The sequence below is a fragment of the Falco biarmicus genome, chromosome 14 (genome assembly GCF_023638135.1).
Source record: "Falco biarmicus isolate bFalBia1 chromosome 14, bFalBia1.pri, whole genome shotgun sequence".
Lineage (NCBI taxonomy): Eukaryota > Metazoa > Chordata > Aves > Falconiformes > Falconidae > Falco > Falco biarmicus.
Window position 1 is genome coordinate 8563893 of NC_079301.1, and position 57022 is coordinate 8620914.

Consider the following 57022-nt stretch of genomic DNA (forward strand, 5'->3'; position numbering starts at 1 on the left):
AAACCATGCAACCTCAGCAACACGCTTGCAGCTGATTCTATACACATATGGGTATTATCACCGTGTTCACAGTAATTTATAGTAGGCCACTTACCACAGGATTTCAAACCACTTGGGTCTCACCAAATGCGAAAGCAGAAGTCATGGCAAATAAACTGGTAGAAACTCTATTAGCAATTCTATGACCTGTGCTAATAGCAGTCATACTGAAAGCCATTAACTCCCAGAAAACAAGAGCCCTAGAGGTTTCTGTTAGCTTGGTAAAAGGGTTGGAGCGTATCAAAACTGAAGAGTTTGCCTTGCAAAGCTCACTGAGTATGTGCTCAATGCTTTACCGAAGCTGTTTTGCTGATTACTGGGTGTTCAGGTGGTTGGTGGCTGTCGTGTGTGGTTTACTGTACATGGGTACGGGAAAGAACTGCAATGGGTACTCTGGAGGGTTCTTCTGGAGTTAATATAATTTATATCATCACCCAGCATTTCACAAAATATATCTAAAGGATTCCCACATGCTGTTCCTAGGGTTCATTTATGTCAGAAATATTCAAATGTCTCGCTAGTTTGGCCCTTAAATTCCTAGAAGAAAGAAACCTCATTGTCCTTGCCAAAGATGTAAAGCTAGAAGGTAACAGACTGGACAGAGTGGATTTCTCGGAGGGCTATAACCCTGCATGTTGCTGAATTCATGGCCCACAGCATCAATTTACTCATCATGATGCACTCACCTATTATTTTACACTCACAGCGCTTTGAAGAACTGAGCCAGTGCTCATTACAGGCAGCGACACTGGAGGCCTAATTGCAGAGTACACCACTGATTACATTTGAGGGGGGTGTAATAACTGATTGGCTGTGCATGCAAAGTGGAACTGGCATACTTTTAGCATCTGCGTGATTTGTATCTCTGACTTAGAGAACTCCAGTTACTGTAGACAAGCCTCACATATATCACCTTCACACAATCCAGTCAGGGATATCTTGTTACCTGCCTTGATCATTTTATAATAGGAATTTTGATTAACTAATTACCTTTTTCATAAATGGAGCACATGCCCTTTTTCTGTGGTGGAAAGACTACTTCTGTTGCAGCTCACAGCTGTACTTTGACAATGCGTTCTGCTAGGAAAACTCTTTGCTCAGTGATCTCCCCAAAGAGCAAAGCACTCCTTGCTTTATTGTTTCAGAGCTGAAATGCTTTCCTTAGATTTTAATCCTGAAGACTTCCCAAAACTTGACATTAAATCAAAAGGAATCATGGAATGGTTAACTTTTGAGGAAGAGACGACTAGAAAATGCTCAAGGAGAAACATCTGGCTTTTCTCTTCCTGCTCCATGCCATCATTCAGGGCTTTAAATGAAGAGTAACCCAAATGGGAAAGCATGAAGCCTGCTTATGACAGATGCTAGCGATTTGCTATGGCTATCCCTGCAATGCAAGGCACAGTTTCAAAAATAAATGGCACTGCTGTGATTCTGTAGCAACCTCACAAAACAACCCTGCCAGGCAGGGAAACTGGCCGCAGATGGGCTGATGCTTGTGTTTTAAAGCTGTCGGGTCCAAATCCAGCCACTTATCACTCCTTCCAGACTCTGAGGTCCTCAGTAGCACAGTTCTTATTGGGCTAGTGTTTACCAAGAGCTGTCTAATGGGTCCAAAATTGGCTTTTGGGTTAAATTAAAAAAAAAAAAAAAAAAAGTGGAAAAAGAGATTTTTGTTTGGATAAAGTGAGCAGAAGTCTGATCAGAATCTGACCCTGCATCTCTCACTGTGTGTGCATGGATGTGTGGGTGCAGGGAGGCAGAGGAAATATGTGAGAGAAGTCATAAAAGCTCCTAGATAATGCTTCTAAAGTATTTCTAAGCCATTGCACAAGCAACAATATACAGAGACTTAAATTCAGACACAAGGGACCTATTTTACGTGGACAGAAGAATACTCATGTGGAATACGCTTACAAAGAAGCTTCTTTAGGCAAAACAAACAAACAAACACTGGAGTCATTTATCTCCTTGCCCTCTTTTTGTGCTGGAATACAGGAGCTTCACAGTGTTACAGTCTAAAACCGTGGCAGGGGCCTCCCGCTGCCCCTGCTGAGTTCATCTGCAGAATCCCACTTCAGTTCGTTCAGCTGGTCAGGAGTAGAGGGCCCATTTCATGGGAGGACAAGGTAGGGTCTATGGCAAAGCAGCCTTTGGGACCAGGGTCTTTCCAAGCCGTGTAAGAAGCCAGTGGGAATCGCCAAAGCAGCAATCTCCAAGCCAAAACAGGAAGGAACACCGCGGATTTCTGTAACAACTATACAGCTAGAGCCTCTTCTCTAAATACTTTTCTTACAAAAAGGAACTACTTTGTGTTTGCCCAAGCGTTATTTCAGTATGAAATTGGTTTTTAAAAACTGATGAAGTAATCCAAAAGCTAAAAATCTTTCTTGATACTGCTGAATAGGACCCATGTTCAGTTCAATACCACATATTGGACTTGGAAAGGTTGGATTAATTGAATGGGGAGAGGCAAATTCGGCAGCAGAATTAACAGATTGTAACTCCCAGACAAGAAATGGAGCCACAGCTTCTCAGCAGTGTGAATGCAGCCAGCACCTATCTGTGCCAGACATGCATATGGTCTTTTATTGTGCAGCCCTAACAGCATCCATCTCTCACATGAGCATCTTTGGCCTCTGACAGAGAGGAAAGCAAATTTGACGTACGACTTGCTAGTGCCCACTCCCATGTGTAGGGGAAGGGTCCCCTTACAAGCTGCTTGAAACAGCAGCTAGATGGCATTGGGATAAAGGAGGGATTTTCAGGGAAGCAAATCCCAAAATACTGCAGGGAATTGAAATTTGGATTAAATTAGCTCCAGCTATTAAGTGCATTAATAAAATCGTTATTGGATTTTTGAGTTTTGGTGGATTTTTGCTGTTGCTGCTGAAAAGCAGTTTCTTCCTCCTCTTCCCCTTTGTGAGTGGGGTAGTGTAACTGTCATGGCCAAGGTTCTTCTTGGCTGGAATTTGCTTTGCTTTGGCGTGGGAACAGCTGGGCAAAAAGATACACATTGCTTATACCAAAGCTGCACAGGGAATCACAACAATGTAATGAGGCTATTAAATGTAGGCCTGCCAAGATATCTAGGAAGAGCAGGCAGCAATATGAAGCACAAGGTCTACACAGAGCTTGGGAAACAGGAGCTGTTTCTGACTGCAGGCAGAGCTTGAAACTCCAAGCAAACATCTTACAACAATCTCGGAAAGCAAAGACTTCAGACAAAGCTTCTACCCTTGCACTAAGAACCTTCCCCATCATCACTACAACCCGCTCTTTATTTTTGCTTTTTCCAAAAGCAGTGAGGCAGTTCTCGGGGACTCTCCTCTGCTCTGCCAAGGAGCTTTGCACATAATAAACCCAGCATGACTGACTGCTCTTCTTTTTTGTCCAAGGAGACTTCTTTGAAAACTGATCTTTCAAAAGAAGCCACCTTTGAGCTGTCAGAAAGAAAAACATCTAAGCAGCATTGAGTTACTGAGAAATACTTTCATGCTCAGGTAACTGAAAAATTATTCTGTATTCTCAAATTTCCCACAAGGACTCACTTCTAGACAGGGATCAATCAGAAGGATATTTAGATCATTACACAGATTTGAGGAGTCTTCTAAGAGTCTTCAAAAAATATCCCCTCAGTCAGATGCGCAGCACTGTTAGCGTGATACTGTAACTCCACAACGGTGTTTTATCTCAACACCACTTGGAACAATACAATATTCATAAAATGCCACTGCTGGAATATATTATCTCATCAGCACATGATGATAAGATTAAATTGTTTAGCATTAGAAGTGATAAGGATTACCGTATTAGCGTTTAGCTTGTTGGAATTGTATTACTTAGTGCCATTGACAGTAATCACATCAAAATTCTGGATAATTTCAGATGATTCAGTAATACCTACCAGATTGTGCTGTAAGCAAAGGGAAATGCTGGAATCTTCACAGCCAGTGCAGCATTTGTACAATGACTCAATGTGATGGGATTTGTACCTTAAGAAAATTGACTGAGCTGATTCACCTTAATCTTTTCCTTGGGAAATGTACTGCTCCAAATCACAGCAGGTCAAGACAAAAACAAGTAAGAAAAATATTATAAAAATTAGCCAGCTGCTCTACAGATCCTGCAACAAATTCTGGACCAGATTTGACCTCTCTGGGGCAGGGAGTAGCCTGCTGCCATCTCTGTTTAGCCACTACTACTGCAGGCTCCCAGACACTGGCAATACAAATAAAAACCGATGACAGCATTAGGTGAGCACTTGCAGTGAGCACTTGAGCACAGAGCATCTCAGTTTAGTTGAACAGATGCAGCTCTTACACACAGTGTTTAAGCAATCAATTTCACAAAATTGACCCAAAAGCGCTAGCTTTTATTTTTCACCGTTATTTGTTTACTGCCTTCAGTGTGCTCAACCTACCAGACACACACACACGCATATACACATAAATACAGTAACGGTCAACCTCAGGGAGAGCTTCTGCTTGATGGAAAGCCATCGAATAAATAAGTACATACATAAACACTGAAAAGACAAGAGATGGTGAGAACAGGCCTCCATATCCCTATTTTGACCCCAGCAGTAACTAAAATGTGGATGCGAATACGTACGCTAAGGCAACACATAGGTGTTACTCTATGAAATGAGAACTGGTGGGCTTGCACAGGATTACAGAGAGGAAAGGAGCGGACTTGTTTCCACATGTATTACATGTGTATGTTCTTTCTCGCTTTATTCCTTTTTGTATAAATGGGTCTCCTGTCCTTACAGAACTATTATACGGCAAAGGATGATCCAAGATAGAGAACTGGTGTCACGCAGTGAAGTGTCAAACCTTTTCTGCCAGCTGCCCAAGGCAGCCACACGATCACAGTGTCTTCCCATTTTCCCTTGGACTCATTTATCTTTTGTCACTGCTTAGTGTACTCTATCTAAATTTAGAAGGCAGTTCTGCAATCCTTGCACTGAACAATACTTGTTCTGGCCAACAGTCCCAAAACCCACAAGCAGGAATTGTAGAATCATGGAATCACAGAGCCAGAAGAGACCTCAAGAGGTCATGCAGTCCTTTTTCCTGCCCTCTGATCAGACCTGACTTTCTGGGCCGACACTCGTTCAGCCAAAGATCGCCCATGCTGGAGTTTTACCACTTCCCTGGCAATCCATTCCACCATGCTTCCCTATCCCTACCTGAAAATGTTTTCCTTAAAATGAAACATTAATCTTCCCTGATTAAAATCAAGTCTATTGTCTTCTATTCACTCTGTTTCAGTCAAGGAAAGCAGATTATCACCCCTCACTTGCCTCTTCTTTTAGACTAAAATAAATTTCCCAATTCTTTAATTTTCCTCATTCGTCTTCTCATAATTTTTGCTGACTTCCTCTAGATCGTCCCCAGTTGGCTTGTATCTTCTAGGGCAGTAGTCCTGCTGATGCTTCACCATCGCTGAACTGAGTGGAGGATCGCCCTATGTCCAAGAGGCTACTCTTCTGTCCGTGCTCTCAGGCAGGGCACTTCCCTTTTCACAATACCATTGCACTGTTGACTCATGCTCAGCTTGTGACATGATTATTTTCTGCTCTATCTGCTATTTAGCAAGCTGCTCTCTGCCTTGTCTTTCTGCAATTAATTATTCCTGTCTAAATGTTTTATCTTGCATCAGTCCCTATTTATCCTCATTTCTCCTGGACTATATTGCCAGCTTTCAAAATAATTGTGAATTCTAAGCTTGCTCTCTAACATATTAACAGTGCATACAAATGTTATAGAAATGCTTTCCGTTCCATCATCCAGGTAACTAATAAACATACTGGACCAAGGACAAACTAAAGGCTTGATTCTGTATCTCCTGTATTAAGCAATACTGCCTGATAATTTTACATCTAAGGAGTTATTCACCCAGATAAATAGAAGTCAGCTTGAGACAGGACTGAGAAATGAGGTATAGATATATTAGTAACACAGACTGTTGCAGGTACTTGTCCCAGCAGGAGAGTAATAAAAAAGAATGTGCAGTTAAAGCCCATTTGGAAAAAAGATTGGACGGCTACAGTAATTTTCATGCCACCAATTTTCTTTCCATCGGCCCTGGCAGTTACATTCACCACAGGAAACCCACTATAACCTGTCACAATACGTGCCTTACACTTTTGGATTTAAAACATTTTGAAATACTTTTTCACCATTTTTCAAGATCCTATGGACGGATATATATATATACACACACACAGAGATACATCTAATTTCCTTGGTTTAGCTCTTATTCAGCGAGACACTGACATAAACAAAGTTGAATACACATGAACATTTCACCATTAGATACTTCAATGATCAAAGCTATAAGGATCTGTAGGCTCACAGAAAATCTGGGGGCTGTTTTTCTGAACTAGAATATAAAAATTGTTATACCAGATTTCAGACTAAATCCAGTCAAGCACAACATCTAATATTGTGTAACACTGGATACTTTAGGAAACAGAGTAAGAAATAGATTAATGGGTGGGTGCTTCTTCCTTGACATCCCATCCTCCCCCGATCTACCAATGACTTAACTATTTTCCTAACTAGCTGCTTTTTTTTTTTTTTTTTTTTGCATGTGCAAGCTTCTACTTGACTAATTTCATCTACTATTAATTTTAACTAATTTCAGTATTTGTTAAACTGAAATGGATAGTATAAAACCCCTGGAATCTCAAATTGCATGCAGTGCCAGGGCTCTATTGATTTTCATCTCGTAACGCAAATATGCAGCCATCAGTGATTTGGCCTGAAACAATTTTGAAAGATTTGTCAGAAACTATCACATGAAAACTAAAACGACAGAAGAAATGACTGTAAACTTAAATTATTCAGTTTTCCACAGGGACAGTGGAAAAAAGGACAGTCTTTAGAGGATTAGAATAAATTGGCTACTGCAATCAAATCTGCAAATGCTGCAGAATTGATTGGAAGTGCTGCTGAAGCCACGCAAGGTCAAAATTTTAATGAAGTTCCACTAAAAATGCATAAGCAGTAATTGCATGACTGAACTGGAAATCCGAGAAACAAGGTTAAACAGGAAATAAGATGGAAGTTACAGTTACAATTGCTGCTGCATTAGCTCAAACATTCCTAAATGGCTCATCATAGAAAAAGATAACACATTTCCACATTGGGACAGATTTTCTCAGCTCAGTTCCTGTGTGTCTAAAGATAAAAGATATGTATATGAAGGAGTATGTATATGTATGGAGAGCAGAATGGGACAATGCTCCACTTCTACCTCAAGAGTCCTTTTATCTCTCATGAATTTGTATGTGCTTGGCCTTTTTATTTTAAGTTTACAGCTTCCACTGTCCCACCATAAATATCCTGAGTGTGCAACACTAGGTTTATTTCCCTTCCTGTAATTTATACCTTCTGCACTGAAGCTTTGCATGTGCAGAATATCAGACACGGTAAATTGCAAGCACTGAGGCCACTTGTATATGTGTCTGTCGAAAGAACAGAAAATACCATTTCATTCGAAAATTAATTTTAGCTGCCCATTCCGTTTGTGAGTGTTGCCTTCAGTAGAGCGATTGCTCCTGTGCCAATTGTCTCATTTCTCTCAAAGGAACAAAAAAATGGATAAATAGACATTGACTCCTTTTATTGCACAGTGTGTTAAGGAAAATCTGTAAGCTAAGGAAAATATTTGTAACCTAATGAAAATTCAGAGGCACCCCAAAACATTCATGAGAATTTTACTTTTGCAGATTCAGAAAAGTACAGCCTTGTAACTACACATTACTTATAGAGCTTGCAAAAACATAAAAATTACATTCTATTAGGCAGTTTGACCATTTTTTTTGTACCACACCTATTGTACATTATGCTGTAGAGAATCAATATAAACCATTTTGGTGATATTTTCTGATAGCTGTTGATGAAAAGAAGATGGAAAAAGACCTGGATATGGAACAAGGAGTCAAGAAAACAGGGCTGGTTTTTTTTGCTGTGCTGCTTTGTTCATGACATAACTAGAGACTTTGATTTCAGTGACTCAGTTTTCTCATCTGTAAAATGAGGATGACATCTGAGTGTCTCCCGGTGGAATGGTGACATTTAATTTCAGCATGTGTATAAAGGACATTGAAATTGCTGCATGACAAGGTATTATTACTACATATTATAAACACAAACTTGGGAAATTTGGCACCGCATGTTTCGGGTTTTTTCACCCTTTAGCTGCCCTTTTGTTTTAAATAATAATAATTGGCATTCTATTAACACTGAGAGGAAACAACAGACAAAGGATTCTCTGTACACACATGCGAAAGTGGGGAAAGCCAATATAACAAACAAGAAACAAAGAACAGGGCAAGTCTGTGGTCTGTTATATTCAAGTTAAAATGGAGTCTTGCTCCGAGTTCTTGTAAAGTTCCTTTTTACTCTTTTGAAACACGACATGATCTTACTGCTACTTTTTTCTGGATTCTTCCCGTTCATGGGATAAATCTTTGGCCTGCTGACAGGTAAACTTTCCATTTATGATTCAGATGGAGTTTTCTGCACAAGGTCCAGCCTACTCTTTAATACGGCCACAGATGCTGTTTTAGCCTCACTCTTCCCAAAGCATAAACCCAGAGGCAAAACGAGAAGAGGCTATTCCAGAATTCATTGATAACCAACTAGACAGCTGACAGATTCAAGTTAACATAGAACAGTATCTGGGAATTCATTCGATGGGGTTTCAGTAAGTTTTTTCCTGACTGGCTGGACCACTTCACCCTTAACCACACTCTTCTTTTGGGAACGCGTACACCAACAGGGGTACTTGAAACACGGGCCTCAGCTCCCAGCCCTGTGGCAAGCCAGCGAGCGCTCCGTTACGCAGGCGTGCAATTCAACTCGTGGATCTGTCTGCTGCTTTCCTGTGAACTGGTGAACCTAAATTTCCACAGGACCGATAAACAGAGAATGGGCTTTACCTTTAGCCCCCGGGCTGCTCAAGCTAGCAGGCTGTCTGCAGCACCCAGCCACATCGGCAGCTCCAGCCCGTGCGAGCGCTGCCTGCGTTCTACCGCTTCAGGCCAATGCGGCGTTCTCTGCAGCAGGGAACTCTGCCGACACACTCTCATCCTCTCCAGGTGAGACGAAATTTTGGGTCAGCATCTGGAAACATAGCCCGCTTTCCCCTCTGCTTCAGCCTCTTTGCTGGAAGGTGAGTTTACAGGCAGATCGTTTGTAATGGCAGGGCAGTGTGGGCAGCTGGCCCAGAGGTGTCCCTCTGATTGCTCCCGATCCGGAGGCCATTCCTCACCATTCACGGTGGGATAAATCTGCAGCTGTGGGGCCATAAATGCCCCGCGGGCCGGTTACTGAGCTGGCCCTGCCGGCCCGGTGCGCAGGCCGCGGCCTGGGGTGCTGCCCCCCCCTCAGGGCCGGGCCCATGGGCCCACTCCCGTGGAGCGCCGGTTCCTAATGGCCTCGACGCCGCTTCCCGCGGCCGCCGCCACCTGCCGCCCCAGGCGGGACCCCTGCGGGGCGGGCCGAGGGGCAGCACCGCAGCTCGGTACGCCCCGGCGCGGCCCCCAAAGCCCCGCCCGGCCCGGCCCGGCCCGGCCCGGCCCTGCCCCGCGGCGGCGCTGGCGGGCGGTGCGGAGCCTGCGCACTGCGCTCCCGCGTCCCCTTCTGCCCGGCCGCCAGTCGCGCGTCCCGGCGCTGAAGATGGCGGAGGGCGGCGGCGGCGCGGCCCCCCCCCTCCTGCTCTTCCTCCTCCTCCTCCTCCTTGAAGGGGCTGCGGGAGCAGATGGGTGAGAGCGGGCAGCGCGGCCCCGGGAGGGGACGGAAAGGTGGTGGGGGAGGGGCGTCTGTCCCGGCGGGGGCCGTCTGGGGACCCCCGTGATGTGGTGGCCCAAGGGCACGGCCCGCCGCTGGGGCCGGGTCGTGTGTGTCCCCCCCCCCCGGTGGCCTTCAGCCCCGCAGTAGCCCGGCCCCTCCCCGGGCGCGGGGCAGCGGCAGCGGGGCGGCGCAGGCCGGCGGGCTTTGTGTCCGGCTGGCGGCGGGCTGAGGAGCGGCTGCCCCCGCGCCGCCCGGCCCCGGCCCCGCTCCCCGGGGCTGTGAGGCGGCCGAGCGCCCCCGCCCCCCCCGGGCGGTAACTGCTGACTTGGGACCTCCGGCAGCTTGTGGCAGCAGCGGGGCGGGATGCGGCACCGCTCCGTGACACCGAGCGGCCGGGTTTCACTCGTTTCTTGACGGTCTCAACTTGTCGGTTCCTCCGGTGGCTCCTGGCGGCTGCTGCCGGTGCCTTGTCCCGGCGATGTGGCCGGTGGCTGCTCTGATTCCCAAGTCGGGGACGCTCTGCGGCATTGATTCCTAATCAGAGATCAGATAATGCCTCAGTCATTTTAATTACTTGGGGTTTTTTTTTAAATCTTTTTTTTTTTTTTTTTTGCCTTTCATTTTTGAACCGGTGTTTTAAGGCTAAAGAAATTCTGCGTTGGTTTTGGCCTTGGGTGTGTTTGTGTGCCTAGTTATAGTTAAGATTCTTAATATCGTACCCTAAAATGAGTATTGTGCATGCATGATGTATGTTCCAAGCATACTTCCATGGCACATCTCCACATCAGCTTTGTGGGTGAGCCATTAGAAAAGGTAAACATTTTCTTATCCCAGACAAAAAATAAATAAGGGAAGGAGAATTGTGGTTTGATCTAAACTAACTAACTTGGACCGAGTACAAAAACTACTCACTTGATTGTTTTCAATGTACCTGGGTAATTAAATAAAGAAGAGTACTGGCAAAAAGTCCTGGATGCACAACTTTCATCTGGCAGTCTTTCTCCTGCAGTGTGCTCTGTGTCAGAAATATTACTTAATTACTTTTTATTTCTCTTTCAAAATTAAGACAACTTAGCGCTCCAGAAGGATAACAATCAGCCAAAAGATAGTGCTTTTCATCTGCACAGACCACATCTATTTGATCCTTATCCTTCCTGCTGGAATTGCCGAATTTTCTTTTGAGTATTGGATGCACTTACGCTGTGGCTCCAAAGTTTTTTCTAAAGAGGGGCACCCACATTTGCTGACAGCTGTCATGACCTAGATTTAGTCCCAGAACCAGAGGTGAAATCTTCCTTGAACCGGGCAGCTCCATCTCCCTTTAGATGTGCACATGTTCTAATATGCATGTCATGTTAAAAAAAAAACAAAACAAAACAAAATACACCAACCAAACACTCAAAAAAAAAAACCAAACCCAACTAGACCCTAGAAAGGCTAGACCATGAATTTTTTTGCCTGAGGGGTTAGAAGTCACTGAACCAGAATCTAAACTTCAGTTTACATAGAATGCATTTCTAGCAGTTACATGCTGGAAGATGAACTCACTGCTAATGTGGATTGAAGCAATGCTGCCTGTGAGTGTTGGGGCCACTGCAGTTCTGCTCCTGACTTCTTGTCAGTAGCACTCCCACGCTCTCTGGGGAAAGCAAATGATGTTTAGAAACCATGCTTGCAATCCGGTGGTCAGCAGTGGAATTTGCAAGATAATTGCTGCTGCATTTGCTGCTTTTGGAGAAGTTGTGAGCAGCAGCAATCGAGACTGATACTGCAGCTGCTTGGAGAACAATGTAGAAAAAAAAAAAAAAAAAAGCAGGAAGAAACTGCACCCCCATGCTACCGTTTGGCAGCTTTGGAGAGGGACATAACTTTCTGCCTTTCTGAGCTCAGTTGGCTGCGTGGAGAGCTGCTCAGTTCCAAAATGCCTGCTAACTAGAATGCTCGCACCCAGTTTCTGCTGGTCTGTGGGCAGTTACGCCCTTCACAGTCTTAATCAATCTGGAGAACAAACATCTGTACAGTACAAAATACGGTGCCGTGCACCTTCAGGCATTTATCAGTGAACTTCTGGTTGAGAATTTCCTGTTTAAGGGCAGTAAATATGAATGAGCAGTGTCTTGCTGAGAAGACACGGCTCTTTCTAGTAGTTTGACTAGGAGCTGTATGTATACCTTCTGTATAGTTACCTTTTGCATAGGTTTCTGTGTGGGTCCTTATTACAGGACGCTGCTGGGTTCCTGTTCTCTGCCTCTGCTCTCTATTACCGGCCTCTTGATACTGGTGTGATCTGTGGCTGATTGGTGCTTGTTAATTATTTTAGGCCTTGAAAGTGTAGAATCTTACAGTGCCACTTCTGTACCATTGTGGTAAGTTTAAAGAGAACATTTTTCTTGCCAATTCAAGCTAGCATTGAGGCAAGGAAAAGGTGTTTCTCTTTCTTTGCGTATCAACTGTAATTAAGACTCTGCAGGCCAAATCATGCCTGCTGTTGAGTTCTGCAATTCCTTTGCAATAATTTTCTGCCCTTACACACTTGTCCTATCTTATTTCCCTTAGGTGCACTACAAAAAGCAGATTTTGCTACTACAACTAGAAGCTAGTTAATGTTTCTGTCAATGATGCATGAACATAACATCAGAAATTAATTGTGACTTGTACACTGTGAAACAGCAGTGCATAAATAGCAGTTGCTTACTCCGTTCTTGTGATCCGTGCTTGCTGCTGTCATCCTTCAGGGATGAAGAGGAATTTTTGCTCCTATTCTAATACCATAAGCACTGCTGAGCTTGTTAAGGTTTGAGAAGAGTGGAATAGTCAGTTACTTGTGGTTTACCCAGTAAGTGAGGTTTTTCTTGAGTCGTATGAATAATCAGAATAAAAATACATATAATTCAAGCAGCTGTAGCCTACATTTATTGTTTTATCTTCATTTTGACTGAAATACTAGAATCTCCTATCCTGTCTTGTAGTATCAGTGGTAGAGAATGTGTATTTGCTTTTGCCGGAGCTCAGCTGCACTGTTGCTAGGATTTTCCCCTAGTGTATTGAATCACTGTTCTGAAGGTTGTTCGAAACAGTACATTAAAATGCTAGATGTATACTTTCCCTTCCAAGACCTACACGATCTTTTGGGAAACCTGTCTCGGGACATGTGAAAAAAATAAAGTGCCTTTTCAAGAAATCTAGCTGCAGGCATAATTCCCATGACCTGCATGGCCAAGCCCAGTTTGGTCAGAAGTTGTCTAATAAAATAACAACTTCATTCTGCCTAATCAGTTGTTTCTCTCTGTATAAGTGACACTGACTTTTCCATCTTGCCTGGAGCACAGTTCCTAGTAACTTCTTTACCAATGTATATACACAGAATTGCAATGAAAATAAGCATCTAATATCTAATAATGAAGCATCGTTGCTCAAGCAAGTAGTCAGGAGCATGTGCCGATTTGTCTGGTCCCTAGGTAATAGTTATAAAACGTAACTTAAGTACACAAGTTTGTACCAACACCTATGGAAGTACTAGAGAGTGCCATGGCAGAGTCTCACCGCAGAAGATAGCGAGTGCTGTCTAGAGAAAATAATTAGTGATTCAGAAGTGTGCATCTATCAGCTGATGAATTGACCTCTGCGTCAGAGCTGCCTGCTGGAAGAGAAAGCATTTACTTTTGCATTTGCCTCTTGAAAACTTGGGGTTTACAGAGTGTTCGTGAGTAGAGGTGGGCTTCAAAACTTGTCTGGGAAGCTGCAAGACCAGGAGACTATTCCTTTGCCAGGTTTCTGATAGCATGCGTGTGCTACAGTAAAAGCATCTTGAGCATTCAGTTGTCCGTCTTGGTGGTTTTTGTACATATGACTGGTACATATTCCATCTGTGGAGCAAAGGTGGCCCAGTGACTGGGGCATTCACCTGGCATTCATGAGGTCTGGCTTCAGTTTCTTGTTTTGTCAGACTCCTAGTAACTTTGGCGAAGGTCTTTAAGATTTTTCTTTTTTCCCTGCATGGAAGTAGTACTATACCGCTTTACAGAGAGAGTGCAAGGTGATAAATGCAAAGAACTGCACAGAAATTGGATTTCACGTAGATCCCAGTGGCGAGAGAGAACATTCCCAAGTCAGGCTGAGAACTTAATTTAATTGTAATGGCTATGAGCCTTAATTTCATTTTCTTCTTGTTCACGGAAATGCAATAGCACAGAGTAGGGGTAATTTCATGCTGATTCATAAAGATGTATGCTATGTATTAGGTGCTTAACATTTTGAAGATTGCTTCCAGTTGTAAGTGGTTTATAAAAAAGGTTTTATTCTAAGTTTAAATTCTTGAGTTTTCTCCAAGTGCATTCAAAAAAAAAATCCTCCTTGCTCTAAAGCAAAAAAAAAAAAAAGGTGCATATACAGCATATTTTTTTACTTTCTTATACAGAATGTTCCATTCTCTACATATGTCTTCATGTGTCAAAATTATAAAAGATAAATTTGGATTCCATGCTTCAGTTCAGATGGAAGCATTAAACAAATAATGATTTGCAAGGATCTTAACTCTAGTGGTGTGAGCACAGAGATACTGTGGCTTGTACTATCCCTAACTGTGTGTAGCCTTAAAATGTGACTAGAATTTTAAGGACTGCTGCTTCTTGTGTTTTTCAAAAAGAAATCAGGAATATTTAAAGTACTGATAGGCTATTGTTAATTTTTAGCTCTTAAAAGTGGTAAGAGAGTTAAGAAAAGCAGCATTGTGTTACTGTGAGACAAACGGAAGAAATACTCTGATTAGTCCTAATTGTAGGGGTGTCAAATGCTGTCGTCTTTAAACTTGATTAAATAATTGGAGATGCTTGCAGTCCTATTGTAAAAGGATACCCTGAAAAATAAAATTCTGAGCGTGCAACTCCAGTGACTTCTGTGGATATGATTGATCAAATGACTGGTCATATTTTAAAAACAGACTGGGGACTTCAAATTCCTGGTCTGCCACAAATAAATTAGCATCGTTTAGCTTCCAATTACGCAGCTTGCAACCAGGTACTTCTTAGTGGATGATATGCTTTGGATGTGTTTGCATGTGCCTGTCCAATAATTAAAACTGTTTTAGATGCTGGCGATTAACTTGTTTGGAGTATGGGATTCATGGAATAAAAATCCAATGTTGCTCAAACTGTTTTCGTTTGAAAGAGAAGCCTCAGCTGCCCGGCATAATGCCTCAGCCACCCACCCTATATGCCTGTGGTGTTCACAGTGTACATAAATGGACACGAGCATTTGCTTTTAAGGAAGGATGGCCTAGTTGCTTGACATTTGTTTTCTTCTAAATTATTTTTATTTTCCAGTCAGTTTGGAACTTCTGCTTTCTAGGTGAAGGATCTGCAGCTGAAGTTGCCTTTGAAGAAGACAGTTACCGCTGTGCTCAGAATACCTCTGTCCTTCCTCATGGTGTTTTTGCCTTCATAATGCCCAGGGAACTTTTAAAATACTGTTTTATAAGTACTTAATTGGCTCTTAATTTACAGACACCCTCCGCTGCTTAAATGCACTGACCTGAATCTTGGGAGGGAGCAAAGATACTGTAGTGGCGTGTGAATTGCCTTCTCTGAGCAAGTGGTTTAAAGCTTCCAAGTGTTAAAATTCCTCTCCCAAGTCTGAGAGGGATTGTCTACAAGAATATAGAAACCCTGTAGAGATCTTTATACTCAAAGAATATAATTCTATAGAACACATTGGTTCATTTGAAAGTTTTATCCTCTGCTTAGTTTTGCCAAGATAATTTCTTAAAGAAGCATGTTTTTGCAGCACAGTATTGATCAATGATACGTAAGTTGCATTCTGGACATTCAAAACCAAGGTCAGTCATCTCCAGAGCAGATCAGTGAGTATCACCTTACTTTCAGATTTCTCTGAAAGACTTTCTGCCACTGGGTAATGAATTAAGCAAAAACATAGTTTCTTTATTGGTCTCATTTGCCCTTTTATCCTGCTTGGTTTTTTTTTTTTTTTACACCCGTTTGTCATTTTTCATTTAGCCATTCTTTAAGCTCTTTGGGGCAGGAACTGATTACTTTCCACTTGCAGTGGGATGCCTCAGAGCTTCTATTATTTTAAATAGTTAAGCATACAATTTTAAGAAAACTTGTAGTTTAATTCCTTTTACTTTTTATACCACTGTGTTCTGCTTTAGATGGTGGTTTGCTGCATTAAACGCCCTGTGGACCTGTCAGTGTCTTAGAGCACTGTTCTGGAGTGATTTGATTTGAATCTGGAGGCTGGTCTCTGAGGGTAAATGCCAGCACAGTCATGCTGCTTCTGAAGCAGAAAGAGTGAATGGGCTCTGAAGTTGCATCAAGTGTAAAAGGCAAAAGCAGTAGTTTTCACTGCTATCATGTAAAGGAGCTATTATCCTTCCATCTGAAGAAAGCTCAAAATGGTGTTTTCACAGGGTTTGTCTCAAGTTTGTTGTGACTTGCAGTGCTAGGCAGTGTTCTTCACTGGCATTGTTTGGGCTGGGTGTATTAAACAATAGCCAGCCTGCAAACGAGAGGACAAAAGCATTTACACAAGAGCATGCTTGGAGCAAGCAAAAGAAACCAAACTGCTCAGAAGGGGGAAAGGAGCGGATAGAAGTTAGCTGATTTCCAGCATTGGGGATAGTACAATATAAAAGAAAGAAATAATGCAACGTGGAACACAGGTGTGAAAGAGGAGAACAGAGTAAAAGTTTATTTTGAAGTTGCTTTTTGCAGTGGCTATGCAGGAGTGTGACCAGCAGTCAGTTTAAGGCAGCCTCCAGAGCTGGAGGAGTAAAGCAGAGAGCACTGATTTCGGTCTGTCCAGCTTTTGCCAGCACTTCAGCTAGAAAAATCATAGGAACTAAACTGCTCCCAGCAGGTAGAAGTGGGACTGCTCTGACATCGGTTAAGCCATTCCAGTGTGAGGGACAAAACATGCACTCCTGAGGCATCGGATTAAAGAAAATTATCTGTGCAGCAGAGTAGTACTCTGTGTTTAAAACTCCGCCACTTTACCTTTTTGGTCCTTCTGTAGCTCTTAAACTAGCATCTGGTTCTGTCAGGTTTGTAGTGTTTAATCTGTATACACCTATATATAAGTATTTAACTTAAGTCACATAACTGCTAAATTTCACAATGAATCCACGTGAAATTATGTAAGGGCATATAAACTGCTTTTATTTTAGTCCAGTGTATTAGGATACTTTGGAATTTCTGCTATGCAGAAACAGGTAAATTACTGATTTCTGTTACACTTGGGAAGGTTCACAAGGGACTTTTAGTCATAGTTTATTGCATCAGCATTGCAGTCAGCATCCAATCTGTCTTTTAAAAAAATCGCTCAAGGTGGATGAAAGCAATTTCTGTTTTGCAGTTGGTGAGAAGAGTTTATAGTTGCCAACCCGCAGGAACTGTGCAGAAACATTCTCTTTACATCTAAAATGCAGCTTTAATGTATTCTGGTGGAGAATTTTACAGATTACACATACCTTAGTTCCTTGCTCTTTCACTGAGAAACACGAGTGCACCAACCTTTCCAAAGCTGGCTTCCCTGTGGCTGTGTCTTACTAAGACTGTGCCTCTAGACAGCAAAGACAAGACAGCAGTGAATGGCTGTTTGCTAAAGAACGTGAATGGGACTGTAAAGCTTGTATATCCTTTATGCAGGAAGCATCAGCTCTGAAGAGAGGTCATTGTGCGGGTGAGCTTGGTAAGCACGATGCAATAAACAGATTAATAACTAATGCCAGGTAGAACAGGGAAGCAATCTGAGTTGCAGAGCTGGGAATGTGTGAATTGGAGAAGTGTCATCTTTGGAGGGCCTTTTTGTACAAATAGTGTTAGCATTATCAAAAGACATGTGAAAGATTGTGTTCTTTTAAAGAAAAGGGTGACAAGTGGGTCATGCAGAATGAAAAACCTTTTCACGTTTCTTTGGTAAGGTAAGGAAGAACCATGGGGAAGAAGAGAGTGGCAAAGGGGAAAGTGAAGGCAACAGAAAGCCAGTAAGTTGGTGAGAGTAGAGAGTCCGCTCTGGTTCATTTCTTTTTTTCAAGTGGTGAATAACATACCTTACTAATAAAGAACCCCAAATTGTGAAGCTGAGTGTTTCCAGAGAAAGGGGTGGATTTAGCTTGTCAGCCCTGTGTACAGAGTACAGGCAGTGCTTCTTACCCACGTTACGATGGCTTCTGCAAGAGTTAGTGGCATCTTTTTCCTCTTCAAGCATTGTGCTGGCAGTTGCTTTTCCCATTAAGTAGAGAAACGTAAGTCTTGGCTGAGCAATGTGAGTAAGGTTAAAATAAGAGAATACAAGTGACAGCAGTAATCAGTAAGACTCCATAGGAGATACGTTCACAGTATGTATCGCTAGCGTTTGGACTAAGGGTGGTACTCGTCTGATATGGCTGTTGGACAACGTTACAGCATCTCTGACTGTAGAAAGTTTTAGAGGCGACTGCCAATTTTTGTAAGGACAAACTTTGATTCCTTGGTCTGTGTCAGTATTATATGCAAGTTTGGCTTAGCTTATGTGCTTCCCCTAGGGAAAAGTGTACAGGGATCAACCCACAAATTAACTAGCAGCCTTCTCTGATTGTGATCAAGGCTGAATGAATACAGTAACATGTCTTTGAGATTGCTTCAGCTGTATCTTTGTAGGTTTCCTTTTAAGAAATAAGTAGTGTTTTGTTAATTATGTGTATAATTTTTTGTAATGTTTCCAGCTCTTAATCTGAGTGTGGATGCTTAAGGATAAGTAAAAACATATTCTTGCAAGTATGTCTCAAATACTTACTTGTGGAGCTGCTAACTCATAGACTACAAAGGAATGCTTCTGTCAAGTGTTTTCCAGTGGGATCGATACTTGTGATGAACTGAAGAAATCATCCTAAACTGCCTTGAACATTGGGAAGAAAACCATGTTATTGTACAGAATTAACTGCAGAAATGGGCTTAAGGGGAGGAAAGCATATAAAGGTAAGAAAATAGGTATCCCGTGCAGGGAATAAGTATAAAACAGAAGTCTGGAATAAGGATAAGACAACAGGAAGTCTTATGGCCTGCTGAAGCTGAGAGACAGCGTGCATTGCTTTCTGGAGATCCGTGTGCTTCCCATCTGGTGACTGCCCAGACAAAACAGGAGAACCATCTGCCTTCCAGCTGGTCCGTCAGAAGGTGCCTACTGGGAGGCTCATGTGTTGCTTGTGGAGCCTGTCAGTCCTTGCAGCCCAAAGATGGGACATCAGGATCACTGGGGGAAGACAGGGAAAAGAGGAATGCACGCAGAGAGGGCTTTTCTGTTCATCATTAGGAACTTTGTTTTGTCTACCAGTTTTTGTGAGGGTGCATCCTTCTTCTGATGTCCTTTGAACAAGGAGTAATGGTGTAAAACCAATACCCAATTTTAAAACATCTAACGTATGATCTTGCATCTGTTGGTCTTAATTAATGAGTGGAAATCAGCTTAAAAGACAGTGTGCAGAAATCTCAAATTTGAGTGCTGACTTCCCTTGACTTTCCTGAAAGCGGGTACAAAAATTATTGAAAGAAAAAGGATCTGAACAGTGTTACTTAAAAGGATTACTGTCTGCTAGAGAAACAGTAGCTGTTTGTAGTGGAGCAAGATTAAAATGGTATCTTGCAGATTTGACCTGGTTTGCTATAGAATCAGTTGTTTTTCTGTGAAGTTCACTTTTAGTTTATGGATTGCTTGTTGGCTTCTTGTTACCTGCTTTAAGCATTTATGAAAACACTTTGATTCATAACAATGCTTAACATTCAGGAGACCTCCTAACTTTTGTTTCAAAGGCTTGGTCTGGGATTTGTTTGTTTGTTTGCTTTGCATAATGAGTCATTAAATCTGAAGAACCAGAAGGATTGCTGTGAAAGTTGGCACATTCTGATCTCCCACCCGGGAAGGGAAGAGTGAGCAGGGCAGCATCTGACTGGGTCTCGGGTACCAGGAGAGGATGGAAGCCCTAAACCTCGCTAGGTAAAGGGATGGAGCTGGTTCACTCCCTAATGAGGTTTACTAAGAACAGCAACTGTATGAGTCCTTGGATAGTCTGGGCAGGGGCCAAGGGTATTAACTCGGTGCAAGGATTGAAATAGAAATCAAGTTTTATTTTTAGCAGCAGTCTCTTCAGGGCATATTGGAAACCTGATCGGTGAAGGGAAGTACCGTCATGCTCAGTACAAGGGAGGCACCTCTGTACCTGCGCCGTTAGCGTGATCGTGAGCTGGAAGGTGAAGCTGGGAGAGTTGCCTTTATCTGGCATGTTGCTTCCCACCTGGTGCTTGCCGTGGTTTGGTTTATCCGTGATATGCTTGGGCAGGCGCATAGTGCTAAATGGTGAGGAGGGTGCAGAAGGAGAATGGCTTCCCAAATTACCTGTCCATTTTATGTTCCAAATAGCCCTATTTTATTATGCATGAACACAGATATTATTGGCCACATGTGTCGCTTGTACTTTTACTAATTTTAGCTGAAATATTTAAGGTAGTCTACTGTAAAACAAGCACAGACATTATGCTGATCACAAATTAATAGTTGTGAAGGCCTTTAGTGACTACAGTGGGAGGGGAAGCTCAGAAATGAGAATTAATTTGCCTCTAAGAGGATTTTTTTTTTCTCCGGGAAGCGGGCTGAATGTGTCTGTGAAGACACCCCCCAGTAATGCAGCACGTGACACAGGCTGTAGTGAAATGGTTGTTAACTGGTTTCCTGTTCTTGGGTATCCTGATTAATTACAGAAGTATTAGGCTTATTTTACAGAGATAGTTAGAGTTTGTGGGAAATTCTTTTCAGTGAAGCTTTTCTCCATAGCAGACTACTACATTCGTTATGGAAGACTAGGCAAAAAAATGACAGGCGTCTGTGCCAAATAATATTTAAATGTATTAGAAATTAAGATTTCTTTTATCATACTAGGGCAAAATAAAATTGTATTTTTTTAAAGGTTGCAGGGTAGGATAGTATGCAATTAATTTTCTCTTACTGAGGTAGAATGTGGATTTTGAAAGTTACAGTTTCATACTGTAAATTTACCGTAAAATTGACAAGGGCTGTAAAACCTGTCTGTTGACCTGAGACTGGGTGAAATTGAGCTCACGCATCTTGGGGATGCATGTCATGTGATGGCTGTGTCCCTTTTAATAGCCTTTTGTTCAAATCCCCCGTTCACCTTAAATGTAATAATGGCTTTAAACTGAGAGCGGGTAGACTTAGATTAGATATTGGGAAGAAATTCTTCCCTGTGAGGGTGGTGAGGCGCTGGCGCAGGCTGCCCAGAGCAGCTGTGGATGCCCCATCCCTGGCAGGGCTCAAGGCCAGGCTGGACGGGGCTGGGGGCAACCTGGGCTGGGGGGAGGGGGCCCTGCCCATGGCGGGGGTTGGAGCTGGGTGGTCTTTAAGGTCCCTTCCAACCCAAACCATTCTATGATTCTGTGAATTTTAGCTTCCTGTTAGTTAAATGGATTGCTTTTCTGTAACACAGAAATGCATTCCTAATACCTTTAAATCTGCTACTTTCAAATTTGTAAGCATGTTGTTTCTATGCAAATAATGAAGTCTTGAAGCACTGAACATAAATATTTTTAAGTGACGTACAAAAAAAGCCCCTGATGTGTAAAATCCTTCGGCTAAGTATTTCTGGACTTTTTTCATCTCTGTGTCCTTTGCAAACTGTACTGTTTCTGTAACCCACTTTCCTGTTCTATAGAAACTCAAGTAATTTTTTGCAACTTTAATTAATTAGGATGAACTAATTGCTTTGCAGATATGACACATTTTTTAAATGAGTGCCTTCTAATCATGAACATTACTCAAGTGTTTGTTTATTTTTTTAAATGAATAAATACATAATCCCCTACATGCATTGTGACTGGTTTGTTAAGCAAGATTCTGATGATAATATTTCTGCAAGTAAAATAAGATGATTATTCTGCCAGTTTAAATTGCAGTTTGCTTCTTACTATAACTTGGTTACAGAAACTTCGATGTTTCAGCTTTGAGAGCCGAGGCAAAATTCCAGTGTTTGGTCTTAACTAAACCTGGTGTAGGCGTAGGGTGAATTTATTCTGTTGGGCTCATTTCCCAGCTGCGCTGGGATGGATTGGCTCGGTCTGCCTGTGTGCCCGCTGTCTCTCCTCCCTTGCTGATGGAGACTGAAGAAAAGATGCAGCTGGGTTTCTGTATTTGTCTTAACTTGAAATGATACCTGAAGAAGCTTATGTTCTTTCAGCCTTTGTGATCCACAGAGGTGTCGTTGGATATAAATGCGCTGGTTCTATATTCTTCCTCTTGGAAAAACTTGCAATAGACGGGTTTTCCTCAGGCTGTTTCAACATCTAATTGTGTTGAGAATACATAATTTTGTTGTTCTCCACTTCATGAATTTTTGGGCTAGATTCCCATCCACATGACATGCAGCGGTGTACAAAATCAGGTTTTTGACTGACTTTTGGTCTACATAGTGAAATTACAGTGAGCCCTTTTTTAGCTGTTCTCTTTACCAATTGGTAATCTTACCGTGTCGCGGTATATCTGGTCTCTGACTTGTTTGAAAAGAGCCTCAGAGATGTATGGGATGGAACTGAGGAAGACTTTTGTTTGGTGCTGCAATGAAAAATTAATTCAAGACATGGCAACAGCTGCGGGTGACAATTTAGACTTGCTGAATAAGTATTGTAATCGGCATTTATCACTGACATCACATGGGATTAAACACTTTGAGGTGATTGTTCTTGGGCACAGCCTTAGGGAGGGTTATTACCATGACACAACTAGTTGTCATGGCAATGCATGGAGAAGAGGGAGACTCTTCCTTCCTCCTTTGCATTCTGCACTACTCTATTAAAGGGAAGCCTGAGATCATTGGCAAAGCTGTCATAGTCTTTTTTTAAATGCAACACCAAATTCTGCTATTCGTCCTTTGCGTTATGGTTGAAATCACAGCATGTTATGCATTAATGTTATGCATTACTTCTGTGGATTGCCTTTATGTTTAAAAGAGGCGTCGACTTCTGCTTTCTTATATTTGCTTGATTGTGTGGTGTGTTCTCTTGCTTCCCCTGAAGTTGGGTGTTTCTGGAAGAACCAAGTTTATCATCCCGTATCTGTCAACCAAGGTGAGAAAAAGGTGTCACTGCTGTATAAGGACGCTCCTGTTCAAAGCTGTGCAGGAAAATGGGCTAATACTGTCTTACAGGTTGCCCTCCCTGCTTTTCCTGTAAGGCTTCACCTTCACACCCTAAAAGGTGATTAGTTAAAGTGAAAGTTGATACAGAAATAAAGAAAATCTGTGGAAAGTGATACAGTAAATTAGTTTCCTGACGACTTAATGGGTTTCTTATTTAGTGAAATTAATATTGCTAGCATTTCGTTTCTGTATGATTAACTGGGAGTCGTAGCCCTGCCACTCACTGTGCTCACCTTGGTGAAACTAGAGTAAGGTGAATGGGTCTCTGCACAAGTGCTCAAATTACTGTTTTAGAATCCAATTTATAATTAAAATTTATTTTTGAAGATCCAGTTTTAGAAGTACATTGTAAGCATCCCTTAATGGTTTACTTTATGCAGCTAATCCACTTTCTGTTTCATGTCCTGAACTAATGAAAGGTCTTCATAAACCTTTCCTTGCTTGGGTCTCACCAGAGTATGACTCTACTGGTGCTGATCAGCTGTTACATATATGTGTTCAGCCCACAAATAGCATATGCTGGCAAAGAGTTTTTATTATTAAGTGTAAGTCAGACTCATAATTTTGCTAAATGTTGTTTTTCCTTCTTAGAAAAGTTGTTGAAGTTCTATTTGTTTGGAACTCTATGGTCCTTTACCACACATTTTAAAACATAAGGTTTTGTAACTGTTGTTTTCACAGAGAAAAGTTGTGCCAGGTTTGAAGTCTCATTCAATGAGTTTGCTTTTTTTTTCTTGCAAGTTGAGCAGTCCCAAGTTAGTTATTCAATAAAAGTATCTGCAACCTCGGATAGAATTTTATGTGTTTATTTGAAGGATTGGTTAAGTCTTGGTTGTAGAGATTTTCTTAATATGGTACCATTCTTTCTCACAGTTGCTGCAGCCCAAGCCATAGCAGAAGAAAGAAGAAGCCAAAGTGGTGTTAGCCCTATTGCAGTCCAGACCTCAATAAATATAAAGACAGCAACTAAACCAGGTATAATTATTGGTCACTGTTGTTAATGAAGTGCCAGGTTCACAAGGGAGAGTTAGTAGGGAATGAATAAAACGGCTTTTAAAAAGAAGTTTGATGCTCTTTTTTTGCAGGAAGCATCAGTGTGTAAAGCACCTGGTAGATGGTTTGTAGATTCATTGAAGGTCTGGTTTTGATGACAGACTTTTTCTTTTGACTTGCTCAGAGTTCAGTTCATAAAATTGTCTGTATTTTCAGCAGGGGTTTTGTTCTGGTTTTTGAGGGGGGGGGTTGTGCTCTGGTCAGGTTATCAGTCAGTTCACTTCTTGCTGAAATTCAAGTTTTTATACCTGCAAGGACTTAAGCAGTCTTGGTTCTGCTTAGCCTGCAAACTACCTATCCTGCGGTGCTTTGAATTTGTCATGACAGGTGGACTATCTGTTCTCAGATTGAGTTTTCCTAGATTCCTGTAATTCTTGATCATAGAAATGAATATGTACAAGAATGAGGATCAGAGCTGAATTTGGAATAAATGTATGTTCTCACACATCTGACTTCTGGTCAGGCTTGCTTTTGACTGTGCATGTTGGGCCTTTTAAAATTGTGTCTGCTTTCTGCCACACCTACGAAAAATAGTGAACTGGTTGTTGTGAGGGAATGGGAAGGGGCAGGAAGGAAGGAGGGTATTCAGCTTCCTAGGAATTTTTCAGATGATGCCTTTAATCTCTATATAGGTTGTGCAGTGCTTTGGTGGTATGTGTGTATCTCAGGAGGTTCTGTTATCCTTTTGATACTAAAGACTTTTGACTTTTAAATTTGAACATTCAAAATAACTGATGATTATGTGTCTTCAATTTTTTTTCTTTTGACAGTGATAGATGGTTCCACTCTAAGAACAGAAGAAAGACAAAGACTGGCCAGGGAGCGCAGAGAAGAGCGGGAAAAGCAACATGGTATTTTCATGTTTCATTTAAAATATAATTTCCTAAAATGTTTGTGATAAGGGAATAACTTATTTTCTTACTCCTTTTGTTCAGTCATTGGGGCTTTTTCAGCTTCCTGAGGACCAGAGACAAGGTCTGCTCTTGGTCTCGCATCAGTGACTGTCTGCGAACCTGAATGGAGAAGGATTAGATTTGAATTCCAGAGATTTTGGGCTTCTTGAAGCTGTATGTCACTTTTGACCTTCCATTTCTTAGTGACCACCAAGCGAATTTAGCCAGTTTCTTACTGAATACCTTAATGAGAACACTGCTGAGAGTAAAAGTTTTAGCTTAGAACTGGTTCCCTGAAGACTGATGTTTGGGGAATGCTGATTCAGAGAAAACGGAAAAAGATTTAGCTAGTTGAATGGCTTGATTGCCTTGAACACTGCTTCCCTTGTTTCCTAGCGCACTGAAATGACTCCTGGATTGAAGTGTCAGCAGTATGCACTTTATCCTAGCAAAGAATCTGGGACCCAGAGAAGAGCGTAAAACTCTTGCCCAGCTTTATGCTGCTTGTGACGTGGATCTGTGCAGCAAGAGAGGAGAGAGTCACAGTATGCCCTGCAGTCCTGTTTCTTGTCTCCCAGCTTGTAAGGAGCACTGTCTCTCTGGCCTGTGTGTTTGTTAATAGAAAAGCACAGACACACAGCAGTGGGAATGATTGTGTTATCCTGACATGGAGAGAGGAAAGGACTAGAACGCGTATAAACTCAGAAGTGGTTTGGGGACCTTATATATGTAGTAGATACTGCCTGTTCATTTCTGGTGTAATTATCTGGTCTCTTGGTTCATTTTATCTGTCTACCCATGGAAAATACTTCTGTGTATACAACCACGAGCTTTTTTTCACAGGACTTGAAGCTTCCTCTTAAACCGCGCACAGCTGTTCCTAGGTGGAGGCTGTGGAGAATAGTGACATAACAATTACGAACTCAAAAGCAGTAACTGTGGGGTTTTCCCATCTTGTCACTCAGTGCTTTAAATCTTTTCATTGTATCTTGTTCCAAAAAAATTAAAATCGCAGCATAGAAAATTCTGTCTTGTGACACTCAACTTACTACTTGCTTATAAAAACTTGGCTATTATGATGGCAAGAAAAGTATGTGCCTAACATAGGGTATATGCATATCCTGACATTGCTGTCTAGACAGTAAAGTCTGATGGCAGGAAAGGTTCTAATTCCAGCCTAACCTGAGGACAGAATTAAAGACTCCTCTGTCGTCAAGTGCAGCATCATCCAGCTCTGCAGGCTAATCTTGCTGTATCTTTCAGCTTTGAGTGGTGGGAATTCTGCTTGGTAGTCTCTTTCCTGTAAGTTGCATTGTCATGTCAATGAATAGTTAAGTTTGATTTTAATTTTTTCCTAAAAATTTACAGCTGCCAAAGAGACACAAATCCTTGAAAAGGAGAGAAAAGCAAAACTCCAATATGAAAAACAGTTAGAAGAAAGGCAGAGAAAGCTAAAAGAACAGAAGCAGAAAGAGGAACAACGGAGGGCAGCAGTAGAAGAAAAGAGAAAACAAAAAACAGAGGAGGAAAAGGTACTACATATCTAAGTTCTGCAGTTTTAAAGAAATTCCTACATTGTTTTCCTACGTTACCATGCTCTGAAGTGCTGTGAAATAGAAAGTTACAGAAGTGGTAAACGTATTGGAACATAAAAATATTTTCCACATCTCTACAGTGGGCTATATAGACACATGTCCTCCTTCCTCACCCCAGGCCTAGCTTTAGCTATACCCAAGGCACTCAGGACTTCAGGAGCTGTGGCTGTTGCTTGGCTACTGGTTGTTTTTCATATGAGCAAAGACCTCACCCCATATTCCTACATTTCTAGATTTCTTTTGGTGCACTTTGTAGATTCTGTTTGTAAACCAGCATGGGTAGCAGGTGTTAGAGTTTTCTTATTTCTGTGTTTTGCTTACTGAGAGCCCCACGGTGGCCTAAGAGGCTCGTGTTCTTTCAGTTCTTCAAAATTACGATTTGTTACTCTGTGTTGAGCAGTTGATAATGTTATCTGTGTAGTTAACCATTTGCTGCTTTGAACTGTGTATTGACTGATTTCACTTGATTCTTTGCCTTTGCTTTGGTTGCACATGGACCAGCAGAGCAGATTTTGAGTTACGGAGCTCATTGCAAATTGATAGAAGCTGAAAGTAGAAATAAATACATGAAGTTCTGCCATCCCTTGTGAAGAGTAAGTCTGTTAGTGCATATTAAATGTGATGCACGTTCTGAAAGGGTACATTTCCAGGGTGTCAGCAGTAAAGGTATGGCATGCACTGGGCTTCCATAAGGTAGTTGTAAGAACTTGCTGTGGGTCATTGTTGAAGAGCCTGCCTGGCGGACTGTTCCGTTGTAGTCCAGCCATTGTTACATTCTCCTAGCAATACATCTTTTTTTACCCTTTTTGACTGGCAGTATTGTACACTGGTGTTTGGTTATCTTTAATCAGCTTCTGGGTGTGTTCAGATTGATATTCCATTTGAACTTCATGGAATAGTTTACATTGCTGGAGAACAAGCAGAAATGTTTGGGTGGGCCTTGACTGCAGTCCAGTGCAGTATCATCTCTTTAAGCAACTACTTGAAGCAAAAAGTGTCCCTTATGCTTCAAGAGGTGTTACCCCAAGCCTGTAGTACATTTATTCGTGTAATTTTCAGGATGGTGGATATGTTCAAAGTGGCCACTGGAATGAATAATCAAGGAATACAAAGACTAGCCAATGACTGGCTGGTGTTAACCTTGTCTTTTATTTGGTCCCTGGAGGAAGGTGACCTTGTACGTTGAGAATTACATACGAAGAATCCAGCAAGTGGAAAAATAGCGTGCATTTGACCTGTAAACTTTGTTTTCAACCAGAAGGTGAAAACAGATCGTGACTTTGATACTCTGACATTAGAAGATCATTGCTTTTAAAGAAACTAGGGCAATATTTGCCAGCAAGATACCACCTACAGTTGTAAATTTAGTAGTGCATCAAAAAATACATAGCCTCCAACATTCTTGTTTAGTACTTCAGCCAAGTCTTCCTTGGATAAAGTAGAAGCAGCAGCACAATAGCAAATAACATGGAAAAAGTAGTTCACTACCTAAGAATCTTGAAGACAGCTAGCTGTGGCTAAGATTGAGACATCTGTCTTCTCACAGTTACTCTTATTCTGTACAGCTGTGCAACTTTGTATGTTGCTATCTTGAGCTGATAACTCATGTTCCGTTGTTTGTAAAGTGAAGCTTGTGTCTTTAACTATGACTTTGAAGAATTGCCGTACTGCAGATACCTCTGTGGAAATAGCATCTACAGATGACATAATGTCTGGGTACTTCGGCACCTTAGGTAAACTCTAGTTCAGGGTTCCTTAACAGAGGGGAAACTAGGCTTTATATTACAAACAGAAAATTATTTTTTTTTTGTCAGTGAACAGAATCATTCCTGCAAAGTTTACTTTGTCTGTTATACACTACAATTGTTTTAGTTTGTGTTGTGAAATGGTGTTGAAAGAAGGTGAAAGTCTTGTGTCCTCAAGAGGGAGAAATGTTTGGATAATGAGTCCCCTTGGCATCTTACTGCAATGTATCAGCAGTAAATACTGCTTCAAAAGATCACTTGGGATACAACTGTTCCAGGAGAGAAATTTGTTGTTGACATGTGGAACCTGGCTGAGAAGAAACAGTCTAGTGTGGTTGCAGTTCATCTTCATGCACAAGAGAGAGGGATCCCCCATTAGTAGTTACTAGTCCTGGAGACAGTAGTGAAAGCTTCTTTCAGTCCTCTTTGTCCTGTCAGCAGTGGTTGCTGAGGTCTGGACTTGGTTGGTCTTTTTTGTAGTTTTGCCTTCATGTCTTGCTATTTCTGCTTTCATCATATCTCTGTTAATGCCAGTATCTGTTAAGACTTGGGTCAGTGTTTGCATAGTTCTCTGAAAATACAAATAACCTTATACTTGGTATGTTATAATGGAGAATTTTTATCACCTTTTAGAAATAACTTCAGAATATAAGTAGTTTAAAGAGTGAGAAATTAGTTTTGCTCAGATTGGCATTCATCCCTATTTAGAAAATAAGTAGTGATGTTTGCTGAATAGGAAATCTGTTTGGTGGCTATTTTAAGTAAAGAGTAGAATAGATAATCTGTGCTTTAGCTCAACCTAATCATGTTTGCAGTGTTTTGAAACCATTAATTGTTCTTAACATTCCTTGCATAATAGTTTTTGTACCAAACACTTGTTATCAGGCAGTATAGGTAAACCAGATTTTAAATCATACTGGGAGAAAAAAAAAAATTGCATATTTTTGTCTTCTGGCATAGCTGTGCTTTATAGTTATAAGCTTCATAGGGATGTTGTTTGATGATAGGAGCGATATGAAGCAGTTATGCATCGTACCTTGGAACGGAATCAGCGACTGGAAACACGACAGAAGAGATGGTCGTGGGGAGGATCGGTAACTCCAGATTCAGAGAGCAAAACAGGTAAGTAGCACCTTTTCTAGCGTGGCTAAAATCACAGCATATTATGTGTGAACACTGGCAGGTGCAGCGCTATTCCTAGGGACCTGGGCATGCTTTCCTATCTTGGATCTTATAACAGGATCTACAGGTAGCTCGTGAGGAAAGAGTCATATCCATACTTGCCCTGAAATGCTGCTCAGAGCTATTTTTAACTTTGGGAAGAGCTACAGAGAAGCCACAAGGGAAATGCAGCACCTGGCAGCATTGCATTGCCAGCCCCAAACCATCAGATAAAGGGAATCGTAATGCAGAATGTTAAAATAATTGAGTCCTTCAAATGCAGTGCATGTAATGGTGTGCTAGGACTGATGATAAACAGAACAAAAAAAACCTGTTGTACTGTAATGCTACATCTAAAAGATTTTAAACACAGCCTTAGAGTTACAGAATGCTAACTGATTATTTGAACAACCAGTAAGGAGATGCGGTGGGTAGTGTCTGAGCTTCTTGGAGGACAGGTTCTATTCTGGATTAGGTGATGCATTTTTAACACTGTTCAATTTGAGCACAGATTTTTTTTTTGTATTTCACACAATTAACTGTTCCTGCTTGTAAACATTCTGAAATCAGAGCAGCAAATCAGGATTGTAATGGAAGGGATCGTTCCATGCACTACCTAACTGGAAAACACACCCCACCCCCAATAAGTAACTTAACATAAGTTATTGTCCAGAAATGAAATAAAACAAAAAATGCTTCAAGTCAGCCTATCTTCTTAATTGGTGGAATTGTACTGAATGTGATTTAGTAGTCTTCTGTCAGCTTAGTGTGGACTTTTTAGTGTTTGTTTATAACATGTTTGAAAGTGCTTTGATATAAATTATTGTTACGATACCCAGCTTCCCCATTTTTTGGTTAACTTGCATTGTTTGCTATTTGACCTTGTGACTTAGCTTACAAACCTTCTTCTTCTACAGAACAACAGACTGCAGATGAAGGTGGATCTGGTGGTATTGATTTCTAAAATGTCCTTTTTCTGTTTTACACTCACTACTAACCTTTTAAACTTGAGCTCTTGTTTCTCTGAAACTAAGGAAAACCATCTTCTTATAGATCTTTTCCTGGATCTTGGCCAGCCGTGCAACAAATGTGATCCCTAAGTAGAAAGCAGCCCCCCTATGTTTTTAACTATCCCTCCCAGCTAATTAAACTACAGCTTAAGTTGTGGCATCCTGAGGGAATTTTCAGGGAAAGGATATGTGCCTTTGGGTTTTTAAAGATGAGTGGATACAGCATGGGGGAGGAGAATAGAAATTCTTAGTGGCATTTATTTGAATATAAATTAGTTCAGTAGTCTTAAGCTTTTTTTTTCTTTTTTTCTTTTTTTTTTTTAGGGAAATTTCAAACCCTTTCATTGTTTCCTAATTTGCAAAAAGTACATGGCAGGGTTTGGTCTGTTTTCTTTTTGCTTTATTTTACCAGCAATTGAAGTAACATTTGCAAAATAAATGATATTTTGCTGAAACTGTGTGAAAAGGAATGAATGCTTTGTTCAGTTTGATACTTTTTCCATGAAGAGTTTTGCAAAATCAGATCTGTCCAATTATCTAAACATAATTCTATGTATTAAATGTGTTTTCATTGGATTTCTGGCACTTCTCAGTGCACAGACTGAGCCATTCATATAAATGCTTTGGATCACTGGTATATTTGTCAAGGCTACATGGTTAATAAGCAAAATTATTTCTTGTAGCTGGTTTAAGATGATAGCTCTCAGCTGAGGCCTCGCTAAATCTGAATTCTAAAAATCTGTGCATGCTCACAGCGTTACTAATTCAATACAGCTGTCTCGTAATGCTGACAATATGAGACTTGAAAATGCAATGAAAGTCTGACTGAGTATGATTTAACTGCTGTGGCTTATTCTGGCAACACAGCAAAAGCATATGTATTTTATTTAACTTCTCTCTACCCTTCCTCTGCACAGCATGAATCCCTAATTTTCTCCAAAATTAGCCAGTTTGACTGGATTGGTTTACCTGTTTAACATGTGTTCCTTGGATACATATATAAATCCAATTACTGTATTGCACTTTACCGAATGTCATTTAACCTTGAAATGAGGAAATCACATTTGCCTTGCACGTTTAGGAAAGCACTATTTTTTTCTCCTCCATTGTTTTCTACCTTAATTTTAAAGCTAAACTTAATAACAAACGAAAAAAACGTGCTTTGCTCTCTCCTCCAGTCTTGTCTGTACTTCTGATCTAGAGGAAGATTTTCAGTGCTGGTGAAACACATAAAAAATGAAGTGTCTTCCAAAAAACATCTCCCAATGTAATAATACATGCTTAAGCTATACCTTATGCATCATACAGTAACGAGGAGGAGCAGATAAGTTCGGCTACAGTAGATCAATTTGGAGAACTTGGCACCACTTTTGAAACAAGTGACTGGAGATAAACAGATAATGCAGTGTTTGACTAGGACATTTGTGCATCCACTCTGTTTTAAATTTGTGTTTTGATTTGATGTTGAGGTTTCACATGTATAGCTGTTTACCTGGGGTGGATAATGTGAAATCATAATTGGATTTACGCTTGTTGTATTTATTCCTGTTTCAGGATCATTCCTGGCCTTTTACCTTTCCGGGAGCTCCTCACTTAATTGTTACTTAAAATCTACCCAAACCATATAGGATGCCTAAGTCCAGCTGGCTTTCTAAAAAATCCATATTTGGACCCTTTCACCTTACGTTTACATAATTGCTGGAAAGACAATGATTACCTGTTTTTTAATACTCTGGAAAATGACAGCCTGTGAGCTTTATGTCATCATAGCTGAGTAGTGCATCTTGTCAAACAACATACCTAGAGCAAGTTTCAATAGAAATTACTATTTTTTTATCATCAGTTTCTGTGGCAGATCTGGGTTTAAAGGCTCAGTTTCTTGAAATGAAAACCATTGGAGGAACAGATTTCACATACTCTTTACATTACTTTAGGACTAAAGGCTTTCTCGTCTATTGTATTGCTGTGCAAAAAAAATAGAAAATCAGCTATGTTCTTCCATGAACTGACTGTGTCAACAGTAATATTTAGGAACATTGACTGGTAAAGCAGCATTTGTGGGTGATAGAGGTAGTGTGCTCTGGAAAGGGACCCCCCTGTAATTGAACATTTCACTAAGCATCAGCCATTCTGTATTCTGTGCAGAATGTGATTCACTGAGACTGCAGCAAGTACCCCGCTGATGGCCTGAAAGTTAAAAATTGATGAAAGCCCTAGAGTCAAGTGTTACATTAATGACATTGCTGTCGGTGCTAAGATGAAACGTGCAGGGTGTGGGTCTGCCAAAAGAAATGGCAAGGCTGTGTAATAAAGCATCCTTGAGGACAGTCCTTGTAAATGAGGGAGGTTTAGTGATGACTGCTAAGCAAAACTAGATGTTCAGGTGCAACTGTAGTGGAGACATGTGCTATTAGAATAGAAATTGGGCTGCCAGAGTCTCTCCTTTCTAAATAAAGAGCTTTGTTGTCCTAGTAGAAATTTGGAAGGGAGTGAGAGATGGATAATCTCATTTTATTTAGCCTAATTTTGTCCAACCTCTGATAGGCGGTGCTGCAGCACCCTCTCTCAGTGAAACTCTGAGAAGCTAAGATTTAGAACTGTTATGTCTCATAATGATTTTCTTAAGATACTGAGTTTCCCGGCTCCTTACCCAATTGCAAGCCTTGCTGCATGGCAATTATATGCTTTCTTTGGCTTTGCTGCTACAGTGTGCTTTCCCCCTTCCATTAAAAAAAAATACAAATGTTTGGTATCACATGGGATTTCGCTGTATGCTTCTTCCACTTCAGATCACTTGATTTGTATGTAAGTGTTCAAAACTTTCCCCAAAAGAAGATATTTGAAGTATTTTTTCAAAAGATACTTTGTAAATACCTATATAACTGGACTAACTTATTCAAGAATATCCTGCCTGTCTTCTAGAGGTTTTTTTCCTAGTGAATTGTCCAGACCTTCAAAGTTTGCAGAAGCTATTCTGTGGGTGAGATATGGAAAAAGTTGGAGGCCATTTGATTGTATATCTGCAAATTTATTGATCAAAAAAGCATTGATGTCTTAAGATCTTATGCAATTAATACAAACTGAAGTTTTCTGGAACAAGAAAACTCACATATCAGTATGAATACCCTTTACCAATTCGATTTTTTTTCTGTCAAGACATCAGTTGAGATATTAGGTCATGCCCTCACCACTGCCCACTGAAAAAGAGACGTTTGTTGGGTTTTTTTGTCTGAACAGTCATGTTTAGCCTGTACTTTCTTCTTTTTTGAGTCTTGTAGAAGTTTCTTTACTGAACAGCATAGCCCACCTGCAGAACTTGTAAACCTGCTGGAAAATAATTACTTTGCTCAGCAGTTTATCTCAAGGAAGATCTCATTTTTTGCCCTCAGAGTCTTGGTAGGTTATAGACCAATTCTCAGATTTCATGCAAGTGCTGAAGTGCTAATTTGAACCAAGAGAAATATGTATGAATCATCTTCATGATGTTTGGAGGCCTTAGACTCACATGCTTGAGTTCAGGCAGGAGCCAGGGAGCAGACACTAGAGGGTAGTCTTTACCTTCACAAAGCCCCAAATGCATGTATTCCGTATATAAAACCTCTAAAGGCTGTCTTAGTTATCCCAGTACTCAGACTTCATTCATAAAATGGCTTTTTTTTTTTTTGTTTCTTGTTATGTCAGGAAAGTATCCACTCAGCTCTTTATTTCTTCAGTAGCCTCAATAGATCCCCCTTTTTCCCTCTTATCCCGTGGAGACTTGGCTCTTGTTCGCTGTGACAAGAGCTTGCCACTTTTGTAGCTTCAGTGCCGAAATCTTTTTCACTTGGTGTGATTTTGCAGGAGGGCCCTAGCTCAGGAAGCCTGGGTTGGGTACGTGTTTCAAAACTACAGTGCAGGGTCAGGGCTGTCCCTAGGAGTCCCTGTGTCCTGGCTCTTGCAATAAGTAGCTGCTACAGCATGCTGGCCAAAGGGAAAAGGTGCTGCCTCGGTGGTGAGTAGTGCTGCTTTTTCCTTTGGGTACTTACGCGCTAATATGCTCACATTAATCATCTTTGCTATCCAGTATGCCGGTAAAATTGATTACTTGTGTTTGATGTATAGAATTCCTTGTATTTATTATGCTAGTCCGCGCTACTTTGTGTGCATTACTGTTTTCTGCTTATTGAGTTTCCAATAGCAACAGGTATATGCTTTTCCAAGGCTTTCACACTCTGAAGTAGTGTTCATCCTGAAAGCACATTATTTGAAATCAAAAAGTAGATATTTATCTAGAAAACTTGAAATTTTGCCATGCAGGATGTGATTTTTATGTGTGTATATGTATGTCCGTGTGTATACACGTACAAAAAAACCCCCAACTAATGCCTCTTGTGTCAATTTTTTCGGAAAAGTTGCAAAATTGATAGGAGGCATTAACTTCAGGACTAGCTTTTAGAGAAAAATTGGAAATTTCTAAAATAGTTACAGCAGCCCTTGGGAAGTAATCAAAAAGAAGAATGCTTTCTTGCATTTCCTCAGGACTTGCTTTTATCCCTCCAAAAGCATTTGTTTTGCTTTTGTTAACTAGTGATTGGAAAAGGGCTTAGACATTCCGACGTAGAAGGAATGAAGACAGAAATTACTGTTTTTCAGGTTTTGTTGTTACTTTCTTTGTCTCACCAGTCTGGTAACAGCACACAACCTCAGCAGCTTTTGTCTTTACATGTTAGGAGCGCAGGATTTAAAAATCACTTGTTTGCATACATATGGATAATATCTTAGCATGACTCCACTAAAGTACATGCCTTTTCTGTGCACGTTACGACTGGTGCTAATTGTATCAAGTCTGTTCAAAGGAAAAAAAATATTAATTCTGTTTCTCATTAAGCAAAACTAGAAATAGCTTTCAGGATGTAATACTTCCGAAGGTAGCTCACAGCAGTGTGCCAAGGTTCTTCCTCAGGTATGAAGATGAATTCTAAAGTAAGCGCTTCTTCACACAGCCAGCAAGCGGTCCACCTCCACAGCAAACCTCAAACAGACAGAAGCTGTCATGAATAAACGGTTGTCATCATCTGCAGCGCTTTTAAATGCTTCTGATCGAAGTAAGTGTTTGTGTGTCTGCTGGTAGCAGGTGTACTGCTTAACTGTTACTTGGGGAGGAGACAGGAGTGGAATGATGCTCCTTTTCCTCCCTTGCTGTGTAGCTGACTTGATATTTTGATCTCAAATACATTTCATGCAATTTGTTAATCCAGCTTGACTGTTGAGGGCTTTGACCCAGTTGATGTGATCTCTGTTAGAGGAGAAGAGTAACGGTAAAAATTGCTGGTTTTTTATTTTTTATTTCTGTAATCATTTTACTGAAGTCAAATCTTGGTGAATGATTGATTCACAGATCATTTCATATCATCTTTACGGGTTTGCATGCCTTAAATCACACCCTAAAATTTCAGCAAAATAGAAATAGTACAAAAGTAGCGTTTGCCTTTTTCTGTTAGACAGTTTCAGTCATTTGATTGCCTGTGGAAAGGAAAAAATCAACTTAGTTTTGACATCTTTGTGTTGTGCCAGCCCTGTACTCTATAGACACACACTTTCTTTTTAATGTTAGAATTCTGCTTTAGGTAGAGAAGGATGCATGAAAACCCCCTGACACCTGTGGGAGTTTTTTGGGTGGGAGGAGGTGGTTTTGTTTCGATCTGGAGTTCTAGTATGATTGTAGCCAGAGCGTGCAGCTGACATGGTTTCCTAGACCAATAAATTGGTGTAATCTTGACACTGCTACTCAAATTATGCATTTCTTAAACGGTTAGTACACGCCACTGCTTGCAGGCATTCTGCATTACTTACTGTGCCAATGACTACCAAGAAATAGAAATGGCCTGGAAGTCAACTATTTCTTTAATTTTATTTTTTTAAGGGTTTCTGAGAATGTTTGCACTCTAGAATAGAAATCATCTACCAATTTCTGTGGCTTCCAGTCTCATTTTGAATTACAACTTTGGGGTGGATAAAGCTCCTGACTGCAGCGTGTCATGTTTAAAATGTGTCCCACACAACTAGTCTTAACAGGGATGTAGAGAATGACATAGATCTCTGGTTTTCCCACTGTCTGATAAACCTGTACGTGTGAGTCTCCTCTCTGCCACCTCCCCTTTGCCCCGTCTGGATACATTCTGTAAATCATGGCAATCTTACCTTTTCCAAATAAAAACCCGAACAAATTATGAGACACAAGGAATTTTCCTAATCTACTTGTTAAGAAAAATAAAAATTATTTGCATGAGCACATATCATCTTGATTTAGCCTGAGATTTCCTTGTGGGGAATCTCCCCAGTGTTTCATAGGAGCCTGCCTGTATCCCAAATGTATTTTTGTTTTGGTTTGGGTGGGTGGTTGGTTTTTTTTTTTTCCAAAATGAAAAACTTTAATAAGCTAAATGTAAATGTAATGTAAAACCAAGTTCAGCTAGGTCTATGCTGCAGTATTCTGTCAGTCTGCAGCCTTTGATCAGATGAGCTGTGCTAGAGGAATCCCTAACGTGGACACAGCTAATGGTGATTTTGCTGGTTCATGTTGGAAGGTGATGCAGCAGAAAAGCTTGTACTCATACTCTGTATGCCGGCTAGGGAATTCAGTGAATATATCTGTACTGGCAGGGTTCTGAGTCACTGGAGACTGCTTGTGATTTAAAATTATTTTTATTTATAATGTGTCTGCAGGGTTCAGCTCTAAACATGAGTCAGAAACAGGGCTGTAAAGTACAAATTAAGGCACTAACAAAGGAAGTCACTAATTATCAACTAATTGGGATTGCTTTCAAACTTACTATCATACCTTGAAATCCTTTGTGAATCCTTGTTTGCTTTGGAGGCAGAATTCTTAAGTGGCCTGAAATACAAGAAGTTTGGACAGGACTCGAACTGATCCACGTGGTCAGAATGTAGAGGTGGACTGACTGGTTTAAATCACTACAGCAAATTAGAGCAGGTCTGTGCTTTTGATCTGGCATTCAAGAAGAATTGGATGTTTCATAAAAGATGGCTAAATTCAGATGACAGAAAATACAGTCACAGAATTAACCAGCTTCCTTCTGCTGTGCATAATGTGTGCCTGGGAAGGTGGAGGAGCAGAATGCGGAAATGGGAGGAAGATGCTTGGCTCTGGATCAGTGGAGTATTTCATCAACTGTGTTCGGTGTTAATTCTGAGCTTACTCTCACTCATACAGAATGTGAGCAGCGGCCTTTTTTAATATTATTTATTGATTTTTAAAAGGTGCACAAGAATGGCCTTGGTAAGGTCAAACACGAAGCCTATTGAGGCTGGCATCCTGCTGCTATGATCAGTAACGTACAGGAATCTGAGAAATAATGCTTTATTTCTTATATTATATATATATAGAGAGAGAGAGAATAATTCTTCCCTGATCCAGTTTTCCTGCTTCTGAAGGATTCATACTATAAAGTGACTTAATTATTCATCTGTATCTTAGGGAAGTGTTGGAGGAGACTTCTAAGCTTTTCAACATAATTAATCCATACGCTTTCACTTGCAGGTACCACAAAGAGAAGCGCCTCATTAAACAGACTGAATAACAAAGTTCCTCTACATTCTCAGCAGTCAGCCCTCAAAGGTTCACAGGTGGAACAGAAAGGTGCTAGAAACCAATTTGTTTTGGAGGAATGGGAGGCAGTAAATGGGAAAATTGAAGCCGACTTTAAACCATGTCCCAGTTTCATGATAAATGTTTTTACTCAGGCCTTCACTGCTGTGCATGTAGTCTGTGCACTGTGGCATAAATAGTTCTGTGCACTGCAGTGCCAGATATTGGGTAACTGGGTCTATAAACCAGGGTTTTCCCTCTGAAAAGTGGAAGGGTGGGGGGCCGAATAGAAAAATGGCAGCCAAACTGTTGAGCTCAAGAAAAAAAAAGTGCTTCGTCATGATAGATCAGTAGATTTAGCTGATTGGCAAAAACAAAGCATGGGAATGGCAGTTTAGAAAATCATACATATTTATATCTTGTTAAAAATAATCTTCCTTACGCTTGGTCTCTAGGAGGAACAGAAAAGAAGAGGAGCACATCTTTGAATAGAATGAGTAGTAAACCCCAGTCCTCTCCAGAACTAGAAAAAGTGAAAAAGGAAGAAAAAACAGGTGGTTGTTTCATAAAGCTGAATATTTCTTTTTAAAGCCATTCATAGTAAAGTTTGGATAGGCTTAATTTCACTAGTTTCCTTGGGGAACTTAAAGTTTTAGGACTTTTAATGGCTTTTTAATTACCCAGTGGTAAAGATAAAATTGTAAGGGGTAAAAGGTTAAATCTCGCCCTTTGGACAAAAAAGAAATCCTGTAAGAAGGACTTGGACTTTGTTAAATGGCACTGTAAGTAGATAGCAAAATGTCTCTCCACTTAAGAGAGCGACGTATTTGATAACTGGTAGGTTTAAATGTAAGATACAGTAAAAATGTCACTGGTATGTTCACTACTTAGTTAAATCTTACCTTTCCTTTCTTAAGCTCTCTTTCATTATTCAATTTAAAAGCAACTTCTCTGTTCCTGCTGCTGGCCTAAACTTTGTGCATGCAAATGAGGGAAGAAACCTGTTCTCACTTAAGTCTCTTTTGGTCTGTGTATTCTCCCCTAGGTTACAAATAACCTCTTTTCTAGGAACTCTTCCTAAAGCTGAAGACTAGCAACTTTTCTAATGTGTTTTTCCCCTTATGAGTTAATAATTCTGAAACTTTCCATTTTAGCAACTATTGCCAACAGTGGAAATTATACTCTGCTTCAACGTCTTCCCTGTATGGGAACCTGATGGGTGTTGTCCATGTGAATTTGTGTGTGCAAATGATGCCTGACAATAACCTTTTGCTTTGACTTGCAAGTCTTCTGTTTATTATGTCAGAACAGCCTTTCCTGCATAGAGAATATAGCTCTGAAGAGCTGGGTCAAAAACTTTTCGTACTTTGACCGACTTCAGCATTCATCTGTTGTATGCATGCCAGTCTTTGCGCATTAAAATGATCAGTATTAAGCAAGCCAAGGAGAAGCAGCGCAATGTAAGAGATTGCAATGTTTAACCCTTCCGTGCTTTTAGTTTGGATTTCCCTCTCCATGACTTCAGTATTTTTCTTCCAAAACTGTTGATTTGCAACAATGCTCACAGTCTTCCTTTGCTTTGTGCTTCTTGTCTTTTTCATTATATGATTTCATGTTGGATCCTTTTTGGTTTGTTCCCATCATTTAGCTCGTCGCTCCCAGCTCAGTCCTCTGGACAGTAGCGTAATCAGTCGCCTCCTCGCCCCCACACAGGCATCCTTAGCTAGGAGTAAAAGTGCTGCTACATTATCGGCTGATGGACAAGATCCCTCAGGTAACAGGAGGGCAGCAAAGCCTGAAAGTTTAATGTGGTTGCTTTTCAAGCAAGAACTTACATGATGGTTGCTAACTGTGCTACACTTCAGTGTGAATCAGACAGTTAATATGGGGTTATGTATAATATTACTTATCCAGACTTTTCTTTGGTCAGTAATAACCAATTCATATACTATGTTGCATGTTTACAAACCCACAGAATAATACTGGCTTTTAAACTCCAGTGCCAGTTAACTTGCTGTGCAGAGAACCAGATGCTGGTGTTCGCTTTGGGTTTTGTCTGTGGTTTGGTTTTTGGGTTTTTTTGTTGGATTTTTGTTTTTGTTTGTTGTTTTTATTTTAACTGACAGAGATCTGCATTTGAGCATACCCTCAAATGAATCTGAGACTGGTCAGAGAACAGTGCTAGGAACTGAAAGGGGAAAACCCCAAACAAACATGTAATTTCAAAGGAGGCTGAAAGGAATAAGTGCAAAGCCTAATGTTCTTTAGGGGGAGAAATTCTTAAGAGGAACATGACAAAAGGGTTATCAACATAAAGACAGGGAGCCCTGAGCTGGCTTTGCTGAGGCTGATTGTAGAAGTAGAGGCATACTAGAAGGAGAAGGTACTGTAGAGAAACGCTGGCTGGCTCAAGCAATTTTATGTTGGTCCAGACTGAGCTGATAAGCCCACACTGTGGCTCAACCTAGTACTAGCGCAGGAATCTCTGCATCATGGGCAAGTCCTGGCTGCATCCCATATATGTCTTATAATTGTTATAGGTTGTAAAAATGCCCCAGTAAATATGTACCTGGAACCAATGTGGAGTCCTTTCTCCTCTCTTGCCTTACAACTTGCATTCCCAGTTTTGCTTTTTTCCTCTTTAAATATGTTATTCCATCTTTATTTTTTATCTTCTGCCACTTAATGTGGTCCTTGATGACATTTCTACACTGCTCCCCTTGTGTAATAATCAGTTTTCACTTTTTTGGTTTGTAGTCAATGGTCATATTTTTGCACACCTATCTATGTGCTGCTTTTATTTTACCATGAATATTGCAGTTCATGTCATGTGGGGAAATACCATCTTTTTCACTGTTACTGACAGCATGTGACTTATTCACTATTGCTGATTTAAACGTAACTTTTACATTTTTTATCAGTTCACTTAGAGGTACTTTCTTCATTTCAGTAGAAACGTACCTGTGCTATTGCACAAACTATGCACAAACAGAATGCAGTTCTCCTTGCACAAATGCTGTAGATATAAAAATAAAATGTGTTTTCCATTAAGTTACAAAATTAGGTGCTAGCATCTGTCACAATTTATTCAGTCTACAGAAAAATCCAGTATCCAGTTTCAGAAGTAGATTTTTACATCTATGTATGCTTATCGATCTATAATTATGTTACTGAAAAAAAGTAATTAGAAGATCCAGTTTCCATCTTATGTGTGAAGAGATTGACGCTTCAGGTAGGAAAAGTACTTTAGTTTAACAGTTGACCTTTTTCTCCTGATAGGTTTCCTTTACACCACCTATTTTGATTTGTTAATGTGGATAAAGGGCACACACAGTAATAAAGAGGTCAGAGAGGGAAAGTAGAATAAAATAATATCGCACAAATGCTTATTTCACCACAGAAGTTTGTAAAGTAATGCTCACGTTCCTAATGTAATTCTGCTTTATAAATACTCTTTGAAAAGAAGGAAGATTTCCTCCTTAAGTATGAGGGAAGCACGCTTAAAATTTGAACCTGTCATGAGGAACTTGTAAAGAAAGATGCTAAGCCATTAAAACTCAAGTATTTGGGATTAGATGCAGCTTAACTAAAATTGAAGTAACACTGGTGTATTGCAAATTCAGGCATTTTTTGGAAAAGCATTTTATTTTTATCTGCTCCAGACTGCTGCTTTCAGAATGGTTTTATTCTTGGTGCTGTTGCTTCCAAAGTACTAATCGTGTGGTGGTGGTGTCTGTGTCCGTGACCCATTGCAACGTGCACTGCCTGTGGTGTTTCTCTGTACAGTTTCTAACACACACAATCTTTCTTTCTCTCTTTCTCCCTCTTCCTTTTCTCCTGTTCTTATGCTGTGCACTTGGTTCTCGTTTTGTCTTGTCAAATTCCTAACTTTTATAGAATCTCACCTCTGTCCTCGTTCAGCTTCAGCCAGTTCCATCAGTTCCCCAGTCCCAACTCCTAAAGTGCCCGTGCGCAGCCGTAGCATCGACAGATTGAAGTCCTCTGTATCTTCATCTGATGCAAGTTCACCAGATTCAACCCAGGTTTGTTGAAAATCCACAGGAATTAGGTTTGTATTAACTGGGGGAGATTTGAAACGGCTCAGGATGGAATCCTGTTTCAGCAGTTTCCTTGTTTATTGAAATGGTCAATAGCCTTTGCTTAAAAAACACATATTGAAATCCAGTTGGGATTTTCGTGGTCCTTGATCTCTCTGGTGTCCTAAAGGCATATTGTTTGCTGCTTATGGTTCCCAAAGTTTAATTTAGGTAAACGTACTAACTGGGTCTGAGTTTTGGAACATAAAAGAAATGTACATCTTGTTGAGAAGTTGTGTGTGTGTTGGGGTGGTGGCTCCTCTATCTGTAATGTATTCTAGAGAGTGAGCATGGTTTTGGTTTTATGTATCTTAGAAATCAGAGACAGAAAAACCGTCCCCAGGTTCTGGTTTAAGACGCCCTCCCTCACCATCTGTGTCTGCCCGTAGAAGATCCCCCTCTCCTGCTAATTTGGTGAAGCGTCCTCCATCACCTTCTACAGTTAGGTGAGCATCCAGGCTAAGTATCTGCTTTTATTCAGAACAAAATGAAGTTTAGTTCCTATCTCGACAGCTGTGCTGTTAGAGTTTGGATGAGTTACACTATGCCGTGTTTATATGCATAAGGACTTCATTTTTGGTCCGATTTCCCTTTTCCACGGTAGGGATACAGCTCTTACTTGAACCTTTGTCTCTTCTGTGCAGACAAAATACACCCTCGTTTTCTGTACAGACTGTGCACTAAAACGAACAGGAAGCACGTGAGCTTCAGAATAAGCTGATCTGTCTGCATTAGTAGGAAATTTCTTGGATTGGAATTGCAGGGTTCATCCTTGCTGTGGAGTAAATGGGGGTCTAGGCTACCAGACCTGTTTTGATGTTAGCCCACAAGTAGTGAGTCCAGGTGCCCAGGGTATATTGGCATCCTGTATTTGATTTTTTTGTGAGGAAGGCACCAGTAGTCTGTGGGTGGATTTATTTTTAAAAGCAAGGTATGTAAATGTAAACTAACCAAAGTAGACTGCTGTCCACTGAAAACTGAATTTTTCAGTGTTGGCCCTGAGAAATATTCTTTATTCCAACAGACAGAAGACTCGCCCACCTTCACCTAGCATGTCAAAACAAAGGCCACCATCTCCTACTCCAGTCTCTAAATCTGTACCTGTCCAACGTCCACCTCTCACACCAGGTGTTATAAACATTACCAAAAAGAAAACTGAAGCAGAGAGCAAACCAAAGGATAAGAGCACAGAAGGAACAGGACAAGAGCAAGGTGTTTCACCAGCCTTGGACAAGGATGCGGTAGCAGCTAGCACAAAGACCAAAGAAGGTGAGTGTTTCTCAGTGACTCATGCACTTTTATTCAGGACATCTCCAGTGTGTGCTAGGACTGCTGAAATAATTTGTTCGTGAGGCAGACCGCTGGACGGTAGGATGCTTTAAGGCAGAAGCTGTTCATTGCTGATTATTTATACAATAACTTTATGTGGTATGACTTTTGGGAGTGGATTTTAGTGCAGCAGTCAGTTTGTTTGACTTGCAGATTTAAGTCAGGAGCTTTCGATATTACTGCTCGTACTGTAGTTTTAAGAAAAGCAGAAATCCAACCACGGTAGCTGAGGGAGCTACTAGATTAAGTTTGCAATGTCAGTAGTTAAACTATGCAAAGGTCTTTCAGTTCAGTTGGTAGTTCTTAAAATCGCTTGTGTAGAGACCTGCTTGGAGGAAGAAATCAGCTACTGCTGCATCACAGGCTGAGGGCCAATTTTCACAGAGCTAGAAGGCTGCCTCCGTTTCAGTTCCAGTGAATGTATAGTCAGTGCTGCCTCAGGAAAAAGTGGTCAGTTCACAGGTCACACTGAGAAATTATGATGGTGTATTAAGGAGAGCCATATACATAAGCAATTAGTCTCCTAGTCCTCTTCATTGTGCCAAGTAAGCGCAGCCTCCGTCCCTCTTACCGGAAGAATGCCATCTGCCATCTCCAGAACAGAATCTAGGAGAGCCTTCTGATGAGGTCTGACAGGCACTTCTCTGTGGAGAAGGACTTAGGGGAGACTTAACAGGAAAAGGAGGGATCTCTGGAATTTAAGCTACAGCCGGTGGGCAGTGCTGGGGGTGAAAATCCTTCAGACGCAAGGTAAGTGGGAACATATGCTTGCTGCACGTTACCGCATGTACGGTTCCTGTTGTGCATTCCTCAGCTGCTGCAGTTGTCTGTTATTTCTGAGGCTCTTCCTCGCACTGCTCAATGTTGGATGTGAAATAGTCAGCTGAAGAACTCATGTGTGGTACAGTTCTTCGAGCATGTGTTCCTCTAGAAGGAAGCCTGGATGTCATCGTCAAATGTGGATGTTTGTATGAAGTTGCACATCAGTCTTCAGTGTCACGTCATTTATCTTCACAGTCAGAATGTCTGTCCCTCGATGCGTTACTGTGATAAATGTCTTGCATGCCTCAGAGGGGGCATAATCAATTGTGATCAGCGTTATCGATTGGTTGAAATCTCCGTTACAATGTGTCCTATTTCTGTAGCTTCCAGTTGTTCTGGAACAAGAACACCTGTCCTTGTTCTTTGGATGCCTCACCCGTCTCCTCTCTACACTGACTTCTGGAACTGTATTAACCTAGTTTATCTGATTCCACTTTATTCTATTGCTAATCTGCAAGCTAGTCATCTTTGTAGTGACTCATACTGGAGCTGGGCGAAGCTATTTTTCTTTGACGCATGAAAGATAAGGAAAACAGTGGACATGTTCTTCAACATAGAGATGATTTAATTTATGTCTTTGAATGTTTTGGTACACTGCAATATTGCTAAGTGAGGCAAAAGTCTTTGTTCTTAAAAAAAAAAAAAAAAAGCTTTCAGTTTTCAAAGCAATTTTCATTTTACACATCCGTGTAGGCAACTCACCCTGTAAGTTGGTGCAATACCGTATTCCAGACAGCTTCTGAAGTCAGAGTGCACCAGTGAATGGCATGAGGCAAATCAGTCTCTGGGTCTTGTAGGTTCAGCCTTATTTTAGCTTTGTGCACCTTTATCTTCATACCATCTCTTCTCCTTCAAGTTGAACTTGATTGCCCATTGTTGACAGACAGCAATCAAGTTTTTGTCTCGGTTTTTGTGTCTTCTTACTAAAATATACTGTTCTGCAGTAAAACACTTTTTATTTTTCAGTGACTTGGAGCAGTTGTCATTTCTGGCAGCAGCCTTTCGCAGCTTCTCTGAGAGTTAAAAGGCTTGTTTCAACTTAAAGCATAAGAAGTGCTCCTTCATGAGCTCTCACCTTATGCATGATGATAGGTAATAAACTATCATGGAGCCTCACATTTTTGTATCTGGGTAGCGAAGGCTTTGGAATATGATCCCTAGATTAATTGTGAATAAATGGCTTGCCTAGAAATGTGTTCGAATCTTCCCACCATCCAACTAACAGTACATTTCACAATTGTTCTGAGATACTTCTCTTGCCTGTTTCCCTCTTCCCCCTTCCTCACCAAAAAGTTCCTGGAGAAAAAGACCATTCTTATCAGGAATGGCAGTGGGAGTATAAGGAAGATAGAGCTGAGTGTAAAATGCTGGAAGAATCTTCTTAAGGCATGTTAGTGATCATGTTGGGAAGTCCCATGTCCTTACCTATGGAAACAGACTGTACAAGGGGTGCATGGACACAGAAGCACTATTGAAGTAACCCTATGGAAAACATCAGCAAAGCTTCAAAAGTGAAAATGCAGTGCGAAGGTCCCCCAGAGACCTGACATCTCCTACCCTTTCTTTTTATGCCCCCTGTTCTTTCCATATCTGCGGTGTTCTGAAATTGTGACTAATTCTCTTCTATCATTTTCAATACCAGATATTCATTGTCTTTCAATCTGTCATTATCACATTATAACCCTATAACCTAAAAGCCTAAAACCTTTAGGGCTTCTTGCTAAGGATTAAGTTGTCTTATTTAGGTTCAGTTTTGAGTTCCATTTAGATTGAACCTGACATTAAATGTCAACAAATTTTCATACACCTGAGATTCCAGTAGCATTAAAATAGGAGGACCACTGCATGGGTTGCTGTGCAGGTGCACAGTAGAAGATGGCCTGTGCTGTAAAAAGTGACTAGTCTAAACTGGCAAGACATTCAAGAGGTAGAGGGGAAGAAAGGCTTCTTGATTTCTTCACGGTTGTATACTGGCAGCACTAAATGAAACCTCCCTACTTTAAATTAAAAAAAATGCAGAATATAGGAGGAAAAGCACGTGCAAGTCATGAGCGGGCGGATCCTGCTAATGGTCCTTGTAACCGCAGAGTGGTCTGTCCTGCTCAGGGAGGAAGATTCCTTTTGACTGAGTTCAAATTTGGAACTGTCGTGGCTTATTCTTGTTTATACCAAAGTGACTGCATTTTTGCCCAAATCAGAAGCAATGCATGTTCTGGGGACATGCTTCTTTTTCAGCATGGATAAATCTAAATATTAGAAAACTTCTCTGTGACTGCACTCCCATCAGTGCTGGAGTGCTTTTCCTAGGACTGCAGGAGCAATTTTTATGCACGAAACAGTGCCGTGATTCAGCTGCTGAGGGTTCACTCTGTGTAATTATGCCCTACAGCTGCAAGCAGTGATTACGTGTCCATGGGGCTTAAGCAGCTTTTCAGGTATTTAAAGTTCGTAATGATGGCATTGTGTTTTGAATTGATTTGTCTTTAGGTCGGAAGCAAAATAACCAATCAAACCCTGATGTCATTGTTCATTAAGATTACCTTGACTTGAAGGCTTTATAAATGTTAAGCAAACATCTAAGTGCTGATTTGTGAAATATCAGAAGGAAGGGCAGGCTCTCACCAACACTATGATGCCGTTGCTCTACGGACATCAAGAGCAAATCTTTAAATATCGAGATGCTGAGTTCTTAAGTTACATTCAAACAGTAATATTTCTAGAGTGGGAATAACTGATAAAAATCAGAGTTCTTTCAATATACATTGAGAGCCACTGGATGACAAGGAGTGTTGTTTTTTCCCTAATGTTAATTTATAATAATAGTATCTCTGATGTTCCGACACCGTAACACCAGGCAGGACATGAAGAAACATAAGCTGCAGGACTGTCAAATATCTACTAACTTAGTGGCTGGAGCTGTTTTAATCTCCATGTAAATTGGAAATTGATTTGTTGCTAAAATGTGTAGAAATACGGTATTACTGAAGTCATCAGTATGTGCCTTCAGGGCCAGATAAAATGGTGATTATTTGCACCATAAGATACTCTATAAATATAAAGGCATGAATATTAATGTTATGAAACGAGAAATCAAAAAAACTAGTATTTCTTCTTTAGGGCTATGTGTGTTCAGTTTTTTTAGAAGGTAGATATGTGTACGAAGTTAAGTGTATATCCTAAAGCAGGTTTGGTTTTGTGGGTTTTTTTTCGTTTTTTTTAAATGTTTTTAAGTGTTATGGAATAAATATCTCTTTTCAGAATCGTGTTTCTAAGTACCGTGGGAACTGGAGAATAACTTATCGCCTGGAATATGACTGGATCAGTGTGGCTGAAATGAGTTGGGTTTATTTCAGTGTCAGTGAGATGTTGTGGCTCTCATCTCTTTAGGACTCCCCTTTGGCTCTTGTGGGCCGTTAGATCCAGGGCATATTCACTGAGTGACGAGTACTGATCAAAAAGATAGTGGGTGAGCTGGGCAGAGGAAAGATCCCACCTCATAGTGATAATGTCTTTCTTAATTTTAAGTTACTAGGGCTTTTTAACATCAGTTTCTTTTAACCTTTGCAGAATCAGGTAGCAAAACAGTAGCAGGGACCACCACAGCTGAAGAAGCTGCTAAAATCTTGGCAGAGAAACGACGTCTAGCACGGGAGCAAAGAGAGCGTGAAGACCAAGAAAGAATTCAGAGACAGGAAGAGGAAAGGTAACAATTCAGGAGAAGGAAGGGGTGCTTTCAGTGGTGGGGTCTGCTTGGAGTGGACGCTATGGCTGTACATGTTTCCTAAGATTTACAGAAACTTAAATTTAAGCTTAATGCAGTTCCTGAAGCAGAGACGGGCACTACACCATCAGAGTTGGGACAGGTTGCTGTGTGTATCGTTAATCTGTATCTCAGTAGATATGTAACGCATGATCCCTGTGCAAATCACAGCTGTTTTTTCCTTCCAGTCACCACTGGTGCTTCTATTTCAAAACTAGAGTGTGCTTTTTACACCACTTTGTGTTTGGTTTGTGTGTGTTTGTCTTGAAGTAGTCAGCCTCTATGTATTGAACTTTCCATTGAACTCGGGCAGGTAGTTTGATGGTACATTACACCTCCTGTTAGTGAGCCAAAATCTGGATCAGAAATGGTGCAGCCAAGTAATTCAAAGTAAGATACCACTGTGCGTTTGGTTCACTACATAGAAGTTGTTAAAATAAATTATTAACTTTGTGCTGACTAACTTTATTCCAGATCAGGGTTCACCTGTCTGTGCTTCTGTGAATGCAATGGAACATCAGATTGTTGACTGTTTCCACTCATAGGTCTAAAACTGTCATAAATTTGCATATAGTCTGCTATAGATGTTTTATCAGAAATATGTCATCAGATCTGTTGTGCATGTCTGCGTGATCTGGAGCGTACACCTCCAGTATATCTCCGGAATTCAGACTATAGAAGAAACAGTCTTTTAGGAAATCCAACTGGATTTGGTTGGCAGGTGTTTAAAAGCCTCATTCATGTCATGGATGCAGGTGGCATTTATTAGATAGTTGTCATTTAATCCAGTTCTCAGTCAGTCGGTGCAACCAGCCTTGGTCTTGACTTACTTGGCAAAGAACGTTTATGTAGTTGTAGAGACTTTCTTCCAAGTTATTCTGCTTTTTCCTTTGACTGGTCTGGGTGGTGGCATTTGTAAATCCACACCAGGAAGTATCTTTATGCAGGTTTTTTGTGATTGGATAACTTAGAACTTTCTTGCTTTCCTCATCTGTCTCATGTGCATACACACTTGTAAAGAAACGAATACCCAGTCGGTAACCTGTGTCTTGGAAACACTAGAATCAGAGAAGAAGAAATGGCCAAGAGAGCAACTGAGGAGAAGGCACGACGGGAGGAGGAGTTCCGCAAGCAGGAGGAAGAAAAGAGACTGGCTTATGAAGAGCAACAAAGACAGGCTGAAGAAGAGAGGATCCGCCGGGAACAGGAAGAGCAGGAAAAACTCGCAGAGCTTCAACACCAGGTCTGCTTATCTGTAGGCTCCAACTGTGTTCCTCACACAAGCTGCTGACATGTTTTCGAGGGGGTTGTCTTTGATTTTTCTTCACAGAACAGTTTTGACAAATCTTTGTCAGGAATGATGTAAAGCAGAGTTCATCCTGTCTGAGATGGATTTCAGAATGTCTTGAAGTCCTTTCCTTGCCCTAGTCTATGTTGTGGGGTTGGTTTTTTCCAGCATTTAATAAATTCATGTGCGGGGCAGAAGCATATTTTGGAAAATTTTTTTGCCATCTGGGATGCTATTTTGCATATGTAAAGTATTTGTACTGAGCCCACTTCACCAGCTTACTGCTACGGATTATAAAGAAGGGGTCTGTCTGGAAAGTCATTTGGCTTGCTCTGATTTCTTTAAGAGAAAGATCGGTAGTGTTTCGGAGTCCATTTTTCTGGTTACTAGTTTTCTACGGCTGCTGTCTGTGTACTTTACAAAGGCATCCTTCCAGCTGAAGGAAGCTGTTTTGCAGAAAGTGGACTTTCTTTAAATGAGACTAATTTTGAAAATAAAAGCAGATTACATTCTTTGTGTTAAAAGAGCTGTGTCTTACGGATACCACTGACATGGGTCTGAACATTTCTTTAAAAGCTTATTTAGGTTTATAACAGTTACTCAGAGTGTTAACTATGCTCCTGTCGTCTTTCCAGTCATACTGGAACAGTTCTTCCAGTGTAGAAGGAACAGAAGATACTCAGCACCAAGTATCTTGGTAGTAATACCTGACTGCCAAGGCTTCTAAGTTAATCGTGCCACATTTGGAATTCAATTGCGGTCTAGTTTATAAATTTTCCTTAGACAAATCTTCGTCCTGAAGTATAGTTTGAATCCTGAGTAGTTCAACAACATTCAAAAAATTTGCATAATGACAGTATAGCCTTGTGCATAGTTTTTCTTTTCAGATCAGTTTCTGAATGTCGTAGTAATATATATTTCATGTCAGTAGCTGGGTAGTTGGCATTTAGCTGCAATGTATGGTTAATATTAATAGCGGTTGTCTGGTGTTCCTGTCTGTGTTGAACCAGAATTTCTGTAACAGCTCTGCTTTTCACTTTTGAGAAGGAGTTGTGCACTGGGTGCTTTCTTCTTTTTGTCCTACCTTCAGAGAGAAGAAGCTGAAGCAAAAGCTCAAGAAGAGGCTGAAAGACAGCGGCTGGAAAGAGAGAGAATTATGCAGCAAAATATGCAGGAAAGGCTTGAAAGAAAAAAGGTACGCTGTTTTGAAAGCGGGGAGTTTCTCAGCCTGGCATAGTGGTTGAAGTGTTAAACTGCACAGGCAAATGGTCTCAGATGCATTTAATTAGAAGTAGTGCGTATGTTTTAAAAAAAGCTGAATCTAGCTTGTAAGCTTTAAAAACAGTGAATAAAGTAGTAAATTTATGAAATATGAAAATTTATTGTGATGAAAATTTAAACGAGGATCCTGAAATACAAAGCTCTCTATGTCATTTTAAATATTTTCCCTGTTTTAACAGAGAATCGAAGAAATTATGAAAAGAACACGAAAATCAGATCAAAATGAATCCAAGGTACTTTTTTGTTTGGATCTTTATGACAGAATAGGCCCTTCCCAGAGAAGGCTTTGCCTTGTATCGTGTCTTCCTCTGTTACCCTTACACAAACTGGCTTCCACGTGAAGTGCAAAGTTCTGGTGCACCAGAATAATTCTCAGTAGCTTCCCATTGCACACACATTCTTCTGCTTTGCTTGTTCTGACAAAAAAAATCTTTGATGCATTTTTGTTCAAGGCGTATAGAAACAATGTGATCCGGCGTTACCACTTGCAGGTTGGTTTAAAAAAACCCACCGGGTAGTAAACCGTATGCATTCTACTGGGGCTATTTTTCCCCAGAAAACTTCAGTTCCTGGCTTCACCTGTTTGCTTAAAGCAAGTCTTGCATGCCTCTTGGATTGCTACAGTAAATGGGATATATTTTTGTTAGTGACCTAGAGTTTGTGGTAAATTATGTATATATTGAGGAATAGTTGTTCTTCTCCGAACATTTGAAGACCCAAGTCTTCATATAGCTGAAAATCATAAATATTTAGCACATACCTTGGAGAAATGAGGGGGAAAGGAACTCGGGAATAGTTCATAGGTAGGTGATAGAAGTGGGTCCCACACGTTTACGGGCCCTGACTCAGCAGAGTGTGTGTCGCTGGGTGACCTGATCGTCTGTTAGCCGTTGGGCTAGTGTGGCCTTACTGCTGGGCACGGAACAGTCCTGTGTGGGAGCTGTGATTTCACCAATTTGTGGAACACTGAAGGGTAGTGACTTACTTCAAATAACTCTCTGGCAATTCAGTTGCAGAATGAAGGGAAGTCTGCCTCTGAGGCTATGGAAGGAGAGGATATTGAAGAGGAGGAAGAGTTGGGTCTTGAGAAGCCTGATCAACAAGGTAAGGAAACTTGATCAAAAGTCAGGTCTACGTGGCCGTCAGTGTCTCAGTGATGTTTAAGCATTGTTAAAAAAGTCGCTCATGTAATAGCGATGTGATGGTCTGAGACGCAAGTCCCAGGAATGCTAGGGGGGCTCTCTGCTTTAACAGAGTAGATCATTGCCTGTTCTGTACCACAAGAGACAGTCAAAATGATTACAGAAATAATTTGAGTGTGAAATGAAGGCAGAATGCTTTCATTTTACAAGTGTATTTTTAAAGATGGAAAACACATTTCATGTCATTATAGGCAGCTTGTCTGTAGAGAAATGGATCTGTTGAAGCCAAGTGCCTCGAGTTTTGGCTAGGAAAGGTCATTTTGGCACTTGTATTTTATTCATTTAGAATAGCAATTCTGTTACTGAAGATTTATTTATTTATTTTCTTTCTTCCCTGCCCCCCCCCCCCTACTTTCAGGAAAGCTAAATGGCGTTGACTTACTTGAGGAAGCCAAGGGGGAGGCAGAGGGTTGTTTAGAGACCACGCATAGTTTGAACTCTACAGAATCTGAGGAACAAGATGTGTCAGAGTTGAAGGCCAGTGAAGTGTTTATGAATGGAGGCGATTTGAAAAGTGATGAGGGGTCTTTACTTGTTACTGAATTAAAGGATTCCAGGTGAGTCTATGTGGGTGGCTGCTTTACTGTCAGATCAATTACACAAGAAATCTCTCTCAGTTTAAATTAAATTTAGTGCCGTATGTAGCATTGCCTCAAATTTTGCGCCCCGCTAGCTTTGTGGTATTTCTCTGGCTTGCTCCAGGCATGTGGTGTGTGCATGCTGTCAGTTTATGGCTTCACACGGAGGCAGTTAGTTCAGGAGAATTGTTTAGATGGCACCGTGTTAACAGTACTGGCTTTGCTAAGAAGTGAGACCCACAGCCAGCAACATGGCAGTGTTATTTATAAAGAATGGTATTGGCTTGAAATATTTTCCCTTGCAATGGCTAGTGGTTCTCTTCATTAACAAACATTAAACACGAGGGAGAGGAACAACACTGAAAAGGAAGAATAACCTAAAAAAAGCTCTAGAACAGTTCCAGTTGCACTGAAACACCAGATACAACACAAAAGCCTCCCTTAATGGGATTTTTTTTTTTTAGTCTTTCAAATTTTATTTTTTTGAATATAAAGCATTTCCGTCTACTACTGGAAAATCTGTCCTCTGATGCTTGCTCCATTTGCTCATCTAAATGCTAATCATTTAGCACTGTGAACTCTTCTTTTTAAAGTGAAGGTGAATTAATACCGTTCCTCCAGTCATGGAATATAGACATTGTCATGGTTTTTTAAGAACGAATGAAAATTGATCACTCAGATTTAGGTTTAGGTTTTGAGTCCATTTTAAATATTGCTAGTCTTTCGGTTTTGTGTTTAAAAAAGTCCTAGCTGGAGAAGAAGGGAAAAGCGCACAGTACTGAAATAGGAGATTTAATGGTGCAGGACTTTAAAGTTGTTGCTTGCTTCTACCAAATTTCTGGAGCCAGATCTTACCTGAGAGCTATTAGTATAGTAAAGGTGGCTATATGTTGGCGAGTTGTTCTTCCCCGTTGGCTCTTGGAGGTCCTGCATGGCAGATGGAGGAGCTTGTCTGGGAACGCCCTTCAGGATATTCAGTGCTTTGCAAAGTATGCAGACTGCTAATTGGCTGGCCTGTAATCAAGCTAAAGGTTAAACATGTAGAAATTGTAATACAAGTATCCATTCTCTTTTTTTTTTCTAGCCACCCTGCAAAAGAAATGGTTATTGATGACTCAGTGAAGTTGGGTGTTAATGAAGCTGATCGTACAATTGAACTTATCCAGAATCTTAATGGAAAGTCTGGTTCGTGGACTTTTGAGGAGTTTATTGACATTGGAGTACATTCCAAGTCAGCCAAACTAAGCTCGGACAGCATCTCTGCTGGTAACTGTAATCAAAACTTGAATGATGCTGCTACAATACCTTCTAGTCCAAAATTGGCTTTTGAGGAAGATGGTGCAGTGAATTCATTGACCAAACCTATAGATGCTTCATCAGGTAATCCAAGCTGATTTCCCTGTCTGTCTCTTCCTCTGGCTAGGTAATTAACTTCCTTGCATTTTACTCTCCTTGCCTTAACTACGGCTTATTTTCAGGGCACTTTTTCCAATGTGTAGGCTGGAGGGAAGGCTCTTTCTTTAGTGCTTGTAGCTTGAATTCTGTCAAAAGGAGTCACCAACTGATGCCTTTTTAGGGACTTGCTGTAGACAGCAGCTAAGACTTGACATTAGGGCTCTTCCAAAGACAGAGCTGAGCCCCTGTGAAGCTCCTGTATCTCTTACCAGCACTCAAACCCATCTGTTGTATTTTAAGCTTCTTCTGAGATATCTTAAAAAGGCACGTGTTACTTTTGAAGATGCTAACAGTTTAAAAGGTGTCTGATGTAACTCTACAGACAAGACCTTTCCAATCCTATGCGCATTCTGTAACTTTTTGATGCTGACCTGCATGGTCTTACAAGGTCTCTTCAGGCTCTGGCAAGGTATTAGCTGTCCTCTCTACTTACTGTAGAATAGCCTTTCACTTCACTGAGGGGGGTAACACCAACCTTAAATTCCACAGACGGTTGTGTTACATTGTGGGAGGAGTAAGAAAGCTGCATACAAAATATACCGAATTTTTTGAAAGAAGCGGGGCTGCATCTGAAGCCACGTATACTTGAGAAGCCGAACCCTGATGCAGTACAGCATAGCATGTCAGAGAGGCTTCGGTAAGGTAGTTTCTGTAAGACTGAACTTGTCTGGTGTTGGAGCTAAACCCCAAATGGACATACTCACAGCAGGAGATCTCTTTCCGTGAGGTAAATGGCTGTGTGAACAGTTGAAATGAATGGTAGTGGAAAAAACCAAGACTTGCTCTCCACATTTTCTTTAAATGATGTGTAGCACTTTTGTTGATTAAAGTGTAGCACTTTTCTAGACTGAACTGTTTCCCGAGTCTCCTCTGTCACTCTGCGTCTTGTGAATTTTAGTCCCATGGACATAGCCTTATCGAGACTTTCCTTGAGGACACGACTAACCGGGGCCATGGTAATGGACAGATTTAATGTGACACTGCTGATCACGTTTTGTTCTGATCAAAATAATTAACTTTTTAGTGAAGAAAGTGTTGCCTTTTAATTTTGAACTTGAAAATGTTTAGACATTTAAATGTTTAGACCATGTTATGGTTTAAGAATTCTGTACGTAACTTTGAAAACTAATAATTGTATATAAAAAAAGAAAAGCTACTGCACTGATTTTTGAGCCGTAAGTAACCAAGTGGTTCTGTGCTCACTCACTGGATGTAGATTCTGACAGCGATGATAGACATATGTGGCATACACACAGTTATGATGGCTAAATGTTTTCTTCTCTTTGCTCTTTGGACAGAACTGTGAACACTAGAGACCTGGAAATATGATTGCACTTCAGTAATCCAGTGTTTTATCAAGTATCGAAGGCCTTGTTTTGAAAAGCTGCTTGTTTACCTTTATCCATCTTCAAGTTTGCAAAAAAAACAAAAAAAAAACAAAAAAAAAACCAAACCACCAGGGGAGGGATGACAGACTTCTAATTTGCACCTTGAAACCTTTCAGGGAATCTACTGTGCTGATGTTCCTTTTCCATTCGTTTAGCTAATTGTTAGAGAAGATGTCATTGTTCAGATATCACTTGTTTCCCTTTTACAGACTTTACAGTAGCCCATTAGAGTCTATTCGTGTCGGTATCGTGTACAGCAGCATGCCACTGGAGGCTCCCCACTTAGCTACTGGCCAGGTTTTGCATATTCCTGAGATGGCACTTGATGAAACAGAAGACTCGTTAAGTGTGTGTTTAAGCTGCTCTTGCTTGTTGGTTCTTGTTCTATTTAAAAATGGAAAATTAAGTATCTTCGGTTTTGAATGGAGAAGAAAAATTGCCAATTTTCTAATGTGATAAGATTGGCAGTTTCAAAATGCAGTATTGTACCATCACTAAAATGTTTTAATCTATTGGCAGACATCAAAACGTTCTACAGCATGTGCACTAATATATTACCAAAATGTTGAGTACCTAGATGTGTCTGTCACAGTGCAGTTCAACATGTCACGCTTTTAAAAATGTTTTCTTTTTGAATTACTTATTTAAATTTATCTACACTTACAGAAGTATTATTTTATTGTGTACATAACAGTATTAGACCACTGAAGTCATGTTTTGTTCATGTTAATTATTCTAAGTGTTCTTGTTCTAGCTTTGTAACGGTGGCTGCAAGCTGCATATGTATCTCCCTTCTCCTAAAGCCTGCATTAAGTAATCTATTTAACCTAAACTTGCCTGCTCTTTACAGCATGAAGAGATTAACTAAGCGTCTTCTGAAAATTGCTACTAAAAGTAATAATGCGGTTTTGTTCTTATGTCTCCTGTAACAGATATATTGGATAAGTGATTACTTTAAAGAATAGATGTCTCAAATCCTGCTAAAAACCATTGGCTGATACTTCAGGTCAAATGAATCATCCAAATGGCAGCTGTGTTTTCAGTGGTTAAATGCAAATGGTTTTGCTGGAACTAAACGTGTTCTTTCCTGGACATCGCAGTTACAATAGGAAACCCTCAGCCCTCTTACTCTTGCTGTTCGCTATTCAGAATACAGTAGAACTGTTTTAGACTTTAGAGCAGTGCCTTAGGTAAAAGGAAAAATGTATTTTTGTATGATAGCTCTTTCATTCTGGCAGAGACAATCATTCTAACAAAAAAATGCCAATATTTTTTTTTCTGTGCTGATGATATTTGTTGGATGGTCTGTTACAGCTCTATGTAAATATGTGCGCACTGTTAAATAAACTTTGCATTCGAACAATGCTTTATTTCTGTAATGCTAAACATTACCTTACTAGGAGTCTCCAACCCCTTGCCATGCTGACCTGCTTTGAGATGTACTCTGGTACTGCTCTAACTGCTCCACATTGCAGATTCCCAGAACTAGCAGCCTCTTTGGCAGCTGCGTTTGTGTGGCTGGGAAGGTATTTGTACTAACACCTTCAGACCTTGCTGCGTTTGTATATGCCGATGATGTGTTCATAACTGTTGAATTCTTTAACTTGCTTTTCACCGTAAGCCTTTGCCTTGTAGTACCAGCTTCTTTTTGTTCTAACGGTAAGTGGAGCAGTGACTATCTGCCTGCCTTTTGTTTTTCTTGCAAGGGTTCTTTGTTTCAGAGAGGTGCTTGTG

At 40.7% G+C, this 57022-nt stretch overlaps 1 protein-coding gene across 14 annotated transcripts; it reads left to right on the forward strand.

The window, feature by feature from the left end:
• The first annotated feature begins 9662 nt into the window (after positions 1-9662).
• On the forward strand, positions 9663-56653 carry MAP7D3 (MAP7 domain containing 3). 14 transcript variants are annotated; one of them, XM_056359460.1, is made up of 21 exons: positions 9663-9820; positions 23917-24018; positions 24867-24947; positions 26358-26521; positions 29337-29451; positions 30408-30440; positions 35483-35584; positions 38041-38139; positions 38544-38642; positions 39737-39862; positions 41986-42131; positions 42501-42631; positions 43210-43454; positions 47904-48039; positions 49159-49339; positions 50475-50579; positions 50845-50898; positions 51676-51769; positions 52226-52424; positions 53530-53825; positions 56221-56653. In XM_056359460.1, the coding sequence occupies exons 1-21, from the start codon at positions 9817-9819 to the stop codon at positions 56235-56237; spliced, it is 2529 nt and encodes an 842-aa protein (XP_056215435.1). In that variant the 5' UTR covers positions 9663-9816; the 3' UTR covers positions 56238-56653. The 14 variants fall into 14 exon arrangements, with proteins under 14 accessions (XP_056215435.1, XP_056215439.1, XP_056215438.1 ...); XM_056359464.1 differs by having other exon boundaries at positions 42010-42131; XM_056359463.1 differs by having other exon boundaries at positions 30408-30428.
• The last annotated feature ends 369 nt before the right edge of the window (positions 56654-57022 follow it).

Excerpts from the sequence above, each read along its gene's own strand:
- MAP7D3 (XM_056359460.1), top strand. Across the intron at positions 42,132-42,500 it reads GTTCACCAGATTCAACCCAG|AAATCAGAGACAGAAAAACC; the intron begins GTTTGTTGAAAA and ends TATGTATCTTAG. Across the intron at positions 42,632-43,209 it reads CCATCACCTTCTACAGTTAG|ACAGAAGACTCGCCCACCTT; the intron begins GTGAGCATCCAG and ends TTATTCCAACAG.